The sequence below is a fragment of the Pollicipes pollicipes genome, unplaced genomic scaffold, assembly GCF_011947565.3.
Source record: "Pollicipes pollicipes isolate AB1234 unplaced genomic scaffold, Ppol_2.1 Scaffold_3087;HRSCAF=3621_pilon_pilon_pilon, whole genome shotgun sequence".
Lineage (NCBI taxonomy): Eukaryota > Metazoa > Arthropoda > Thecostraca > Pollicipedomorpha > Pollicipedidae > Pollicipes > Pollicipes pollicipes.
Window position 1 is genome coordinate 4,894,922 of NW_023596225.1, and position 70,265 is coordinate 4,965,186.

General features: G+C 55.1%; 1 protein-coding gene across 1 annotated transcript; it reads right to left on the minus strand.

The window, feature by feature from the left end:
• Nucleotides 1–6,084: 6,084 nt before the first annotated feature.
• On the minus strand, nt 6,085–58,973 carry LOC119089424 (uncharacterized). Its single transcript, XM_037212112.1, has 9 exons — nt 58,445–58,973; nt 25,063–25,321; nt 20,121–20,298; nt 18,387–18,471; nt 14,300–14,363; nt 13,616–13,729; nt 12,491–12,625; nt 7,096–7,667; nt 6,085–6,704 (listed from the first exon to the last, which is right to left on the minus strand). The coding sequence occupies exons 2-8, from the start codon at nt 25,318–25,320 to the stop codon at nt 7,542–7,544; spliced, it is 960 nt and encodes a 319-aa protein (XP_037068007.1). The 5' UTR covers nt 25,321; nt 58,445–58,973; the 3' UTR covers nt 6,085–6,704; nt 7,096–7,541.
• Nucleotides 58,974–70,265: the final 11,292 nt, after the last annotated feature.

A 70,265-nucleotide genomic window follows, 5' to 3' on the forward strand; every position in this document is an offset into this window, starting at 1 on the left:
AAAGTTTGACTTCTTTGTTCATGCAAATGCTCAACAGGTGGGATGGGCCCCGCCACATGTCAACGTGTGTTAATCGCGTACGGCAATGATAATGGTGGCATTTATGTGCAGTACTTTGTACAGAACAATTCAGCACAACGACGTAACATATATTCAGTTTACCTCTTGGCTGACACCGGCAACGTGCTCATGAATGAATTGTTCGTCGTTACACGGGGTCTATTGAAAACGCGACGGCTAAAAATGGGATGAAGGAAATTTGGTGCTATTTTGAAAGACATGATGAAATGTTTGTCCGTTGGCCACTGATTTTTCCGAAAATTCTTATTCTATCGCATAGGATACAGTCCTAGGATACCATTTTGAAAACCGTCCTGAGCCAATGGAAGCCAACCGAGGGGGGACACGTCTAAGTTGCCGTTACATCAATGAACATAGCTGCTCGAACATCCAAAGTGATCGTGTGATGTGTGAATGTCACGCGAAACATTGATTGTAGCGATATCGTTGTCACAAAATCCACGGTGCAGAACAAACAGCCAATTATTTTAATCTGCTTGTTTTGTTTGTTTTTGTTTTGCATTCACATAAGTTACTATGAAGAAATGACCAGTGACATAATTTGTTACAAACCGCTTTAAACGCCACTTTGGGGTTGGTGATAGATGGCTGTACAGCACGCCATCAAAAACAATTTAACTCTATCTGGGTGAGTCTGGATGGATGACATGCACATAAGGACGATGGAAATATTTCTTTGTCGCAGAGTCACAGTTGGTTTCAATGGTCACGGTCACATTTCCACCGTAGTGAGCTGATCACGCCCGTTCATCCGATACCTCCCTGTCAGTTCATGACGTGCAGCTGTAAGTGACCAACAATGTTCAAATTCGATTTGCCACCGATCTAAAAGAGGTCCAGTCGATCTCTTTTTCAGGCTGAACGGTAATAAGTTGTTTTTGGCTTGTATATCAGTTTAAATGAAATCGGAAGTGCCATGTTTTTCAGAAAATGAGATCGTAGGTCAAACTAGGTCACCATATGTTCCTAGTTTGCATTGGATGTCAACTTAACCTATGTTTCAAAAATATTGGCATTAAGTTTTTCGACGCATTTTTCCCAAACATTATGCTCCGCTAGCTGTTTTTGCCAGGGCCCGCTAAACATATACATACGCGTAGGAACTTTTCAAAAAGTGGGGTGGCCAAGCGCAGAGTGTACTTCGGGAACTTTTTCTGGAAAGCGAGCCCGATGACCGAGAGGGGGGGGGGGAAGAGGTTGTATCGCTCTTAATTTAAGTGTCATGGTTGCTATGCTAGCTATACATATAGAGCTGTTTATCACTGGTGCACAATCTTGCCCATTCGACTCATCTGTCATTTGGCAAATAAGGCTATCCAGCTCTTTTAGATTATTCGTTCATGTTAACGTTGTCTTTCCTGGGGAGACGAAATTCCACAAGCGGGTAGGCATTTTGGGCCATTAATAAACCATTTGCCTCCACAGTTTAGATGCCAAAATTCGGCATGGATATACGTTGGTGAGAATTTTGAAGGTGGATTGATCGATCACAGTGCGCCAGGTTTTTCATGCGCCTTCATTTCGCTGGCTGCTTCTCAAGAAATAAGACTTGTCGCAGCATTTAAGGCGGAAACAAATTCGGTAGCTTGAAACTGCTAGAAACAATGTGGCAAAATCCATAAAAATGGAGATCCTATTTTAAGAATCAAGCCACATAATAAAGCCCAACTGTCATATGTTCCTTATCTGGGCCCTGCTCCTGTCTGCCGTCGGCGGCCACTGCCGTGGCCAGGACGTCTCCCAAATGACTGACTGCGAGCTGATCATATGGCTGCTTTGTTACATACTTTTGGACCGTCGTTACTACTTCATGGCGTATGAAACACGTGTTGGACACGTGAATCAATATCTTTTTCCCGAATTATCTTCCCTGTTCCACACCGTCGCAGAAAAATAGCCTTCGGGAAGCTATCTGCCTTAGGCATGGATTGGCCCAACGAACACTTCATTGCCCATCATGCAACGTACGCAACTTGATCTGTTTTTGTGTGTAGGCAGGGGCGTAGCCAGAGCCTTGCCAAGGGGGAACACAGGGTTGACAAAGGCCCCTCTTATTGTGACCCCCCCACCAAATAAAAATCCCCTGATACAGGTGACACGGTTCTCTTCGTTTTATGTTTTTGTTTACCTTGTAACCAGAACAGAAACCAGGTGCTACCGTGAGCTCAATTCTGTTTGCATTTTTAGGTCAATAAGCTGTAGAAATCAGGCGTTGAACGACTGCATGGAAGAAATCACCGGCGCCCTTAATTTAACTGATTATGATGGTTATGAAATGGTTGGTATGTGGTATGGTGGTTATATGTTGCTGTTGGTAAAATGGTATGATGGTTATAAAAAAGATGGTTAGCTGACTCTTTCTAAACCGATAGAATTCAGAAGCTTTGTCACTTTTTTATCTGGGTTCTACAGACAATGAGGACATCGCGAAGATAGATTGCCGATCGATATGTTTGATCCAAGTTTGAAGGTGAAAATTTGATTGCAAATCGAGTGGTCAACAATGTGTATTAACATGGCCAAGCCATGCTTGTCTGAATATGTTTACCATTCAGTCAGAATCGATTAGCGATACAATTCATGTAACGTTTTTTTAACATGCTCGCTCGCAAATCTTAGCAACAAAAACCTCGACTCCAGACGTTGTAGTCTCCATAGTTCTCGGAGCGTTAGTCCAGTAACTAACATTTAGCCGTGGCCCACTGGTGGACGAAAATGATGACGCTTCTGGGAAAGCATCCTTGGACGCTTCATGACATTAGATCTTGTATTTAGAAGGCAGTCTGAGTACATATTTCACGCGTGCAATTTTTAGATTGATGAAAAGAACGGATTGGCCCCTAAAGCACCGCGAAGTGGGGCTGGAATCTGGCGGTTGAACTGGAAGAGTGAAGGTAAAATCTCTATTTTTCATGTTTCCGCAGCTATTTATCTGTCCAGAAGACAGATTAACACGGCGCCCGCCGTCTGGTGGCACTTGAAGTGGCCGAAACTTATCGGTTTTACGGAAGCTGCAACCCAGACCATCCTTGTCCTTGCTCTCGAGGTTGGGGGCGGACAAGTTCAAGTCTTTTGATATAATTTGTTTCAATAATACATTCTGAAAGAAATGAACGTTCCCAGGGAAACATGGCATGACCTCGCTCGTTTTTTTAAAATTAATTACGACCCGCGCTATTCAACAATAGTGAGAGCCCCACTCTACTCAACAATAATGAGTGACCTCTCAATCCCTTCTGGGCAAGGGGCCTCTTGAGTAGAACACCAGGGGTACATTACCGCTTCCGGTCAAGGGCTGAAGGGCCATTCCGCCCCATCGCGAAGTGTCATCTGGCTATCATTCTGGTGGCACGGGGCGGGATCTCCTGGTCGATCCGGAGGCCATTAGAAGGATATATCATGTCACATTGTGCCCATCCCTGACACGGGAGGCCTTCTAACCCGCGCAGTCAGCCCCGGATCAGCACAGGGACCCTCACTGACGCAACAACATCCCTGATCACCGCAGGCAGTCCGGTAGTTTTCACCTGGACTCCAGTTCCATGTTTTTCTGTGTTCTTCAGAGATATTGAGTTCTCCCTGACTGTAGATTGCAGATGAAATGGGGTTCATAATTTGTATTGACATGGCTAGCCCACGTTCGTCTCATAATGCTCAAGATCCTGTCAGAGCTGATTGCTGATAACAAAACCACGTAATATGGTGTTGAACATGCGTGCTCGCAATCATAGCAATAACAGCCTCGACGCCCCGCGTTGCAGTATCTAGGCCCTGCCGCGTCGGCCTTGCGGCTGTAACACTAAGTGATGGCCAATGAGCAAACGAGAAAGATGACACATCTTAAGAGAGATGGCTGGTAAACTAGGTAAATCGGCATGCATGTTTAATGCAGTACAAAAGTAAACCAAATGCAACCTTAACCTGAAAGGTGGGGGGGTGGGCTGGCCCCCCGGCCTCCCTGTATATATATATATATATATATATATATATATATATATATATATATATAGAATTCGTGACGTTACGTGACGTGTATTTTCATTCCCTCTTTGCTCCTTATCGGTACGCCGTACGGCTCTAAAATTGTAGAATCGTCTGTTGGCCGTATAAGTACCTCGTGGACTTGCCCTCGCAAAATCTGAAGAGGACTCCGAGTTGAAATGTACCTATCCGCGGTCGAGTTGTCGAGGAATCACCCGCATACTAATGGGTGTGAACTGCAGCGCTGAGAACTGCCTAGCATTACGTTAGCCAAGAGGCTAAGGCGCTCTGACCAACCTTCTCCGCGTCTCCTTGGTGACATCCGGGCTACGTGACCGCATGTACGTCGGAAAGATCACTGATCTGATAGTTGCGTAATCCTAATGACATTCTAGGGCTCTCCATTCCAGGAGTCTCACAGAACGCTCCGCAATATGTAAACCTACATTCGTAGGAATACAGCCGTCGTGTAACATTCTCTTCAGTTAAGGGGATCTAGACCTATACACCCCTACCCAAACACGCAACTTGGGCTTCAGCCCTCCCCAACCTTGGGAAGAAACTGGGCCCAAGCCGTGGAGAAATCCGTTTCGTGGCGTATTTTGGTGTGTATCTTCTGCCATTCTCACCGCTCAACCCCCATCCCATTTCGTTCATTTGTTCGGTAAAGTTCCGCGAAGAGTATCGCTTTTGATGTGTTTGGGAGGAGGGGGGGGGGGGGGGGGGCAATCCGCTGATAGCGTAATATTCTTAGCATTCCTATACATATGAGTGGGCAGTATAATCTTGAGCAATCCGATTTTTGAAGCGTCGCCGACAGTCATATGACATCAAGGAGTACTTCTCCGCGCAACGTCATCGCGGAAACAGTACTTCTATTTGAACAGTACTTTTTCTGGAACGTTTCACAGTTTGAGATCGTGAAACAAGCATCAGATTTGACGACAACAAATCACAAATAACAACTGGTATACTTTCAAGTGGGAGAAAGCTGCTCTAGACAACACGATCTCGTTGTTTAGTAAATATTACCTCTCAACGCATCGTTTAATTACGTCATCATACATTGCACAACATTGATTGAGAGGCAATTGACTGCTGTTAGATCTCGGAATGGTACTCAAGACTGCCAAATATGAACAACTTGACATATATATATATATATATATATATATATATATATATATATATATATATATATATATGATGGTGGATGAACCCTGGTGGATGAACGCCAGGTGGATGAACCCTGCAAGGCGTATATTTTTGGTGACATTGACAAAAGTAATGAGAAACTAAGATTTTGGAGGGAAAGTGGTCAAAACACAATGAGCTATATGCAACTATGTAGTTTCAAGGACCGCTATATCATATTTTAGGCTTTACTGGGGGATCGTTTTGGAAAAGGTGGCCTTGCTTGCTCCCCGATCTATTACTGAGCGGATTATCAATCGGGCAGTGACCGCTTGAGACCGCTCGAGGCTTTGCGGATGGTTCATTCGCCAACACTGTTTAGCGGGTGCCAGATTTCGCAAAACAGCGGACCAGACTAGGTGCTCCAAATATTGGAGGAAAAAGAAAGACTTGCGCTAGTCCTTTTCAGTTCGAGACCTGCTTAGCGCCTCTGAGTCGAAGTGAAGCGCTGAAAATCCTGTTTACACTGGTGGGATGCCTCGCAATGTCAAACCGGTTACAATCAGAGTTCCAGATGGATGGGGTGGACTACAACCAGAGTTCCAGATGGGTGGGGAGGAATGAGTGGGTCTTCCGTGGACCGATTCAACTGCTCACCTCGGAAGACACGACTTCAAGTGTAGGGAGTTTGCCCTGAGACCGACAGCTTTATTCGAATATAATCTGCTGAAGCCTCGCGGAGAATGACAGTGCCCCTGGCAAACATGCGGGACGAAGGGGTGCGTGCCTGCCGCTAGTTCACAGAACTTTCAATAGATGGCAGCACAGAACGCAGCCGTTCTACGCAGCAAGTCAAAGAGTCTGGTTTCACGGCAGCAAACAGTAACATTCAATTACATATAATAATGTATTGATTCCTTAGAAGTGGTGGATTGACTTAGGATCGGCACACAATCATCATGAACAGCTCTAAACTTTATCACACCAGAGCTTCGTTCTCATTGCAAAACATCTCCAGACTTGCGGGCAACAAGACAACATGGCTGCAAGATGCACGATGGGCAGAAGCATGCGCAACACTCATCACCCACCCTAAAGCTTCTTCAAGTTTATTCTCTCGCGACACTCAGGTGTTCGGTGAACGATAGCGGTATTCATCACACTATCCTAACGCAACCGCAGTATGACCGCGATTCACTTTCATCGGGGACTCATAGCAGACAAAGGGCTGTTAAATTCATTCACGACGCCGCTGTTACCCATGCATAAACGTAAGGTCGGGGACTTTGGCATTGTCTGGAGGATAGCAGCCGCTGGCTTGCGGGAGATTACGGACTGCAGATGTCGGTAATGTTTCGTGTGACCCGGCCTAGATGGCGGTAGCGGCTACGTTTCGGACAGGCGGTTCTAGCACGGCCGCCGTTCGTTGACATCGCCGGCGTCAACCGTCGTCGTCACTTCGTCGTCACACCGTCGCTGCCGACAGGCGCCCCATTTCTCCACCCATCCTGAAAACAGACAAGCACGAGTTCCAGACCATGTTCCGCTGCTGGGTATTGGCTCAGAGGCGATCAGCAGAAAAAGATCATGCAATGCTCACACGCCGATCTCTGACGATCACAAAAGCTGCGGAAGATACGCTACGGGACAACGAATAGTATTTGCGCGCAGCTCGCAGCAGTATGCCGTGGAATGGCAGAGCCGGTGGCACAGACAAAATCCTGAGGCGCGATCTAATGTGGCAACGGCTGACTGCACGAGAGACTCCGAGCCAGACAATCGACACGGTGGGCTGATCCACGAGCGACGACAGGCGGGTGTGATACATCGCCCACGACGACCACTTCTACGTGACATTTCCACGGCGTCCTTGTAACCGTTCACACCGTACAGGCCTACCTGTCTATTTTGAGCGTGGATCCGACACAACTTCTGACTTGTCCAGTCCTTGGCGTGAGCGATGGCTTGCTAATAGGCCAACAGCGAGGCAGAACACAATTAAGACAAATTCACGACGCGCAGCCGCGCGCCTATTCTCGGTGCCGTTCGACGTCGAAGTCAGGCCGGCGGCGCGGTTCTGGTGGTCTGACACACACCGCAGTCCGCGCCGCCTCTCCAGCACCGCAGCCTTGAAGATGAGGGATGACCGCGGACAGCCTGCGGCGATCCCAGATGGGTCACCGAGGCGTCCCACACGGAGTGTTTACCGCCAGCGCCGCAGGGGCGCGTGACGTCACCGCCAGCGACCCGCGCGTCACTGCTCGTCACTGCCGCGCCGCGTCACCGACGCCGGCGATCTGGCGTCGCCAGTCTCTGAGCTGGCACCGGCGCGCCGCCCCGCACCGCTAGATGTAGAAGTAGTTCTCGTAGTCGTGGTAGCTGGGCGACTTGACGGGCGTCTTGGGCGGCGTGTGCGAGGGCGAGAGGCTCTCCAGCGAGTCCACCGACTCCAGGTTCGGCCTCCACGGCAGCTGGCGGTGGGACGGAGAGAGAGCGTCAGACCCGGCGCTCAGACACACGGCTGGGTTGGACGGGGCGGCGCCGCCGGCGGCAGCGCACAACGCAGGGGCCGAGGCGGCGGCAGTACCTCACAGCGCCGGGCTAGCACAACACGCTGCAGCAGACGGCGGGACGTGGCATGGTGGGGAACCACCGGAAGCGGGGCGTGACACAGGCCCAGGGCCGCAGCAGCAGCTGCTCGCTCTGCGGAAAGATGGCGTGGGAAGACACGACACAGAGAGAGGGCAACAGTAGCGCACAACAACGAAACGGAGGCGGCTGCAGCCCACAGGGCAGGGATATGACGGCGGTGGCGGCAGTAGCAGCGTACAACTGTAACACGAGCAAGGCCACGGCAGCCGTGACGGTGGGACGCAGCAGAAGCACAGGGACGACCCAGGGACCAGGGACCAGTTGCGGCGCACGACCCGGAGACACGGCGGCGGCGCAGCAGACGTCGCTGAACGCGACCCGCGGATGAAGACTGGACGGTGGCATTGAGCGGATTCTGCGGCGGCGGGTCCGCAAAGTACAAACACAAATGGGATCGTAAACGAACAGCCTCGTTTCATTTGGCCTCGAATGCATGGTAGAACAAACTACTCACTTCACTGTCAATGCATCACCCAGCACCCTTGCTGAATGCCAGGATTTGTGTGGCATTGCCAGACGCTACCAGACACCTTCAAGCCAATGCTTATTACTTCTGTCCATTATAGGACGAACTGCCTATATTATAATACGATATCAACAACCAAACATCCAGTGTCTTTTAACATGCTAAGTACAGGGAAATGTCATATTCAGCAGAATCCCCCCCCCCCTGACCAGACATGTACCCACGCGTAGCTGATCTAGACTCGTTATAACCACATAATATATCGTAGCGCATTCGCTGCATTTTTGTTGTTGTTTTCCATCTGAGTGGCTTCAAGTGGCCTAAGTCCAGGTAGTCGGGATTTCGGGGCAGGTTAGGTGAGTCCTCATTTGGGATCGATCATGGCGTTGGGTACCTTTTCCTCACACTCAAGCTTCCTTAACGAAGACCCTGCTAACATCTCACACAAAATAGCATTACAACACGAATGCACGAATTGATGCGGAAATGACGGGCTTCCTTTCATGGATATAATGCCCTCGCTACACAACATTGTTCTTTCATGCTGTCCTCAGCCAGTGTTCTGGCGTGTTACCACTGTTTTTTCCCATCATCTGCATGTAAACTGGCGGTTTTCTTCATTCCTCGACATCTTTCCATATAGGGGTTTCATTTATTATGCTGCAATATCTACAAAAAATCTTTGGCATGAGGTCATGGAGGCAAACAGAGCGTATGGACACATGGGGATCCAGTTGTCTTTATGTAAGACATTTAACAAATAGGCATGCTTGCCTACTTTTCATGGTACGCTGCCTTTAGAGCACGACAGCCTGCGAGGCTCCTTCGGTGACTGGATCGTGCAAAGACACACATTTCATTGTTTTCATTCACCTCCTTTTCCCTATGAAATCCTTTGCTTTTAAAAGCACGCAGTGGCAAAGGGACGCTGGAGAATAGTTTACATCTACAGCCAGAAGCCTGTAAGAGCCATGCTCGGGCCTCTCAAAGTGGTATTGACATTTTCCTATGGACAAATTTAGTTTTGCTGACTATTCTTAAGATTCTTTCTGCTAATCTGATTAGGACGCTTTCATAGTCGAAACCCATACGTGACCATCACAACAAACTGCACAATACTACAATCGGAGAGCATTATACAATCAGCCGTGTGGCAGGAAGGCCTGCTGTCACGTGACTCCCGATCACATTCGCGGTCCATGTCAGTCGTGGCACGATACGGGTCTCTCGGGCTCGACCTTCCTTTTGCGAGGGCATCAACCCCAGTCAGATCGAGATCCGATAAAAACTCTCGCTTTCTCCGATCAAAACTCTCCCGTTCTTCACTTTCTGTGTTAGTCTATAGAGACACTGCACGAGTGGGCGTGTCCCTTGGCACTTGTCTATATGGCTAAGGCGTTTAAACATCAACAAAAGTACGGTCACCCTGTGACAGTTTGCTTTTAATACCCAGAAGCTGGTTGATGGCTCTAATTAGCTTCCCATTTATGTAACTAGAAAACTTTGCTGTGTGATTTACGCCCCGTTAAGAGACGCAGAGTCCTGATCAGATCACGAAGCACATTTAATCGTGACAGATACGGATCAGTTTTGAGTTTAGCTCCGTGCGGCAGTACTACCGAGGAAACTGTAAGCATAGTCCAAACTCGCATATGGATAGCGAGTGTATTAGCGGCTGCCCGCGGAACATGACGTAACGCAAACGGCCACAATATGTGCGTCCTTAGGCAAATGGCGCATCAGATAGTCGGTTAGGCTCTCCTTTCAGGCAGCGAGGAAATTGTGCGAATTTGTGAGGTTACCCTTGACAATCAGGAGAGATTGTTCGGCAAAGGGATTACGTATAAATTGACGGATCCAAAACGAGGAGATCATAGAACGTTAGGGCAACCATTATAAAAGAAAAGTTATATATATATATATATATATATATATATATATGCATAACTTCCCTTACACAGTTTGAAAAATCCCTGAAATTATATAAGGCAACCGTTATATAGGTTCTGTGTTAACAACTTAACAACTGCTCACAAACTGACTAACACAACCATAATACTAATGTTATCACATCGGCAAGAGAAAGAGACGTTTTGAACTTACAATATCCCTCAGATTACAGGTTCAGCTTACGATGGACCTGCCTTACCCCGGTCGAGAACACACTTTTAGAACAAGGACCAGAAAGGTAGTTGGATAAATTAGGATATAGCCGGAACTATTCCGATGAAATGTGGTTACACCTTGGTTGTAAGTACAAGTGAGACAGTCTTTCTCCGATTTAACATCACAAGGTTTATCCAAAAACGTGAAATCCAGCGAGAGGTTCGTGCCTTATACTGCTGCAAATGTTATGCGTTTTTTGTTGGTGACCCCAGTCATTAGTATTATCCCGGCCTGTCTCCCTAGTCTCCAGTAGGCCACCACCTACACAGACTCGATGACACGACCCTGCCCCGGGCCCTCCGACCGCAACGTTGACCTGACCCGATCCAGTGCGGTCTGACGCAGGTCCGTCACAAGCGACGCACACTTCATCACGCTCAGTGCTGGGTAATGCTCCCCTTGGGACGCAGGTCGGATACCGCCGCGACCACCGCACCGCAGACTGGGAAGCCCTGCGCCCGGATACGCGACTAGCAGGCGGCTGCCTTGGCCGGAAAAACCGCCAATTAGCCCGCCGTGGGTCCGGCGTGAGCACGGGCTGGAGAGCGGCGGGCGAGCAAGCTATTTTCCTGGTCGTGTTCGGCGGCGCCGACGGAAATTTCTCGCCCCGGGTATTTTTGACAGCCGATGACAGCCTAGAGGAAATGGGATAGCGATTCCTCCTTCTTTCCGAGGCAATTACCGCTGTCGCCTCCTATTGTCTTCAGTACACCGGATGCCAGCGGGAGCCATGGGTCGGCTCACCGCAGACATCGCTGTAACAATGGACATTCTTTTGGAACATTCCGAATGGCTGGGGACAAGTGGCTTCAGTTTGGCCCCGGCGGTAGAAGGTGCTACCGCGCTCAGCACTAGCCTGCTTTCACGCGGCGGCTCTGCCGAAGTCCGACCCGACGCTTCTTTGGCCCGAATATTAGTCCAGAGCGCCCCCAAGAGGCGAAGGGCTCCCCGCTGGATGGGTGGCCAGCGTCAGTTGCATGTGCTGAAGCTGGGTGCGGTGCATTCCTAAACGTGTACTTACGAGCACTCCCATGACCTCCCACCTGAACAGGCTTTCCGTCACGGCTAATCCGCCCGCTCATCCTATTTCTCGCTTTATCCTGCATTCTCGCGACGCCCTGTCTGTCGAGGCCAGGCTACATGCGCCAGCCACGAGTGGGGCGCAGTGCCCCCTGGCGGGGGGCCTCCGTCTGAGCACCGAGCACACACCCCGCAAAGGGTTCCTCTGCGGGCAAAACCCCCGCGGACGGGTTCCCAGGCACGTTTAGTTTTGCTCCACCGTTATCCACTCTCCTTCATCACACAGCCCTCAAATGGTCATGGCTGATCAAAAGGGCATCATTTAGAAAATCTAGACAATCAAACCAAACCATTACAAAGCCATTACAGAACAATGTACAGCATGATGTATGCAATGTTTAAAGTATCAAAACATTAACATCTTTCATAACCCCTACAACTTTACCAAGCATATTTCCTATCCCAATAGCGAACCGAATGATGCAGATTATTGGGGCTTTACTACTCAGTGACTTCCGTGTCGTGCAGCGCATGACCCATAACATTGCGCGACCATGAAGCTTCATGCCTTATTCAGCTCTATGTATATAAAAGCCCACACCTGTTTCATCCGCTGTGCTACGCCGTGGGCGCCAGAAAATCTTTCGACGTGTTCCCTCCTGCCCCCTCTCCCCAGTACACAGTCCCAACGACTTTTGACTTCCGCGTCATTTACCAGCTGTTTCTTTATCCATTACGTGAGTGTGCAACACTGGCTGCTAAAGCAGTGCACAATCTTTTCCATGAAGCCCTGGCTTCTATACAAATCGACAGCGAGAGCGATCAAATCCGACAAAACTCCTTTCACATGACCAACGATCGGCGAGCTTCGGTCTCCGAGCAGAGCTCAGCAGCGAAGAGGACGGGGGGGGGGGGGGGGGGGGGGGGGGCAGGACGGCAGCGACCGAAGACAGCGCGCGTACAGGGCTGGAGGCCGGCGCAACCTCCTACCTTCCTGGGCCGGCGCGTGGCCTGCTCGCGCTGCAGCACGAAGTAGTAGTGGTCGCGGTCCTTCCAGCTGGCCTGTACCTGCACGGGCCGGTCGGTGGGCCGCAGCCGACGCTCGTACCGGGCCGTCCGGCACACCTGCCACCGGGTCACGACCTCAGGTCAGCGGAAAAGGTCACAAACAGCGACAGGTCAGGAATAGGGGCCACAAGTATGCAGAAGACCTCACAACATAGCAAGCATGTCCAGTTAACCGAGTACACGTGCGCAGCCAGCTGCAAGACAAGGCTGACAAGATATGTGGATGAGCAGCTGTAATTAACATGGTGTTGTTCTTAATGTGTGGTTTTAATGCTGAGAAGTGTCAGGTCATGCAGGTTTTTACTGACCTAGAGTCCCGGAAACTACGCAAAGGGCGAGCGATACACATCGATTCAAATGACACCACCTTGTCAGGAGCGGCGCCCAGAAGTATACCCGTATACAAAACACGACTGACTGGCTGAGAGTTGACCGCACAGCGGATGGCAGACGGGGCAGATAACAGTAACAAATTCCACTGCTCTACTGTATCGCATTTCCGGAGAACTGCGAGTTAGATTTTAAGAGCAGCACCAGAACGCCAGGATTGTGGCTTACAGTCACGGCTTAAACCGACGAGCAAAGTTGCAAACAATGAACGTGGGGCACCATCCGGGTGTGAGTCACTTCCGCCTTCAACGTGAGACCTGTGCAGGCCAAATGCTCATCATGCTAAATACCGCATTCATGTCAACGCAATGGGAAAGGCTAATGATTCTGACAGGGAAGGCTTCTTTGCCGGATAGGGGGCGGGGGGGGGGGGGCTTTGCCAGAAGTGATGCACTTGCTGTGACGTTGATGTAAACGCCTGCCCCTTAAGAAAACCCATGAGTCAGACACAGCAGTGCACGACAGCTACTCAACACAACTCTATCAAATTCAGGCAGATCGCGCAGGCTTACGGCTCAGAAACACCAGCTCCCTCGCCGGACCCTGGCAACGGCGCCAGCTAACGCCGCCTTCGGACGCTCGACAGTTCCAAACGACGACCGCCGGGAGCTGGACCAGCCGAGGAGTGGTGCAGCACCCGGGCCAAACAGCACGCACCTCGAGCAGGAAAAAGCGCTCGGGGGACTCCCGACAGTTGTTGCAGTTGAGGATGAGGCGCAGCAGCTCCGTCGTCTCCGTCCGATCGGAGACCAGCAGGCTCTTGTAGTGGGACTGGGGGCACAGGCAGCCTTCCGTGATGTCATGCACAGCAGGAGGTCGTAGCGCGACTGCAAGCACAGGCGGCGTATTGTGACGTCACGTTACGTGGGTTCACGTCGGGCGGCGGGGATGCAGACGCTGGGCTGTGAATTAACACCACGTCATCTGCGGAGAAGCGTCATAGAAAGACAAGTATCGACACCATGGCCTGGACATGGACACCGAGAACCGCACTGACCAAAGCGTCAACGGGCCGGAAAGCCGCATACTGCGCGAAGAAGTAGGGAATTTTTGGAGTGCGTCGGCTACTGAGGCTACAGACTGAGCTTGTTCGAGGAGGCAAGCGTGTTGGTGAAGCATTCTGTCCATTGAATTACGCCCAGCACATCCATACGAATGCTCGGTAGTTCCATGGTACCGCTCGCGCTCACGCGATGCCATAAACAATAAGTCTGCACACCAATGACGGAAAACGTTGACGTCCGTAAAAAACACCGTAAGCAACAGCGAGCCATGGTAACAAGAGATCTTGCCATCGATAGCGCCAGCGCCGGCTGGTCCGGACCGGCTGCCGTCGCTTACCCCCTGCATGAGGATGCCGTCATAGATGCGCACCAGGCCGCCTTGCCGCATCCTCAGAATAAGCCTGCCGGTGCAGAGAAGCTCGTCACCGAGTGCATACGGAGTGGCAGCACCGGAGCGGCCCCAGGCCTCCCACAGATCTTCCTCCGAGACACCTCCGCCTCGAACAGCGCATGACCTTGACCAGCGCATTGAACAGCACAGGTCAGGTCATGACCTCTCCAGCAGCGGGGTGATGACATCCTCACAGGGGACTCGGGACAATATTGCACGCGTCTGAGACCCGGCGTCCGGGGAACTCGGGACAATATTGCACGCGTCTGAGACCCGGCGTCACGAATCCTCATCACAAACCTGAATAGCAGGTTCCGATACGAATTTTCGCGTCAGACACTCACTCATAACTTGGATTACAAATATTTGCGGGTAAATCTCGCAACACAAAAAACACACGACGTACCGCCATAATGCGTACACGATGACATAGTACCACACGTGCTATGTTGCCCTGTAACACAGATTAATATAGCACGGCGCACGCTGCTATGGGGATAAGGTTTTTTCCAGAGACCGTTTGGTTGAGATTCTGGCCAAATACGTCAGCTGTGCCTTCAATTCATAGATCGTGTTTCCGCACTTGACTGCACGTAAACGCCGTACTCTCCGTGACAGATTCAAATTATTGAGCAGCATTCCAGTCAGGAACAGGCGATCTCACCAATTTTGTTCCCCGCATGTCCCAACCGCCGGCTGCGCGGTTACGCCGCACAAAGTGCAAACGTCGAAAACGCAGACCTTTGGACATGGCGCCGATGTGCGTAGCAGATCGCATCTGGGTCACGCACCAGCCCATACAGCAAACCCGCATACACCACCGCAGCTCAAAGCGCATTGCCTGCAACAGCGCCGTCCCCGCGGAGAGGAAAGCCGGACGGAAACCGCCACCGACTCTTGGCCGATTTGATCGGAAGCGTGTCCACACTATGGCCCCGCCGACCACGCGCGACCTTCGACCGGCCGCAATGCGTGCCGCGCCGCCGTGCCGGTCCCCGCTGCCCACCACTATACCGCAGTCACGCCCACCTCTACGATCCAGAGCGCCGTCGCCCGCTCCATGAACTAGCTTCGCTCCCAGGGCGGCGCTGGGCTGGTGCCTCGCGCCGCGCCGGCTGTCCCCGGAGTCGCTGGTTCATGCCGACCCGTGTGACCCGCCCATTGAGTCGGCGCTGCCGGGCCGCGGCGCGTCGGAAGAACGGTGTCCCGGTCAGCAGCGCGCCCAGGCCGAGTCGCGGCCGTCTGGATGTGCCCCCACACAGGATCTGTGCCGTTGGCGTCCCGTGGATCGGGTCCCTGTGCCCCCACACAGGACCTGCGCCGTTGGCGTCCCGTGGATCGGGTCCCTGTGCCCCCACACAGGACCTGCGCCGTTGGCGTCCCGTGGATCGGGTCCCTGTGCCCCACACAGGACCTGCGCCGTTGGCGTCCCGTGGATCGGGTCCCTGTGCCCCCACACAGGACCTGCGCCGTTGGCGTCCCGTGGATCGGGTCCCTGTGCCCCCACACAGGACCTGTGCCGTTGGCGTCCCGTAGATCGGGTCCCTGTGCCCCCACACAGGACCTGCGCCGTTGGCGTCCCGTGGATCGGGTCCCTGTGCCCCCACACAGGACCTGCGCCGTTGGCGTCCCGTAGATCGGGTCCCTGTGCCCCCACACAGGACCTGCGCCGTTGGCGTCCCGTGGATCGGGTCCCTGTGCCCCCACACAGGACCTGCGCCGTTGGCGTCCCGTAGATCGGGTCCGCTCTCCCTGTCGCGTCATGTCGCATGCTCAGCCTTGTGCCGCGCGGGGCCGTGGGCGTGACCCCGGCGTGCCAGGTCAGAGGGCCCGGGGGCATGGGACCCCGCCCGACCGCGCGTGTGAGGCAACAGAGGACGCCGCGAACAGCCTTGTCCCGGTATCGGGCCTGGCGGCGTCGCGCGCCGCTCCCGCACATGCGCGTCCCTGCCTGACTGAGGGCCACGCGGGGCACCGAGGCTGACAGTGCCACTCTGCCAGGTCAGTTAGAACGAGCATGGAGCTCGCAACGGACTGCGTACGTACCAGCGTGCGGTGTCCGTTCAGTTATATAACATCTTACGACCGATAGCTTTCTCAGAAGTCAAAACGACATAATGTACTTTAGGCAGAAAGTATGTCATGTACGCTTCTTCATCCGTATCCTGGACTTGAGCGGGCTTAGTGTCAACAAAAAAAACACCGTAAATCAGGTGGATGAAAACACCTGATCCGTACCGGCTATTTCAACCGGGTCCGACATTCCAGAACTATAGGAGTGTTCAGCATCACTTGCACATTTTAAGCCTATCACATACCGAATTTACGTCACAAAGTCGGAGGTTCGGAGCCCGAAATATGGCTCCAAACCGCGCTGCAGCACAGCGCGGTTCACAGCCATATTTCGGGCTCGAGCGCGCCACACCGCCCACCACGGGGACCAAGCTCTCCGCCAGTGCAATCGCTCCGCACACCACCGGGCCGAGCTATTCCGGGGCCAATCATGCGCCGGACATCCGGCGGAAGCGACCCGCAGCGGCGAGCGCCCACGCCGAAATTCCGACCGGGGGCGGGGCCGTGGGCGGGGGCGACTATCGGCTTTAACCGCCGACCCGTTCACGCCGCGCCGGCGCGCTTTGTCTGGCGCCAGCGCCGCAGCAAGAGCGCTGAGTCGGTCCCGCCTTTTTGCGGGTGTTTGACATTTCACACGAGGTCCGCGTCTCACTGGCGGGAAACATGCGGAGCCCGGCCCGGGAGAGGGCGCCAGGGACGCCAGAGACGCCACGCCGCCGGCAGAGCGGGCTCCGCTGGTGGCGAGCTCGCAGAGTCAGTGGAACTCGCAGCTGTCGATGACGCAAGGGTCCGAGGCGCGAGAGAGTACTGCCGGGGAATGACCGTCCGGCCGCGGGCCATTCGGCTCCGGGCAGCTCCTCCTGAGGCCTTACTCCCGCCCAGCGTCATGCTTTCAACGCGGCCCAATGAGACGAATCTCGTTAGCGGCGAACTTCTCGTGCAGATCAGGTGAAGGCCCGTCGGTGGTCAGGCGTCACTGGCAGCGGTGCTCACGACTATGCCACCGGTCAGGGACGCCACACATCTACAGCAGGGGAACCCCGCCTGCGCCCAGGTGTGATGCGACAGGGAAGCACCTGTGGCGCACCCATATTGTAATGAATCATTGGTAAAGGGGAGATGGTATGTTCTTATCCTCTCCTACAGCAAAAGTGTATAGTTCTGAAACTTGTGGCGTGAAGATCGGCTTCTGCACAATTACCAGAAATTGTCACTTACCCTTTAATTTGCAAGAGAGGACTAACATGCAATCAGGTAGGGTCAATTTGCCCCCCCCCCCCCTTCCCCCAAAGGTTCTCCTAAAGGACTTCTGAACGGCGCGGTGTAGCCGTGTCAAACTTTGCAAATTTATAGAGAACTGAATATGAGATATTTTAGTATAAATTAATTGAACGTAACTTGTAAGGTTGCCGACCTATGACAAGCCAAAGTAAGGTCGTTACTGACAGCGTATACCATTTCCAGGAAATCGATTAATCTAATGCGCCAACGGAGTGTTAGACACAGCCATACATATCCGAGATGGTTTCTTTTTGCATACTCGACGATTATTCGTAATGCCTCTTTCCTTTGATCTTCCGCACACTAAATTTCGTCTCTGGATCTTTAAATCGCTCGTAAATCTTTGATCGTGAATCTTATGCACGTTGAACTTTATTCGTGTTGTTTATCGACGTTTACTCCAGGCATTTGAACTGTCCATTTTGCCTTCTATTTTTGCTCACTTTTACGCCCTCTGATGTTGTCATCTCGTCGATTTCTTTTGACTTTTTCTATTTGCTTCGTTTTGTTTTGCTTTTTGTCCAGACTCACGTGGCTTACACAGACGCGTTCGCTGTTTACGCCCGTGACAGATGAGGCCCGTCTTGACGTGACCAACATCGACATCATGTGAGCTCACATCGGGGCGGCGCGCGCCAGTCCGGCGGCCACGCTCCGCCGCGCCGGCCGCCGTGGTTACCTGGTGTCTCCCTTGGGTCGACAGGCCTGCAGCTGGGCCGGCTTGGCCTCGTCGTCCAGCACGAGCACCGTGCGTGCCGTGTTCTCTGTGGGGAGGACGGAGCGGTGAAGCGGGGATGCAGCGCGACAGTCTCGGTCGGACGGGGCAGCGAGGTGATTGCCGGTGGCAAGCTAGGCGTGGAAGTGAGGCGGCCGCTGCTACCATTTACTGCACTGGGACGGGTGTAAAAGTGTATAGGTGGTGTATAGAGTGAAAGTGTATAGGTGGTGTATAGAGTGCCGGTAGTGTAGTGGTTAACGCGTCTGCGTTAACCGCTGCGCGTCTGGGAAACCAGAGGTACGGGGTTCGATTCCTCGCGGCGCCCGCCCTTCCTGCCAGGGTGAGAGGCAGGCGACACCATCAAGCCCCAGCAGCTGAGTGCATCGTAAAGCATCAATGACAACAGCAGTATGTGGCGCACAGGGAGCGGTGCCGGCCAGACATGGGTGACGACTGGGAAAAATCGAAAGCGTTACGTAGGCATGACACGCTGGTCAGTGGGCCATTCAATCCTCACTATTACAGATGCATGCGCTCGAAGAATTCAGCAGCTGGTTTTCAACGCACCGCAAACGAGCGCAGATGTCCCGCCACACAACAGATCCGGCTGGCAGTGTTCAAATATTCCGCCACTTTGGGTGGCAGGGGTGCGATATTTGTATTACATTTCGGCTTGGAGCTCACGGCTTGTTGCTCCTGCTCTTGCTCAAAATAGGCCAATTAGCATCGAACTGGACGGTCAGCTCAGCGTCCAAGCGCCTCAGGCTTCACAAATGGGCAGGTCAGATGTCAGGGTTGGGGGTCAAAGGGCCACGGATTAGCGCCGACGAATTGCGTGCGGGGGCCGCCGGAGATGTCAGATTCTGGCAGCGCGAGTTTATATTTACATGCTGCACACCCCACCGAATGAATGCTGGAACGTTGGATCCGGGTCGGGTGGGTGGTGACGGGCACAGTGATGGCCGCACGTATACGTCATCGGCGCCGACGCGGGTCGAGCGGCGGCTCAGACGAGGGGTCGCCGGCCACACAGGGCAGAGGGTCACGCGGTGAAGCCCCGCGGCAGCGACGCGGCGGCGGGGACCCGGTGGGGCCTGTGTCAACACAGCTGCGGCGGAAGAGACGCCGTTCCTGGCGTTCTGGTGCTGACATCACCGCCGCGAAAGCCGAGCCGTCCAAACAAATACGCGGCGCAGAGAGCCGATGCGCGTGCACGGCAAGGCCGGCCTTGAAGCCGCGCCGCCGAGATTTGTATTCTGGTTGTCGTGTTAGCCTGGAAGTTCTGCTCACGCAAAGGTATTTCACTACATATTAGTGGGGGTACGACACGTGTCAGCTTCGTCACAAGGACTCGCATCAGGGAGCATAATACTCAGTCGGCGACAGGAACGCAGAAAAAACTGCCCACCAAGGACAAATGGCCAGATCTGCTGTACAAAGGCCCGGCTGCAGTTTGCAAACGCGTAAACAGGAACGAAGAGACTTCATTCAGTGAGATAATAGCCCTAATAATTACCACAAACATTAACAGGGAGCGACGGAAAGGAACAACGAACAGCAAGACCACCACTTACTTCCACTTCCCCCTCCCCCGACATTTACTTCCTCTTTCCCCGACCCCCAACACCTTTACTTCCAGCGAGCCGTCCCCACACAGCATGCGTACAAAACCAACAAGCGAATGAGCCGGCTGACCTGTGGACCGGACGCCCACTTCCATGGTCAGGTAGAAGAGATTGGGGTCGCGGTGCTTCATGCGGTACTTGTTGAGCAGCGTCGACACCAGCTCCCGACATGTCGTGCCGAACGTCACACCTAGCGTCTTGTACTCGATGTCGGAGCGCAGGCAGCGCGCGTACACCTTCACAGGGATCTGGTGGAGAGACAAGCCGGTCAGGGGCGCCTCGTACCATGACGTCATCACCGCACAGCAGCCCAGTTGGCCGGAAGGCTTCTGCCTTGGACAGGCCGCCGTGGGGTCGCAGGGTCTGGAGGAGAGGCAGGTGAGATGGGAGGTGGGGGGCTGACATGGTCAACGCGATCCCTCAGAGGCCCCACTTCCATTTCCGGGAGGCGCGGCGTTTGAAGGGGGAGGGAGGGAGGGCCAGGCCACCAGCACCAACAACACCTTCTCCCCAGGTGTCCCGAAAGGATAAGAGGGAGAACGCCTGGCTCGTTCTGCAATGACGTTCTGTTCAAATGCATCTGACGTTTATCGAAGAGGCGGCATGCTTTCTCGACACCTGGATGAATAAATCTTAGGTGTCTGTGAATAAAAATGCTACCAAAGGCAGACGCTAAACGGTTTTCTTGGCCGTCGATCAATCACCCTGCAAGGCTTGGAGTCAATTCAGTAGTAGATAGCCGAACAAATAAAACGGTGACATCATCCTTCGGTGACTTGTCTGACATTACGACAATAAGGGGCAATATACTCCTTGAAACTGGTTGGTTGAGTTGGCTAGAAAGGCATGGTTTGGACCATATGGCATCCGTCTATTCGCGGATGTCATCACTAGGATGTGTTCCAGGCCTTGGCGAAGTCATATTCTGACATATCCACGCGAAAAGTGAAAGTTTCATGAACGATCAGATCGATTTATTCAACTTACGGTTAGGCTGAAACGCTAACCGCAACACTCCACTTGTGTTTGGTAAAGAGCCATTAACGACTTGCGATCAATTAGAAAAAAACAGATGGCTTTGAAGATTACAACACTCAGAGCCAGCCATGCAGAAGGGATACGGCCAGAAACTGCCGACTATCACACGACTTTTCTCATTCGACAGATTCACACGTGATTAGTGGCTCATTAATAACGACTAATCGCAGGCTTCATGGCCTCTTCAATGTAAGCGTGTGATTTAAGCGCATCCAAAGCAACGTTTCCACTTACAGCGTACGCGGTGCGTTAGCGGTTTTTCGTAAGCGGATTACTACAGCATTGTCGACATAACTGCGAAAGGTTACCGTAAAACACTTTCAGGATATGGGGAAGGCTACATCATGTGCACCTGGTAAATACAAGCACACTGCAGTTCATTTAGTAATCAGAGGTAAGCAGCTGAATCCGGACTTTTCCACATTTTGAGTGAAGTGACATAAAAGCACACGAGTAGAGTCCAAACTGGGTGACTGACAGGGAACGCTGCATAGAACAAAATAATACAACATAGCAGTCATGCAGTTTCATTTGTTCTCACTAAAAGCACCCACACACAAACCACCAACGGGTCACCAGTAGTGCCACGTCCCAAATTCGTTGCGTCTAAGAGATACTGTTACCTGTCTGATTGCATGTAAAGAGCAGGCAAAGTCCCACCGCTGTTGCCCGTAAAACTGTACCGGGTCACGTGACTATGTCATGGCCTATCAAATACCGTTGCCGGTTGCTAACCAAACGCACCAGGCAGTTTTTGGAAAATCGGATAGCTGTAAGCTGAGCTGAAACCAGCTTGGATGCATTTCATCCATTACGGTAACGTGAGGCAGCAAGTCTTCAAATACTGGAAATATAGTTCGCTTTCACCAGGCCCCGACTTCCTTCATATTCACTGCCTCTATAAATCTGTATAACACGATTAATGATGCATCGATTGGCGGACGCCAACAGCAGACTGTTCGCCTTGATGACGTCACTATAGCCCTCTGAGATAACCTCAAACAGCACTGTTGCCTTCACCTCCGCTCCGGGCAACAATGTTCGCCTCGGTCATCATATCGGGGTACAGTGACGTCATCTACGGTCAGCAATTTACCGCTGGTGCCCGCTGCTCAATGCTCTCTGCCGTTTTCGTAGAACACCGGAAACTAAACATCGGACGAGTTAAAGCCCGTTTACACCTTGCGTAAACATAGCGGAGTCACGTAGATTCTTGCGAGTAAGGGAAAGCCTACACAATGATTTCTATCTTAGCATGAGGGAAGCTTGCTATCAAGAGCACACTGCTGAGCGGGCTCAAGGATAAGATCAGCAGGAAAGGTCAATCACACCAGTTATGAAAACGCCGTTCAGAACGGTTCCGCATTCTTAAAAACACTGACGTTGTTTCTGCCTTCAAGAATAACCGCGCTATTCGGTAAAGCAGGATTTCTGATCCCTCCAAAAAACAGTTTAACTCTGCACATAACGCTATTTTTTACACTTCACTGTACGCTGTAGCAATGCTAGGTCTAATCAGAATCTTCGGCTGAATGCGTCCGTTACCGTAAGGCGATTTGGGACGGTTGGATTTTGTCAGTTAACACGCTTAGTGTCATAAAGGGCGCATGACATCGAGATTAGCAGCTTGTTTCCACATTAGCATTTCCTGTCAGCAACTAACAGCCCGTCGGTCATGAAACGTGTCGATGCCTGCAGATATCAAGCTTGCTTCGTTCCACCTGACCATGAGACGTCGCCCACAAGTCTTGGTGCATTCACCTTCAGGCAAACCTTAAACAATTCATGTGATTCCGGTCAAATCGTAATCTTCAGGCATTGAGAAGAGAATACATCCCGCAACATCCAGCATTCTTTTTTCTCGCGCTACAACACCACGGTTTTGCACCGAGTATACTTCAGATATCGCTGAAAAGGAACTCGTCCATCCATGTGTGACGCCCAGTCTTTTGTAAATTATGTCCGCATCATCTTGTCGCACTATGCCGCTGTCCCTGGCAGACACTACGGCCGCAGACACCGAAGCACACTCCGCATGAATGCACCTGTGGTGTTGTCCTGCAGATGCCTGCACCGCTCTCACGCGCCGTGCCCGATGAGCCGGAAGAGACGGTACCACGGTCGCAACACATGACCGAGCGTGATGCGGCCCTGCAGCGCGTCAACTGCAGTCGTCAACAGTCACCGGGAAAGAATGTGGTGCGTTGGGGTGAGGTAAGACTGTGCCGCCAAACAGGGTCTTGGTTCTCTGACGTGTAACGCTGGCGTTACAGCTCGTGTTTAGATATTATGGGGAAACAGATAATGACGGTGATACGCTGCTAACGGGCATTCGAAAGCAAATTATTTTAAGTAGTTGATGAAAGTATTACAGAACAGTGAAAATAGGCTGTGCGGAGCCATCTACCAAATGACAGTGTCTGAAAGTCTTGGGTCCTATTCATTGATTCACGGCACACGCATGTGTAGTTGGAAATATCTTAATTGCCAAGCAAATGAAATTAAATAAATTGCCAGTAAATGATAATTAACTAATATGTCGTAAATATTAATTCAATTAAATAGTAAAAAGTATACAACAACAGTAAATTGCCCAGTTTAGAAAGACCGGTGGCCAGTTCCGCTTGATGAGTGATTTCGTCGACTGTTTTCGTCTCATTAATTAGCACACCCTGAAGTGATGCCGGAGAAGGCAAACTCACTATCACTGCTGAGACACTAGTCATGCAGATCAAGACGTCCCATGCGGTGGCTCGTCTGTTTCCAATGAACTTACAGGATCCTCTCGTCAGGAATAGATCTTGATAAATACGTCTGTCGAAAAACCAATCGCGTGGCGGATGTAAGCCGGCTTCAAAATCGCAATCTCATCGTCTTTCCCATGCAGGCACATTCATCTCCAGACAGAGGCCCGCCCGCGCTCAGAGGCTAAGCATGCCATCTGTTGCGGGGCAAATCACCCTCCTCGTGCAGTATCGCACGTTCTATCAGAAGCGTGACACAAATATTGGACGGGACACGGTCTTGCGCGGAGCCCGCACCGGCAACATCGGCGCATAAACAGGCCAAGGCGCTGCAACGCCAGTTCATCTCAGAGCGAAATCACGACCCGCTGGCACGACCTGCTCTGTTATGCTCATTCATCTACACTTCTACGTACACATGAATCGAAATCATTAGTGTGCAGGGGACCTGTGCATGAAGAACGCTTGAAAGTGAATTGTTTCAGCCGTGTTGGTCGTTGTGCCTCCAACGCTAAATGCGAAGTAAGCCCATTCCAGACATAAGTGCAGTTTTGGGGATACGTTTACGCTTACCCAGCACTCTACAAGCGATTAAGTCAAACTGCACAGCTGGTATGTATTTGCGGCACGAATAGGGCCCCTGAGCCATTCCGTCTCATCAAAAAGCAGGGGAAATATGATCTGCTGAACCGGAATAGCAATGCTATGACGATGGCTACATAACGAATCAATGAGCTCTGCCAGCACGTGCTGATCACATGCAGCCATGCAATTTAATTGATATGAAATTCCTACAAAAAACGGTCATCCGCGTGGCTCTCAATTTAGTCACCGCCGCAAAAAAGGGGATTCATTTATGCGAAGCCACATTTTCCCTTCACCAATCGCACACTTTGGGACATGACACCTAGGACAATGACACACATCCACTCTGACTCCATCACCCTTGACGTGCTCTCGGCACTTCAGCACATTTTTCGGTTCCGACCTCATTAATGCAGAGCAACATGTGCGGCGTCAAATTTCTTTGGGGGGGGGGGGATCCTGGCCACACAGTGTCCTACCCCTCCCATTCATAGGCCAATGTTCTCGCAAAGCCCGGTCCCCTCAGTCTGATGCTCAATCTGCCACAACGCGCTAAACACGTTAAAAAACTCTAAAACTCTGGCGTTTTCGCAGATCCGAGCCTGCCTCATCCCAGCAGCATTCGCCGAGCTGGGCGCCACTCACCGACGGTCCGTCGGCCTGGGCGGCGGCGCTGACGGTCTGCGGTGGCTGCGAGGCGACGCTCGCCGCGCCCTGCGAGCTGCTGCTGGCCGCGCTGCTCTGCGTCTCGTTCAACGACGTATAGGACGAGGAGCGTGACGAGAGCGTGCCCTCGGGCGCCACGCCCAGGCTGCCCGACGAGCTGAGGCTGAAGGTGTCGGGCCGACCCGGCCGGCCGCCCGCCGCCGGCCGCACCGGACTCAGGTGCACGTGCTTCAGCATCCTGCGGCGGGAGGGGACGAGCGTGAGCGCAGGCTGGTGCCCCGGGGGAGGCGCTTCGGCGGTGCTTCGACGGCACTTCGGCGGTGAGGGCGGGGGAAGGGCAGACTCGAGGCGTGTGCGATCATGCGCTGAGGACTGAGACTGCAGCCAGGGCACGCATGAACATTGGGGATGATTCACTGCCGAGACGTGTGGGGAAGGCTGGAGAGGATCACAGGGAGAGGGCGACGTGATGACGGGCAGCGTCAACAGACTGAGGTGCGAAGAACCATCGAAACACGATGCAGCATCGCTTTATTTAGGTCCGTCAGAAGGAGAGCCAACTAGCAAGATGCGGTCTGTTTGGAGCCAAAACCGAACAGCGCGACAAAAAAGTTCAGTCGGCTTAAAATGAGCGGGGAAGACACAGTTGCGTGAATTTCACAGCAGCACGTTTGCTTACACGAGTGAATAAAGCACCTATTGTTGGAAATTGTTTGGGTAAACTTCCGCTGCCTCTGGCCGACGTCACGTTGGGCGGTGTGCCATGGACCGGCGAAACGCAACCAGTAGTGGGCGCACATCCATTCATCGATAAACATTCGGTTGGCAAAAGTTAATGGACTGTGGAATTTCAGCATGTGTGTGTGTGTGAGTGAGTGTGTGTGTGTCAAATAGCATCGCACGCCCTCTGCACACAAGCAGGTGAACATGACCAGCAAAAATGTCACGCTGATTCCAGGACCGAGAGGGATGCCGACGCCTTGCTGCTTAAAAAAGGACACGAGTCTGATCAGCTCACTCCTCGACTTTTGTGCCCTCCACGCTTACGCACCGCACTCGTTTCACTCTCTCGACGTATTTCCAACGACTGGCGTATTGTTAGCAGCGTTAGCGTCACATCTGGAACTGCTAGTAAAACAGTTTATCCTGATCCGCTGTCCTTGCGGGCAATCGTGGGTGATCCACATCCGGTTGGAGAATGAACTGCGGCCGGATGGAGGGTGCACGCGACCTCAGCTGCCCCGTCGGACCGTCTCATCAAGTCACCAGAATCGTCAGCTGCCCCGTCGGACCGTCTCATCAAGTCACCAGAATCGTCAGCTGCCCCGCCGGACCGTCTCATCAAGTCACCAGAATCGTCGCTGCCCCGTCGGACCGCCTCATCAAGTCACCAGAATCGTCAGCTGCCCCGTCGGACCATCTCATCAAGTCACCAGAATCGTCAGCTGCCCCGTCGGACCGTCTCATCAAGTCACCAGAATCGTCAGCTGCCCCGTCGGACCGTCTCATCAAGTCACCAGAATCGTCAGCTGCCCCGTCGGACCGTCTCATCAAGTCACCAGAATCGTCAGGTTGGGCTGTTTCAGCAGGAACCACCACACGATGGAGAAGAATGATGTAAATACTTTCTGGCTCTTATATTTATATATTGACGGTTCACGCAAGTTACATCACTTTAGGATTATGTTTTGCGTCGGAAATAAAAAGTCCGCTCGTAGCTTCTCGTCTTTGTTCCGACGGAGTATTGTGATTTTGGTGTGATCAGTTTGGCGTTTCGTTATTTTCTCAGAAATCAATGCATTTGTAATATTGCAAACTTTAGTTGGATACGCAAATTTCAAATATTACCGTGAACAACGTATATCAGAACCACATAATTACATCTTGCGTGCCAGCGCAAGCAGCTGGGCCTCGCCTCCAGATTCCTGTTCATCCCGGAGCAGAACAGTAGGAGCACGTAGTCTGATGCGACCTCCATTCCAGACCACAGAGCCGCGCCCCCGGCTACACTGGCGGCCGACACGCCGCGGCCACCGGCGCCGTCCATCAGCTGTTGTCGACGGACGACCGGCGGTCAGCTGGTGTCGTTTACGGCCAGCTGAGCTGACCTACGGCCACCGCCCAGTCCGCCGCAGACGACGTATGGGTCAGCGGCGTGTCGCGCGATCGCGTCGCGGCTCTGTCGCCGCGCCGCGGCCGCCCCTTCCCGCGATTACGCGCAGAAAGTCGGGCGGCGGCGGCGGCGCGCGCGGTGGGAACCGCGGCCGGAACCTGATCCGACGCGCCCACATAAACACTGCCGGGGCGGACGCCGGCCGGCCCGCGCGCGCGAGGCTGCGGTGCGTGCTCTGGTGGATCGGCGCGCTCGGCGCCCCGCAGCCGCCCCCGGCACTGCCCCAGGGCCACACCACAGCCGGCGGCGAGAGCGGCGCGGGGCGTCACGCAAACCGGTGGGCCGCGGCCGCCGGCGGTCAGTAGCTCCTGCCCCGCCCGTGGGAGCGACTCTCCGAGAACGACTCCCGCACGTCCGGTGACGCTGATTTTCTGGCCGACCAGGCAACGGACGCTCTCACTCCCAGATCACTGGCCACGCTCACTGAAGCCCGGCGGAGCCCGGTAAAGCCACGTGAAACCCGCTACAGCTCGTTGAAGCCCACCATGCAGCTCTTTGGGGTCTGAGGAGTCCGCTCAAGCCCTGCGGAGCCAGCGGGTTTTAGCGAAGCCCGCCGTCAAGCAGGCGGACCGGCCATCGCGGCAGTACAAAAAGCGGCTGCGGCCACTGTTCCCAATTGGCGTCGGGGAGACCGCGAGATGGTTTTTGCCGCCAGTCTTTGGTTACAGCTCTATAAACACCGCCACCGGACAGTCCCGTGCTGATCTTGCGACAAGAAGAACGGGCTGTGTTGGCTCTGGCGACATATGTCGGACGCGCCGGCCACTCACAGGGCACGTGACGCAACCGGCGGCCCACTTGCGAGGCGCGGGTGACACGCTTGCAAGGCAGCGCTCGAGAGGCGCCGCGCCAGCATCTAGTTATCATAGTAAGCTGGACGAGAGGCGCGGGGCGAGAGCCTGTCCGACATGACGAGCAGCGCTGTTGGAGGTGGGGCTGGCGCCGACGCTAAGCCCCAACTAAGTGGCGGAGAGGGGCCTGCTTATGTCAGCGCAGCGGCACGGCTCTAGGCCCGGCCGAGCCCTTCAGACGGTCTCCGATCTAATGACTGACCGTCACAGCGAAGCGTTTTACCTGCGGTGCCGCCTTAGCGATCCGCCGTGTTTTCAGTGCAAAGGAATGGACATTGTGCGACAGGTGGCTCCCGTATAGTCCCCGATCACAGCGGTGGTGCTTATTAGCATGCTAGTGTAAGCCACCAGCTGCTCGACTTTCACCCCAGTTGTAGCGCCTGTTGGCACGTCGAACCACCCCGTCGGTCACCGTGTCACGTGACACTACACAGACGGTGTCAGTGACCCGGGTGTCTCCCACGCCCACGGCTCAGGCATACCAGTCCATGCACGCGGCCCACCGGCGACCCTGTCCAAACACGCAAGCTTTCCAGCCCACGGAAACACGTGCACCGGCCGGTGGACAGATACTATCTTGTCAACGGATGCGTGCGTCCTAGCCGGCCAGCCCAGCTGTGCCAGTCGGCGGCCCCTGACCGGTCCCCCACGCCGGGTGTGCCGCTCGTGGCTCCGCCCGGCCGTGCCGGGGCGTGCAGCCGGAGGTGCCCAGAACGGCTGACCGTGTCGGGCGTGCCGACCGCCAACCAACACGGGCTGCCGTGGCGCCGCGCCGCTATCTGATGGCGGTCGGCGGCGGCTCCAAACTCGGCGGTGCCGCTCGCGCCCAGATCAAACCCCGGCCGTCTATCAGCTTGAGCGATTGGGATTGAGTCTGACGCGGCGGCCGGTCAGATTTGAGCCGGCGCCGACTTCGGACCCGCCGGCGGGCGCACCGCATCCTCGGGGATTATTTCGCCGGATTACAGCCCGCGCCGGTGCTCAGGCGAAGCTCCTCCGCGGCGCCGAACGGGCAACGACCCTTCGCTGTCATCAGATGTTCTCTGGCCCTGCGCTGGTGCGTGCACCGTCTCAGGCCGCCTTCAGCACGCTGCTTCAGTCACGAACGAGAGCTCTGGCGGGGCGGGGCGGCCAGCATGGGTGCATACTCGGAGCGGGCGGACCGACATAGCATGCCACGGCTTGCAGACAGGAGGACCCACGTCAGGCACGGTGGGTCCAGCGATGCCCCGCAGTGCACGACCGCTGGCGAATGCTCAGTCCAATTGCTGCGTCGCTTTTGCATGCATCGCGCTCATGTAAAAGAGACGCTAAGCTATCTTGCTATCCTGACAAGGTGTTGTAAACCAGCATAGAAAAGAACCGACAGTGCAAAAGGGTCGACAGACTGCTGATGTTCAGAAGCTTCGCGGACAGTGCCCCGGGGTCGCCGCGCATGCGCGGTCTTCATCCGTTCACAGAGGCACAATGACGGGCGGGACCTCTCATCAACACGGACGCCAGGAGACGTCACGGCCACGCTCGCCGTGCCATTCAAGTCGGCGCCGGGTGTCAGAGGTCACTTGAATTCGTCCATGTAATTGGTCGTTTATTAGGAGCAGCGAACTTTCGTTTGGCGAGTCTCACGACCCAGCAGCAGGTGGCAACGGTGGCATGTCACCCGGTGCCAACCAGCGCGGACTCGGAACCAGGGGCTGAGAGAGGGGGCCGCTTTGCCACGAGGCAGAACGAATGCTTCTTCATCACCGAGCAGAGAGAGGGCCGCTTTACGACGGGCAGAATGAAGGCTCATGTACGAGCTCCCAGGGCTCCAGGCGTGTCGGGAGCAGATGGGACGAACACAAGAAAACAACTACCGTTGTCATGACGGCGGCAGAATCTGCACAGGGCGATTCCAGCTGTTTTGGGTTAGAGACGCCACTTTTGAGTCGCTTTAACCCGCACATCGCGGGCCTGTGGGCTCAAAAGTGGTGCCTCTTCTAGTATGAATTACTTCAGTACAGTTGCACGTTTGTGATTGACGCGGCGGGCAGCAAGGGTTAGTTACCGAGAAGCGCGTTGCTTGGATTTGAACCAGTGTGTCATTACAGACCATGTGATATCCTGTTTCCCAAAGGCAAAGTGTGCTTTGAAAAGAGCTTCTCTGATAAATGTCATAGGAAAGAAATCAAAGCCGAAATATACCGTCTCGTGGAATTCACAAGGGCAATAGCTTCATGTCTCCATATTTTTCTCTCTAAAAAGAGCGTTTCAAGCTTTTGAGGCATTTATTGCACAAACATTTTGAAAAAGTTGCGTGCTGCCAACATTACCGAACGCACACGTTGAGGGAAGCAAGGAAAATGAAATATATGTATTTCCTAATGACGAGCAGGGACTCCAATGATGTTTCTTCCGTAGGAGTGGTTACTTCAAATCAAAATATTAACGTTTTCATAAGGATTTCGAGAAAACTGGCATCAACGATCAAACTGAACGGGTCTGATCTATCAATCAGTGAAAAGTACAAAAAGTCCCACACTCCCTTAAACGGTAAAGGTGTGAGCACGTTCGATGCTTAACCACGAAGCTTAGCAACTCTTCGGTGTACTAGCATTTCAAAGTACAAAATAAGCGTGAGTGTGGCTGATGGCTGAGTCCGCAAATGACACGATTCATTCCCGAGCACAGGTCAATCCAGTGACATTTGTGCATGCCACATGGCCTGCACCGCATCCTACTGGCGCTATCACTATGTCAACAGTGCGCGTACCAGGCAAGGATGAAATGACATCACTAAAATGCTGGACAGGATTCTGAAGTAAAACCGCGTGGCATCACCATATATATTTGCCTGTTAGATTCTGACTACCAGCGCTAGTTCGGTTCGGAGGCGCTCTTAAGAGTTGTCTTAGTTTCAAACGCAAGTGTTGACAGCTATTATCAATCTATTATTGTTGCGAATTATCCATTCGCGCACAGTAAGCTTCAGCCACCAGCGTCCAGACAAGTCAGCCCCATGACAAGCGGTTGAGTGCGGACGGGGATGGAAATCATACGGTGACACAGGTCCGTGACCACTCTTTCCGAACAGAGCGATGCGATCTTACTGGCAGGAACCGGCCGCTGCGGTCACACGAGACTACTAATATTACAACATCAGCCAGCCATTGCTGACTTGTCTTACTGAGCTAAAGATCTTTCGAGCACACAGTAAATAGAACACAAGATCGAGTGACGCCCTGAGCACGTTCAGACCCAGCGTGGTGTCCCATCGAACAAGCCGCCTAGGCTGAAAACGCAGTACAGTCCGAAAACTCACGGCGTTTGCATGCCCGAGACGGAGGCTTCATCAAAAATGCCAAGAACAGCGCCGCAGCAGCGCGACACAAAAAGTACGATACTTTCCATCCAGCTATCTGGTACAATGCCGACGAGACACAGAACGCCGCGAAATGTCAAGGGCCGGCCAGGATGGGCTCAATTGCTTCACGCGCCGCCAACCGGCGATATACCGAGGCTCTTTCATAAACGAAGCCACTTTGTCACTCAAGGTCTCAGCCTGGGACTGAGGTGAAAACACTGCAATTACGCCCTCTTTCAGTTCGAGACGTTCCCTGACACCAGACAGCCAGCCTGGCTGTAGGAGGGGGACGCCTTGAGGAGAGGGGCGGGGGTTGCGAACAAACGTCGCAGATGCCGGGGAATCGCGTGACAGCATGCATGCGCCTCGCGCGCGGCAGCGCGGTCGCGGTGAAAGTCGACTCGTAGCCAGAAAAAGCAAAGGGCAAACAAAGCGCATGCCGGCTGTCGGAATTCGTAAGCGTCGCAGGGTGAGCTCGGGCCAGCCACGCAGCATGTTCGCCGGGTGACCTCCGGAGCGGGACATAAACTGGTTCGCGCGACCTACACGGGGTCACGCCGCCGGGCGGCCTTCGGTCGGCGACCTGACAAACGGCACGGCGAGGAGATCCGCCGCCGCCGCGTCCAGCGATACCTTCGTGACTGGCCGGCAGGAGGCTTGTGCCCTCAGTTCGCGGAAGCTCCGTCCCATGCGATGCTCCATGTATATACATTGTTCACTATGCCGCAACAGTGATAACCACGTGGACTTAGAAGGAGCGAAGTTGTCTGTGTCCCGAGATAGGGGGAGGGGAGCGTGAACAGCAGCCCTCGGTCATTAATATTTGTTGCGAGTCCGGCAGCGTAACGCTGACACGCGTCTGAGATCGACGCGTCACGCGTTTCGGGCGAACGTGACTCGGGCACGGACGAGTCGGTCGCCAAACAAACGACTCTTGACTCATGCAGCTGGGAGTCAGGGCAGCCGATGCGTCATTCAGGCAGCACACAGGGCTCGACTCAGCGCGGCGTGGGTATCGCGCGGTAGTACTCTGATTTGACTACTGAGCTGGCTTGCAGGACTCAGGCGTCCACACAGTCCAACGATGACCCTTGCCCACAAACGCCCGGCATGCGTAAAGCCTGGAGTCACTGGGCTGGGGAGACAGACCCGGCCCCCTGGAGAGCACACAGGATGACGCCCTCGTCTCCCACGTCTCGTCTCGTCTCGTCTCGTCCCGTCTCGTGACGCTCCCGTCTGAGGCGCCCAGCGGGAGTCGGACGGCCGCTCGCCAGCTGACTCAGCTCCGTCGGCCGAGCCCGCCAGCTGAAGGCGGCGGCGGGGGCTGGGGCGGATGCGACGCTGCCGGTGGCGTGCCCGGAGGCGGACCGCGTCCGTTCCCAGGGTGGCCGATGCCGGGCGCCCGGGGCCTCGCCAGAGGCGCAGGGGTGGCCGCCGGCGCCGCCTGAATCACTGACCGCCTTCGCTCACTGATGAAGCTTCCAGCTTGGAGGTGGACGGGGACCGCCCACATACGAGTTTTTTACATATCTGGAATAGGTCTCCCAAGATAAAATCGCATTGCTTCACTTGTATCAGAACAAAACCTAAATGCTGTACTCTTCCGTAGAACTGAGGAAAGATACCTACCTACATAATACCCACAGTTTACACATTGTAACATACATTTGGTCAGCTGGGATTTTTCCGCCGGTGACACCCAGGCGCGAACGGAAGGCGGAAGCGACGCCGTAATGCGGCTTTGACGTTGTAAGGGGTGTCGGCAAGATGGGCCGGGCCATCCATTAAGCCGACGCTGTGCAATATGCATATCGGGACCGATTGGCATTCATGAAGGCCGCAGCGCATCGCACGCATGGCGCCCCAGCGGCGGAGCTGTCGTCGCGGGAGTATTTACGCCGGCGCGAGCAGGCCGACGTGCGGGGCACGACTGATGGATGCACTGTCTGTCGCCCCCGCACGTGTTCCATGGGACAGCTCGCTATCTCTGAGGTCATCGCTGACATCAGCGGCTCCGTATCGGTGATGGCCGGATCCCAGCGCACACGAGACGCTACGTTTCTTGATGTGCATGGTTCGTCCGGTTCCGAGCTTACTAATCAGCTAACCAACATAACAGTGCAGAAGCCTCATTGGGGTTAATACGCAATCAGTGAATTTAGGAAATGAATGAGTCATAGGTGGTCTTTGTACCCGTGGGCCTTTCCAGATCCCTTCTGCCGCCACCAGAAGACACGGTCATCTGATGGCCGGGAAGGGCTCACACATTCCCCACTTTGAACACGACTTGTTGAAAATGACTCACCAAGATGCAGCGGCTTAGGCAAACAATGTACTCTTTTATCCCAGACTTAGGTTACACATCGGATTATGTCGGAAATGAGTGTCATTTTAAGCTGCTTTGCGAAACCGCGACGGAAAAGTGTGGGAAGGTAATTGTACGCTTCAGTCCTTAGACGGCTTCAGAACTTACGTTTTTGTTATTTCAATACTATTTGCTCCTCCTGGGATTACGAAGCGCCGCCCAAGGAAACTAGCGCCTCTTAAAGATGCCGTTCCCTCCTATGGCCTGGCCATGACCCAAAAACAGCACAGGGCCAGAAAACGGCCGGCCACATGTTGCACTAACAATCAGCAACTGGCGCTCAGTACCGCCACACAAACATCCCCGCTGGTGGTGCATGGAGCAGCCCCAGCTGTCTGAATATTGACTGTGAGGGGCGACGACTGCATTTGGCCGCACTCCCTCCGCTGCAGAGCACAAGATCACTCTCGCTTAAACAAGCGCGATGGGCGCCGAGCACTGGATCATTAATTTTCTTGGGGGCAGCTGCGGCTTCGTCTCCTCCCGGCTGTCAGCGTCAAGCACCACACCGCCGCAAACTGCAGCGCAATGCACGCTCGCCATCAATAATTGCTGCTACAGCAGGACAAACGTGTGACGGCACACACAAGTATCAAAGGAAAGAGTAGGCATGCTTATTTTCGAGATCGAGTCATTCGTCGGCGGCGAGCGGTTTCCCGCAATGATCACGCTCACGGACTATGTCTGAGGTCCGGTCCACTTCAACCACTGCACATCGTCCAAATACAGTCGCATAGATAGAATCACGCCGTCCAAATACAGTCGCACACCCGCAGCGACCAAACTTTACAGCGCGCCGCTCGCCACAGCCGCACGTCGCAGGGAACGGTTCGCCCCGTCCACCATTTCCGGCCGTCCACGAGGCGGCCGCGGACGGACCCGTGGCCGTCACGGTCGGCGATCCAGCCGCACCAAGCGACGGTGTGTGGTCGCTGTGACGACCCCACCACGGCTTCGTGACTGCGCTAGCGGCCTCGCTGACTATCAGGGCGACGGACGGACCGTTTCGTGAGCGCGGCGAAAAGATGAAATCAAGGATGCTAAGGTCCAGTTTTCAGCTAGAGACCGGGGTAATTTGATCTGTCGTAAGCACCAGCAAGCGATTTGTTTTTTTTTAACAACGAGGGTGTATTATGCTGATATATTCCACCTGCAGAAAGGTGGATTGAGCCACTAGATGTCATAGTCTTCAACATGCCTACTCTGGTATCCCCAAGTTCACTGTGGTTCACTTCATCTACGGTCAGCCCAGGGCCCAAGCGGACAGAGAATGTGGCAGACACCCAAACGCCTTCGGAACCCTATCCACCGGCACTAAATTACCAGCCAGCCTAAATAGGCGGCTTTGTCTCCTGGCTAATCGAGCCGGCGAGAGGAGACAATGGGACCGCTCAGCGCTCGGTCGGCTGCCGTCGAGCTTCAAAGAGGCGGCGCCAGGGCCGTGTAATGCGTCAGTCAGCGCGGCCCTGCCTGGCCGGCGGCCCGCCGGCGCGCGACGCCGGCAGATGGACGAGACGCCCGACGCGGTGCTGTCATGGAGACGGGGGAGGGGAAGGGGTGGGCGGTGGTGGGAGAGGCGACAATGGGCTTGCGGTGATGTCGTGCGCACCGGGGCCGACCAGGTTTGGTGGTAATGTGACACGTATTTAGATGCATTTTCCTCCGGACCTAGCATCTTAAGTTATGCGTCAGCTTGTCGAGAGCTCACGTGGACTAAGTCTCCTCCACATAATTTCCTCACTAATAATTTTAAATTTCTGCGCGCGGTCCCATGTAGGGGCGGACGACAGTGAGCTGTGCGAAGGACGCCTCAAAGGCTCCGGAGATCCCATGCCAGACGCGCGAGGCCAGCCGTAGTTCCGACTCCAACTCCGCACACTCCGCACACTGCGCAAGCGAGCAGCGTGCAGAGCAAGGGGGCGTGTCGTGTCACCATATACGCGTGGGGGCAAGTGCGCCTCGTTGACCTTATTCATTAGCCTGCGTCCTACATTCTAAGCGTCATACTCCAGCCCTGGCCTCGGCGCTGCCGGCCTGAATGCGGTCATGTGAACATAAGGACAGCTGGACGCTGTTATAGCTGGAATGTCTGTGACGGGCCGAACCGTTCAGCCGGCACCTGATATTGACCCGATTTTGTGGAAAAGCCCACACCCGTAACGCACGCTCATGTCTGCCGCTGGTCGCGTCAGCGTACCGATGGGCGCACGAACGCAGCGCCCTAAGTCCAGCTGTTTGGCCGCTGCCTGAGCGGACGCATCCGCCGGCGTCTTTGCCCCAAGCGGCCCCCCGCCGCAGTCGACGCTTCCCGCCGCCAGGACGGCCGCGCGGGACAGGCGGACCTCCGCACGCCGCTAAATCAGGCAATTCCCAGCCCGCTCCCATGAAACCTGAGTAGAAAGCATGACGCACGCCGCTTGGAAATGGGCGGCCAAATTATCCCGTCGAAAGCCTGGGCCGAGGAGCGGCGCTGTCGCATCGTGCGTCGCACACTGTCACGAACTGGGGCGGCAGGCTCGGGGCCGGCTTTCGGCGTCGCGCGCAACGCGCGTCGTCTTCGGCAGTGGCCTGAATAACCCGCGGAAGGCTTCACCAGACCCAAGAGCATGACGAACGCCTCTCAGCCTCCGGCTGAGAAGAGTGACTTGGGCTCGTTTTGACAGGCGGCGGTGTGAAGCGCCGCCGCACGGGGGACGAATAGTCCCGGGATGCACGGGTACAAAACCGGCTCCGGGGAACCAAACGCGTCCGGCAGTGCATTGCGGCCGGCCGCATCCAAAAACCGCAGCTCTGTTTCGATCACATCCCTTCAAGCACCAACAAACACCAGGCAATTATGCAGATTACCGAAGACACTTGGCGCCGATTGGCCACGTAAACATATAATTACTCGAGTCCCGTTTATTGATAACGACAGCGCGGCGACGCAGCGCATTCATCAACGGAACGTGACGTGGCGAGCACGTGACACCATCTGAGGTTCGGCGGCGCCGCGCCGTCGGGCCCTGGATCGCGTCCAACTGACGACCGCTTCCTGTCCATACAAACGCCCGACGAACCCACCAAGATGCAGAGAAAACCAGCTGTTCCGGAGGCTGAGACTAGTTTAAATATGGCTCGATCTCGGCTATAACGGGATGCATTGGAGCAACCGCTCTCAGAGAGCTCAAGTTCGACTAACTTGAACTCGTCTCCAGCCTCATCGGCTAGTTTTCCCTCCTTCCATTCCCTGCGATCTCTTGTCTCTACGGCGTGGCACTTGCGGGCTGCGTTCCCGGCAGGGCCACCCGGTCGCGCTTCGGCGCGCTCCAGCCCCGCTCCGTCACACCAGCCCGTCCCAGTGCCGCCCATCCGGTGCGCCCCGGCCCCGCTCCGTCACACCAGCCCGTCCCAGTGCCGCCCGCCCGGTACGCCCCGGCCCCGCTCCGTCACACCAGCCCGTCCCAGTGCCGCCAGCCCGGCGCCGGCCGGCGGGCCTTGAGCTGAGCAAGCCGTCGCGGTGGCGGCCGGCCCGACATCGGCACTACGCGAGCACGCGGCGGCCGGCCCGACATCGGCACTACGCAAGCACGCGGCGGCCGGCCCGACATCGGCACTCCGCGAGCACGCGGCGGCCGGCCCGACATCGGCACTCCGCGAGCACACGGCGGCCGGCCGCGTCCCGTCCAGCACGGCACCGGGGCTGCCCAGCGCGGCAGACAGTGGCCGGCCACGTGCCGTCCAACACGGTACCGGGGCTGTCCAGCGTGGCAGACGGCGCGCAGACGACCGCACGTCAGCGCTGACGGATCGCCGGCGCAGCGCCGCGTCGCGCCACGCCGCGCCATTTCCGGCGCGTCCCCGCGGGAGACGACTCACTTCCGGACTGCTAGCCGTGCCGGGCTGGCCGCGTCAGGCCGACCGCGCCTCCCTCCATCTGTCCCCGGCCGCTGCTGTCTGTCCACCATCCCCGGACGTTGACACGGCGCCGCAGCTGTATCGCCGGGCCGCGCGGGCCGCGCAGACTCGGGCCCGGCCGCGCCGGCGCTAAATTGGGCCACGTGACTCTCGATACGCGATCGCATTCAGCCTCGTGCGCGGACCAGGAGTATGCTGTGTGTACCGGCAGTGGGTCAGAGGCGGGGACCCGGGTCCCGTCGCTTCGCTGCGGGGGGCGCACAGCGACCGCGCCGCACAATGCGTCGTGCGAAAATCCATCAGCGCGCGCTCGCTATGGGACATGCCGCCAATTCGGGCGGCAGGGGTCGGCCCGTTACAGCTAGGTCTCATTGGCCGGCACGGCGGCCGCGGTCAGCGCGAGGTCGGATCAGGAACGGCCGTGGCCTGAGGCGGCAGATCGCCGGCCGCGGAGGCGGTCAGCTCGGGCGGGGCGGGCCGCCGCTGGCACCAGGTCAGCGCCACATGGCCTGAGTCTCTTTCACCCCGTCCGGACCTATCGGCAGCTAGCCCCGTCCGGGAATGGCAAGCCAAAGCGATTCCTGTCAGTTTTACTCGAATATATTCTGGGACCAAAAAAGTCGATGATCCTCGAGCGTCGTTTTTATTGGACTCAAACCCATCCCTTCGATACCACCGCAGCAGCCCGGCCCGATCTGTCACAGACAACAGAGGCTGACTGTGTCACGTGCCTGCCCGCAGGTCTGCAGGAGCTGACCCGTGCTGGGGCCAGCGCTGGGGCAGCTGAATCCGGTGCAGCCAGCCGCGCTGGGCCGACGTCGGCCGCCGCCGCCAGGCCCACGACTCCACGGAAGCCAGCCGTTCGCCGGCCGTGGCGTACCCCACAATGGGCCCGGGTAACGGCGCTCCTTGTCGCCCGACAGAGCCTCTTGTTCTCCAGATTCGCCCTGCTTGGTGGCCCTTGACGCGACTATTGACTCGGCGTTGTGAGGACAGGCTGCTCCTCAGAGCGCAGGCGCGACTCGAGCGCCGCACGGCCGCGGGAGGACGACGGGGCGGGGCAGAGCCGGACCGGTGGCAAGGTCAGGTGAAGGTCAACAGAAGCGATTCATCAGTAGTGGCCTGATGTTGTATGCCATCGTTGTCTGAAGCACGGGGATCATTGCGGCTGGCACTTGACGTAGAAGCTTCGGTATTTTCAGCGTATCATCCAGTTATGCAATGGAAGCTTGCCGGTGTAGAGGTTATTACTTTTTGTTTATCTGCCCATCCCTGACAGCGATTATAAAAGCAGCGCATTTGTTCCATTGAATAAGTAAGGTCACGTCAAAAAAACTCAGGCGAAGACGATGTTTTCCCTTCCATTCAGTGCTGTTCATTATCATGCCTCGTAAGTCAGAAGCCAAACAAATGTAACACAGGTAATGCTCTTGAATTCTCGATAGTGTTGTCCCACTCTTTATTCGCTGCGTAAGGTACTTTATGATAGCCAGCGATAGTAAACTGATGAAAATACCACCATCAGCAGTATTTCCTTGCATGACTGATAATGGAGACCTCTAGCAATCTAGCGAAGCGGAAGTACCCGAGAAAGCCATATTCCGTTCAGCCAAATATCACACATAATAGTCTCGTCTCACCACACATTCCAATAACCGAGCCGCGGCAAGATTAACTGTCCCGTATCGCCCACCATTTACGAGCGTCTTATCTCCGAGCCTCGGCCACACATTTCAACCCGTTAGCCGCCTGGTGTCCCCAGGCGTCGACCAAACAATGGTCTGGGCGGCAGCCGCCGGCATGGGACGCGGTCAGCCCCCAGTTCCCAGGACCACTCCGATGAACAAACAAGATACCAAGATACCGCACTCGTGCTTGTTTATCTCTTTGTTATGGGCGCCTCCTGAGCCTGATCCCATTAGGCACAGAAAAGGGCAGCGCGGACCACAGCGTCGCGGGCACACAATCCCACACTAACAATGCACTCGCCATTAAAATGTTTACACTGCTGCCTTTGTGATTACCATAATCAGCTGGCTTATCGCCTGCCATCTTGTAAACATGACAGAAAAATAGCCGTGAAATTAGGAAATCGACAGCCCCGGCCGCACTGGCGGAATCCAATTAGACGTCATCGGCGGCACGCCGAGACATACGGGCAAACGTCGCGAGTGCAGACAGACGGACACGGTCGGGGGCAGGCGTAACAGCAGCGCTGCACTCGTGCATTGTTTGCTCACTGGCGGCTGAACTCGCTGCACTTTTGCATTCTTGAGCACTTTTAATAACACTGAGAAGAGGTGTGACTGGCAATGCAACGTTTTGAGCAGTAAGCGCTATAGCCTTCCGGCAAGCGATCGCAAGTAGACGGAAACTAAAGACAGGCAGACGCGTCATGCAATATATCCCAACCTCTGAACCGTTTTTCTTTTCGCCAATGTTGACGGGACGACACGAACTCAGCCCCCCCCCCCCCCCCCCCGGGTGCAGAACTATGACGCGTCACCCGAGTCACCACGAGTCAGCGCGGGGAACCGGGGTTACCATGAGTCATCAAAAGGCACCGCGAGTCGATACAAACCATCGCAGTCTCCAGAAGTCGTATGGACTAGCAGTCTACGCAGCTCGGACATGCACGGCATGACCCAGTCTGGGATGGGCGGGCCCCCAGGGCACATCGCTAGATCAGCTCCCTCACAGGCACGAGACACCTCGGCCATGGCGACCGGGATCGGATCAGATCGGACTAAATCGGACCGGATCGGACCGGATCGGACAGGTCGGTAGCCGGGACGGTCGCCAAGCGCCCGCTGCCAGGCTCGGCCCCACCTATCCACCACATATGGAAAGATAATCTTGGTTCTTGACACGGCTGGTGTGGTGGTCTAAGCCCCGTGACATCCGAAACAGTCGGCCTTTTGCCAGTCAGCTGTGACGGCTCCTGGTACGGCCAGGGGTTCTCGCCACCCGCGGCGCTAGGCACTCCTACCGTTCGACGCGCCCGATGTTCTCAGTGCTTAGTACCGTCAGTTGTAAGATATGCTCGCTGTCCGTGAAAGAGAGCACTACCATTAAAGCGCCAAACACATGCAGCAATCTGCTGGGCCTGGCGCAGGCCGGGATGGGTATAACTAGGTCAGAGTTTTAATGAGATTCTTCTGAACAATTAGCGCGGCTCGAAGGCAGTCGATGGAGCTATTGTGGTGCAAAGCAAGCCTCCATTGACATTCCAAGGCCACCCGAGTTTCAGGAACACTTGAATTTGAAACAAGAAATGAGCCAACGCCCCGGGCCTGTGATTTGTTCTACCTGCACGGAGCGCGTCGAACCACACACGCCCAAGGATCGCCAGTGCCTTCAGCGGTCGCAAAGAGGCAACAGCTCCGGCCAGGACTGGAGCCCGGGCATCGAGCCCACTATCATATACCGAGCTGTTTCGTGCCTACCATTACAGCTCTGATCAAATGCAACAGTTCCGTGTCGGTAACAACGTGTACACAGAATGACTGCGATGCTTTTACCTTCATTCTTTCTCAATGCACGTAGATGAAGGGTGAAAACCAGCTTGGACTCCTCATTCGGCTGTGTACACAATGCACCGTATGAGATCCAGTTGCATGCACGCGGTACTTACAATGATATGCACCGCTGCGCAGCGCCATGAACGACAGTGAGGCTAATGGTGGCACGACCCCCGACATTTCTCCGACGCTTGACGGCGACCGTTCCCACAACCGCAGGCAGCCACCTTGGGAGTGCCTTTAGTCGCCTCCAGACAGTCGGGGGCAGTAACTGAAGCGGGCGCGTCTCCCCTTTCCCACACTTCACCCTGGCCTGATGTCATGTCTTCGCGTGCCCGCCGCCCCGGCCGTTACCCAGTCAGCGCCGCCGCGTTCCTGGCGTCCCGACGACCGCGGTGCCCGCGTCGTACATGCCGCCCGGCCCATTATGTGGCGCGCTCCAGTGCAGTGCACGAGGCCGGGGGGAGGGGGGGGGGGACGGCCGCGGCCGCGCGCGGGGGGTGGGGCGGGCCGCTGAACACCGCATGGCGTGCTGCACGACCTCCCGCGGCCGCGAGCTGAGACGACCCGCTCATGGGCCGCGGCGCACAGTGGGCCAGCGCCGAAGCCCGGCGGCCAGCACCGAGCCGAGCGTCGTGTTCCACCGCGGCCGGGGCGCACCGCGGGCCAGTCTCGGCACTGGCGACCCATTACCGTGCCGAGAGACCGACCCTGCGCCACCGCCCCGGGCCAAACCCGTGCCGAACGAGCGGCGGAAGCATGACGTCACGAGCGAGCCGGCCGCCGCAGGCGACGCTTGCGGCGGGCGCTCGCTGCTTACGAGCTGTCGCTGAGGCCCCGGAGATGCTCGATAGCCCTCTTCGGACGTTTAATATCGGCTTTCGAAAGTAAGCTGGACTTGTACTCTCGCAGATTTTGTGTTGCTATATACAAATACCGGGAGAATTTGCAGGCGCTATGATTCACTCCTATACCGGTTATCGGGTGCTCAAAGCTAAAACAGCACAGCGGGGTTTTCAGCACCGCTTTCGTGCTTGGAGCAGGCACCATAAGGGCGGCTTCCATTTGCCGTAGTTGAAAGGCGAGTGAGAATAGGCATGCAACGAACAGGGTGCATGAGTTCGACCAGTCAAAATCACTGGTGGTGAATTGGTGTGATGCAGACTGACGGCATGGCTAAATATTAATTCCAGCGATTGGCTACATGTGGACACTGTTCCGCATCGTGAGCTATTCACTTCATATTCAGAGGGTATGCCGGCAGAGGCAACAGCACCTGTTGCAGAGTGGTTTATGAGGCCTCTCGCTCGGTAAGCCTCATGCATCCAACTATTCAACATACCATTTAGCTCTGCAGGGGCTCTAATTTGATACAGTGCACGGCGCTTTATTGCGTGATTTGTGGGCATTCCACCCGCATTTACATCGCCACGATGCCGGAGGAACGGATCCTTCATACATTCACACGTTTATCATTGAGAGGGCAAATAAAGGCCCTGCCTCATTTTGCTGAGATGACTTCGCAAAACGCGCCCCTTTGGCCGATTGCATAACATCACGGCAAAATTAACAAAAACCATCACAAGCACTTTATCTAAGAACGCAAACATCACCGCGATCGGCCCGAAGCCTTAATGCAGCACAAGAATGCCCGCAAAACACCACAGCGTCGCATCACGCCGCGATCGCCTCATCGGCACGCACGCGCGGCGGTAACGTGCCTCTCCGCAGCGGCTGGCGCCGGGCCTCACGGGCGCGGCGGCGGCCAGCGGAGCTACGACCCAGCCGTGGCAGGGTCACAGCGTCACCCCCGGCTCGGCGGCGGCCGGCGGTGGGACGGCGACCCGACCGTGGTAGGGTCACGGCGTCACCCCCGGCTCGGCGGCCGGCCGGAGGCGGGATGGCGACCCGGCCGTGGTAGGGCTACAGCGCCGCCCCCGGCTCGGCGGTGGCCGGAGGCACGGCCCGCGCGCGAGAGAGCCGGACAGGCCGACTGACATCTGAACCCGAGTGACGCCTAACCACCGGCCGACACGCACAGCCGGATGGCCGCCGGCGCGGCGTGCCGCGGTGCACCGCCAGACGCCGGCCGTGTGCTAATTGTTCTGCGCGTCTGGCGGCCGGGAGGCGTGTCCGACGCCGGCCGACAGCGCTGACAGCGGGCGGGCTCGGCCAGTAGCGGACGCGGGCGGCGCGGGCGGGAGCACTGAGACCACACGCCGAACACGGACGAGTTCTCAAGCTGCTAGTTTGCATCAGGGGCGATGAACCGACAGTTAACAACGAAGCGAGCTTACGTGGCTCGTAGCTTTTTAGCACTTAAGCTTTTCGACGCATCAAACCTCCTACGATCACCGATTTTTAACCATCATTAGCAAGTTTCGAACCGTAAAGGTCGCCTTGGACCTGCATTAATGGCTTAATCAATGTCTACACAGTCTTCCCAAAAGTCACTGATTTAATCAACTCGCAAGTAAAGCCCAGGAGTTGGAAGTAAAAACATCCGAAGGGAAGGTGAACGTTGAGTCCGTAGCGCAGTTTGCGGAGGCGTGTGTGCCTGCGGCAAATAGCGGCGGCAGTGGAACCATAGAAAACGTATCCGGGTGGAAGCTTCACTGGCTGGAAGTTTGGTTAAGATGCGCCGTAAAAGTCCCATGCATGTTCGCAAGCAGGTAATCCAAACGAAGCGGCGCCGTCCAGACACAAGACATGGTAATGGATCGCTCGGTTCCATCGCCAGGCCTACGCACGGCACGGCCGGCTACGACAGGTGTGTGTAATTTACCCGGCGGCTGCGAAGTTAAACGCCGTGGATTGAAGCTCTCGTCCGCATCCACTACACGCACCAATCTGATGGTAATCATGCCGCACGCGGCTCGCGGCTCTCGAGCGGAGAGGAGCGCGGTGACCGTTACGCGGCCCGGCCCGCGGCTCGGCGGAGGGCCGACCGGGCTGCAGGAGCGGGGACGCCCGCACCGGCGACCGCTCCCCGCAGCGGCCGCAGGCGTCGCCCTCGCCGCACCAGCCGTCACGTCTCATCGTCCGGTATGACAAGCAGCTCCGCGACCTTGCGGCCGCGCGACCGTCGGTCGAAAGGCCGATCTGCGCCGGGGCGATCGTCGGCCGCCACGTCTGGTCGCGCCGACCGTTCGCGCGCAGGCCGACCGTTCGGTCGTCACGCGGAGATCACGGTGCCGTTCTCCGTCGTCAGTTGGAGACAAGGAGACCGTTAAAGCGTCGCGCGGAGACAGGAGACTGCAGCCAGCGAGACATGTCTCGGAAGTCCGCTGGTCAGCGAGGCTTCCGAGACCGTTGTTCGTCACACAAGAGCCGGGAGACCCTTCGCCCGTCATGGATCCCCGAGAGACCGACCACTCTCCGGAGGCCGGAGACTCGTTAGCTCATCAGCGCGAGTCCGGGGGACTCGTCAGCTCATCAGCGCAAGACCGGAAACTCGTGAGCTCGCCAGCCCGAGGCCGGGAGTCCGTTCGCTGGACGGGCCGGTAATGGGTCGCTGGCGGTCGCCGGTAGCCGCCTGATGACCGGCTGAAAAATAGTTGGCGCCGGCGCGAGCCTGTCATCAGCGCCGGCCCGCCCCGGCACGTGGACAGAGCGGCACCTCGGGCGACGGGGCGCACCGCGGCGTTGACGCGTCGCTGGAGTGGGGGTCACAGGTCACGCGGAGTCCACGGATTGGGGTCCGTGCGTGTTGTAGCCTGGCATTGTGTTGCCTTCCAGGCGGTGTGTATAGACTCCAAGCCATCTAGCACCATTGAGAGGGGCATGAACTCCGTGTCTACGCCGGTGGTAGGGGTGGGGCATGAGCTCCGTTGCTGAGCTCCATGTCTACGCCGGTGGTAGAGGTGGGGCGTGAGCTCCGTTTCTGAGCTTCGTGTCTAAGCCGGTGGTAGAGGTGGGGCATGAGCTCCGTGTCTACACCAGTGGTAGAGATGGGTCATGAGCTCCGTGTCTACACCGGTGGTAGAGATGAACACCTTTGAGCAAACGCTCCGTACACCGCCAGCGCGCTCGTTTGGGAGAGAGTCTCATAACTGCACGGATGGCTGGATGTGCTAACGCCTACAGCGGAATGTTGCCGTACCTTTGCGCTCATCACGATCTCGCCATCGCCCGGGAGACGGCGTGGCCACCGGCGGCGACGAAACCGCCGCCGGCGGACCCACAGCCGGCGGAAATGATAAGACGTCCGGCTGCGGCTGTCATTAATCAGGGCTTTATTCAGCGGTCGGCGGCAGCGGCGGCAGCGACTGACGGCGGTCTGCGCCGCGTCCGGCGCCGGTCGCGTGGAACAGACACGCCTCGCCCTGACACGCCGACCTGACGGCCCGGCGCCGCTCCTCGCGGTGCGGTCTCGGTCGAGCGCGGACACGCGACCAGGCGCCCTCACATGGACGGCGCGGCGCACTTATGACAGGCGCAGGGCCGGGTGGCTCCAAGGCTCTGTGATGGTTCGGCTTCCCGTCGCCCTGCAGCATTCTGTCACGATCCCCGTCACCGGCGACAGCAGGCGACTCTGCGACACTCCCCGCCGCTCTGCGGCACTCGGCAATGCCTCGCGACGCGGCTCCCTGCGGCGTTCTGTGGTAACCCAAGCACTCGGAAACTCTATGCGCCGATTTGAAACACTCCCTGTGCTGCCGCTTTGTACTGTCGCGCGACATTCGTCACCTTTCTGCGCCGTCACGCCACCCTTCCGCGACACCTGTGAGCTTCCCTGGCTATTCCGTGGTACTCCACGGTACACGTCAACTACCTGCTCCATTGTGCGCCGTCCCAGTGCACTTACCGACTTGGCTCCACTCGGCACCACCCCACAACACTAGTCAGCTTTCCGCACGCCCCCGACGCTTGACATTCTCCTCCCCTCTGCAACATTCGGAGCAGGGGCCCCGAGTCACACCTGATAGCGCGTCTTGGTTGCATTTCATCGTGTCTCATTGCTGCGACGTGGCGAGGTTTAGCCCATTGTGTACTGACGCGCCTTGTTGCAGTTGATTGTGGCAATCCTCCACAGCTGCGATACAATCCCCCACTCCATCCTCCACCCCTCCCCTTTCCTTAAGAGGCCTCTCTCCGACTCAGGCGGTGGCAGTTCGGTCGCTCCCCACCGGCTATCGGCCGAGCGTGCGTCTGTTTGACGGGTCGGTGGTAAGGCGTGGCGTGCGGCCGTCCAGAGCAGCCCATGCGGTCCGGCGCGGGGCGCCTGCTCCTCGTCTGTCCCCGCAACCCCGGCAGGCGCGACGGCCGCGGCCCGCTACGGTGAGTGACCGGCCCTGATGGCCCCGGTGGACAAGATGCCGGCACTTTTACGGCTTTGTTGAAGGCTCGCTTCGCCAGAATGCATCCTACATTTGCGAGCATTCTCACACCTAAGGTGTTTTTTCGCGGGAAAATGGTGAGTCCACGTACCCATAAAACACGGTATAACAGAGCCAATTGTTTCATCAAGACAAAAAGGCACTGGTGGCTCAACTTGTGACGGGCTCTCTGACGCACATCACAAAAACGGCTTGCTCATATACATGTTGTCCCGTTTGCGGCGAATGAAAGTGGGCTTTGATCATCATAAACGTTATCTTGTAATACTTTCCCCGTAAAATACCATAAAATTGTCACTTCAAACAACAGCTTTCAGCCTCAACGACTTTTGCGCTGCTTACGCCTTTATGAGTCCTGCGTTCGGTCAGACAGCAGCTTGTGCTTCTGCGCATTGTCGAAGTGCGCACCGCCATCATAATGTGCTAACGCGCGCCCGTTCCTCCTGGAACCCATGTTGCGGCCAAAATGCTGCAAACCTACGGCCGGCTAGAGAGAAAACTCTCAAAGAAAAGAATGCCGGAGTCTCCAAATATCTAGCAGAGAGCAGTTTTAGGACAGACCAATTCATTAAGATTTTGAGCAGAACAACAGATGTCGAGCGTCAGCCATACTGAGTTCAACATTCAAAGTTCCTACAGCCTGCCTTGCAGCAAAGCCTCTTAAAACACCGACAGCGAGTCCGCGTCTCGCCGGCCAGGAGTGCAGGCGGCTGAACAGTGAACGACCTCTCAGCCATCTGCACCCGACCCGCGCCGGTCGTCCCCGGCCGGGGACGCTTCGACCCGTGACGTCAGACAACGGCCGGAAGCATGACGTCGCGATGGGCTTGAGAGCGGGCCAGACGGCCGGAAGCTTGTGCGGACTTCGGAGATTGAGCAGCTGAGGTAGCGTTAGCGGGTCGTGTGTCACTACTCCGGGAGGATGAACAGCGCGCTGATCTGGAGCGGCCAAGTCCAAACTGCGGGCGGACGCAAGTGCTCACGTTTGGGTAGTGTGCCAGGAAGGCCTAACATAACCCTAGCCTTTGCCTCACATGTCCGGAAGGAGCTCAAGTAGTCGCATTTTCTTACTTCGGTCCTGTCTATTTATGCCGATATAGCTACTTTTGACATTCGAAGCCGATGGACCTGCTCTCAATCGGCGAATTTAACCTCTTTCCATGGACTTGCAAAGACTAATCCTACCTTTAAGCCAGCAATGTCAAAATAATCTGTTGTCCGAGGCGACGAATAAAAACGATAAGCCTGCAGCGAGGTAACAAAAACGTCGTTAGCGAAAGGCTGCGATTGATATGTCACATCGCTGGCACGATGATAAAAAAGCTGACAAAGAGAAGGGCCCATGGTACACACAGGCTGCTAATTGCGCCTTAAGCGCTGGGAAAGAAATGATGTCTTAAAGGGAATATTTCGTGTTTGAAGATATTGAAGAAAGCATCAGACATGATGCAACAACCTCACTTATAACTTTTGGTATGCTTTTTAAGTGAACAATACTGCTATAGACAGCACAATTCTCTGTTTAGTAAATGTGCTCTTCAACGCGTCATGGTTTGATTACGTCATGGTACTCCGCACAACATTGATTGAGGGCCGCTTGACGGCCGTTACGTCTGGAAATCGCGCTCAAAAACGCCAGATATGAGCGCTTCGACAAGTACATTTTTCTTGACCTTGATCGCCGCATGGCTTATGGAATGGCAGGATATGAATGGATTTATTATAACATCATGAGTGCCAAAGTGACTGAAATACTCTCACCGATATAACTTTCCCCATTATCGCGGGTATGTAGTTCAGAAACAATAGGGTCTTACGAAGGGCAGGATCGTGAAAAGCACCGAAGGGTCTTCAAGATAGCCATTTCATTTTAAAACCGCGTATAAATGTGGAACACCCCCTTCAACAGGACTTTTTATGCATGTTGAGTGTGAGGTGAAATGTCCCTGCACATAGCTTAATTAGCATCCCCACTGACCGGATATCTTTCTCCTCCACTTTCAGCTGTTCTAGGCTCGTTGTAACCCCGTTTTTAACCTGATACATATCGCAGCCCATAAGACTGCAAAAATTTATACTTGATTTCAATTGAGGACAGGAATAATGTTACCCAAAATCGATAAGAAATCATTCTTCGGGGTAATTTAGGTGAATCCATATTTGGAATGCATGATTTTGTCATGATTTTCGTGCACCACAATTTTAAAAAATCAATGAGTTTACCATTTCGAATTATTTTCCGATGTAGTTTTAAAGCATTTTCTAATGTACTATTAACGCATTTTCGAACTGCTTTTATATTTTCGATACAGCATTCTAGTACAGCACATTCCTCCGTAGTTCATCAGTGACCTATCATTACATGAGCGTGTAATGCGCGACACTTACAGTTGGAGATTCGACTGCAATCAGCACACGTAGCGAATGACATCTAAAGTGCTGCCAACCACTCCGGAGAAGAGGCGTGCACGATGGCTAAGCGCGTCGTCGCTGCACGCTACATAACCGCATTGGGTTAGCAGCCTCTTGATATGTGAGCGTGAAGTGCTCTCGTTGTCAACACTGTGCACGGGCTGTGGGAGGCGAGTATGCACCGCATTCACGCCAGGTGCAAAAGGTTATGCACGAATGTGAGCATAGGAGGCGGCGTGAGGACGGTGAACAGTAAGTGAAGGAAAGACACACCGTCCAAAGAAGGAATCTATGACCTACAGGCGGCTGGATGCTTTCTCAGCCAGTACCCACACCCTACACCATGGTCCCATACGCACCTGTCCGCTAGCCTTAATCGCACATGTAACGGAGGAGATAACTCCGTCGGCGCCATCTTCTCCGTCCCCAATCCTGTAAGCCCCATCCTCTGAGAAACAAGACAGACAATCAGCTGCGTAGTTCTCCTGAGGAATGGCACTCTTTTAACGTCACGGATCCCCGTTACAAGCGGCACCAGACTGCAGCTCGAGTCGCAACATTGATACCCCGATTTTTTCACTCAGAGCCTGGCAGCGTGGCTGACTCCGCCGCGCCAGCCGGTTCCAGGAGCTGCCGGCCCGCCGGGCGCCTCGCTACGGCACGTCACCGGCGCTGAGGGCGCGGCCGGCGCCGCCGCCGACCGCACATCCGCCGCGGCCGCGCCAGCTCACGACGGCCGCCGGTGACGCCGACACGCCGCCCCCTCCAGATGGCCGCTGCGGGCGCGCGGGCGGCCGGTGCGGCCGGCCTGGCAGGCGTGGCAGGCGCAGGCCGCGGCTCGGTCGGTGGTCAGGCGGCCCGGCCCACCCCCGCCGAGCCAGCCGATGTGGGTCAGCTCGCCTGGAGACGGGCCGCCGTGCTGGCCTGCGCTATTTGTCTCGGGACGTCTTCATCGCGGAGGGGTATTTGGAATGACGGGCAGACAAAGCTCTGCATGCCAGCCGGAGGCCGCGGGCACAATGGGTTTCCGGAACCGTTGGATGATGCGGTTTGACAGAGTGAGGGGGTATGCGAACGAGCCAGCCCGTTCATCATTGAAGCGTAATGCCACGATTTTGAAAATGCTCAACAACAGCGATCGGTTACTTAGACACTAAGACAACATCTTTGATCAGCCTCCTTCCATCGTTTTGCCAGCCAACATTCCTAAACCTATCATAGCGCCCTGCTCTGAGGCACATTGGCCGTCCCTTCCTAAAACCGCAGACGCTTCACCGAGCCCAAACCGCACCCCCACTTCTCGGCAGAGTTCCACAGCGGTCGGGCGCCCTCAGATCTCCGTAGCCCTCCCCTCGCCGGCCCCGCCGACCCCGCCGGCTCCGTCGCCCCCGCCGCCCCCGATGTCTCCTCGGCGCTCTGCAGCAGCTTATTGCGCCAATGGGCTGCATCCGGCCGGCCTGCGCCGACGACGGCCGACCGGAGGCCGCGCGCCGTCCGGGCCGGGCGGTCCGAGCACAGCAGCCGGCTCGAGTTTCTGCCCGGTGAGCGCCCGGTGAGCGCCCGGTGAACGGCGCTCTCAGCACGCTCGGCGGGAGCCGGCTAACGAGACGGCGTTTTTGTGCCGGCTGCGGGCGGCCGGGATCAGGTGGTCCGGCCCAGCCAGGCAGGAGGTCCGGCCCGACGCAACGTGACAGGAGGTCAGGTGTGGCTGGCCAGGAGGTCCGGAACTCGGGGAGGGTCAGGCGGAACGTGACAGGAGGTGTGGCCCGAGACAACGGGACATGACTTCTTACCCAACTGGTCAGGATTCCGACAAAACTGAAGAGCATCAGGCGGAAGAGGATGCAGTCAAACGAAGTGCCTAGCACCAGAACAGAGGGTCCATCACTTTTCTGACTAACCAGTCTTCAAAAAGACGGGAGGTGTGGCATTAAGAAACAAGGGGGGCATTCAGTTACCTGCAAAATTACGACACACACTGTCGTATCCAGAGGGGAATTAGGTCATGGCCCAGCCTCCCTTGGATAAAGGAGGTACCACAATTCTCAGTTCGGGTCCACGTAGCCATTATTGTCAAGACTCCCACATTTCAGGGTCACCGCAAGCAACCACAAATCTTCACGTTCAACATAAAATAATAACTTAAAAATTTGCCTCTGGGGAATAAAGTAGACTAAATCCAGCGGACCATTCTGGTAAAGACATTTTACCGATTAAAAAATAAGAACCTGAAAATTAGGTGACCGAAATCAGGGAGCCTGTTTGCTAGGACCGGGGGCACCAAATCCCAGGGGGACGGCGATGAAGCGTGGCCTCTCCCTTGACGAACCCTTGGATCCGACCCTGACGACACAACTACCAACAACCAAACTCAAAAGCACCTCGCTCATCCTCAAAGGAGAGCGCTTAAAGTTTAAAGCTCGTGACTTTACCCGGGCCGGCTCCATGGCACGCCGGCGGTTCCGCTCAAACCACCGCCGCCGACAGCCACGGTCACACCCGGGCCAATGCCAGCGCCGTTTATCGAGCGACCTATCCAAACAGGCGGCATGTGGCGGCGTAACGGCCGCTGGGCCCGGCCGCTGACGGCCGATCGAGGCCGGCGCTCGGGATCGGGGTCCGGCGGCTGCCAGCCGGAGCTGTGCACACGCCGCCGCAGACCGATCCTCGCCCAGCGGCCGGCCGCCGGCGCTGGGGCTCAGGCAAACCGAACAGTGCCGTCCGCCGCCGCGTCCGACGCCAGGGTGGTCTTTAGTGTGCGACGGATCGCCCAGATTTAATCGTTATCGTGCGCCGAATGTGCAAATGTGTGACGAATTAAGCATGTGAGGCCTGGATACACGACAGCAGATGAGATAGACGATGTAGAGCATCATACTCTGGGCTTCGGTAAAAAAGATGATTGACTGAGCGGCGAGGCCCGGTTAGTCACGGCTCGTTGGAAGGCATGATACGCAGCTGCATCATGTTTTTATATTAGCTGGGCTCCGGGCTGTGCCTCCCGGAGACTTAGTGACGCCATTAGACAATGACCCATGGACGTCCTTGTTCTTGGGCAAGTGCAGGCAAAAACGAAAGCGCCTTGGACTCCCGACAAGCGCATGCGGGAATGTCACCGAACAACAATCACCGTTTCAAAACGAATGCCGATTCAGATAAGGCACGCGTTATACCAGGACAGATCGTTTGAGCGCGCTATGCCGGTACCGGTTCCAAACAGTTTCCAATCAGTTCAAGTAGTTTCCCGCGCTTAGAAGAGGCGCCGCGATGACGCTCCTGTCGCATGGGAACAATTAGCGAGCGGCCAGCCGGCAGTAAAAGAGGCGGAACTCCTCTCAGACGGCCGCCCCAGAGGACGATAACGAGTCATGCGGTCCGACTGGCCACGCGTCAGAGCGAGAGCCTGGCTCTCGGATGAAGGTGGGGAGACACGGCGTCAGTTCATGACAGAGTTCTGCGGCCCCTTGTGGAAGCACTGCGCACGTGCGGCGCTACTACTCAGTGCGCCTCCGTCCCTCCACGCGGTCCGATGTGCGGCCGGCCCATTTTTCAGAGTGCTGACGGACAATTGACTAAACGCTAAGGCCGTCAAGAACAGCTCCGGAGGGAACCATACTTCGACGTTATTGCTTTTCTTTGGCTTCGAGGCGCGCTTACTCGAAGAACGGTTGGATCGTGGAACGTGGCTACTGGGCGCCGATTTCTCAGCGAATCTCGGAGGTGTGTCAACCACGCCATTTCTGACCAGCAGAAGTGCACTGCTTGGCAAAGCTGCACTCATTACCGATGTCATCTTAACTCTTGTCCTGATTTCCCTTTTTTCATAACGCGGACTGATAGGAGGCGGGGGAGGGGGGGGCGGGGGGGGGGGGGGGGGGCGGTCGATGCGATGCGAACAATTTTTTAAACAAAATGCAGCGCTTTTACTACTTCTTATGTTCTTAGGTCAATAATTGACCCAATTATGTCAAATGAGAGGTCAACTTTTCCAAAAAAATCAAATATTTTCAGCTTTACATCATACAGACGAGACCATCCCTCGTGGCGACACAAAAACTGAACAGGCATGTTTCTTGTTCAATTTGGAGTGCAATGGCTTACGTTCTCATGAATTTTTCGAATGCATTTATGATAAATGGCCCCGTTAATGTACTAATTCTGGCCCGCCGTGCGCTCTGCGGCATCGCCAGTTGCCAACCGCCCACCGGCCTGTCCGGCCGTAGATCGCCGCGAGGTGTTCTTCAAAAACTGCCGCCGCTCTGAAGCCAGAAAGGCTAGAAGCGCATTTTCGGTGGCAAACCATACGCAATGAAATTTGAACAGGGGGAAGGACAGATATGGAAATTGAGGAGTTTGAATTATGGGCGCATAGAGCCCCTCCCCAATCAAGGCGGGGGTTAAAGACATAGTCACTTCAGCTACCCCAGCTGCATTCGGCCCAAATATTTTAGCGCGGTGTCAACCAATCAGAAAGGCCGCTTCGTGGTAACACAGTACACTTTTACGCGAAACAACTAGACCTCATAACACTTGTGTTGAACAAGACGTCGGTTTTACTCCCAGGTCATGTGCCTCGCTAACACACACATATCACTACGTCTCGCATGTTATTCCATGCTTGCGCCAAACCTAGCGCGCCGGTGATTGCTTCCCTGGTGTGCGGACGATCTTCTGCTGCGCGTCCCTGCCGGGCGGCAGACGCGCGGCACGTGACCGTCAGGTCACCATTAGCATCCATCAGCGCGTGACGGCGAGGAGGGGGTCAGCGCCGAACGGTACCGGTACCGGCGCGCCGGCGCGCTGAATATGGATGGCTGTCGGAACGGAGCCCACGCACCGCGCCCTCCGCGCTCCTGGCCCCTGCGAGTGGCGCCCGTTAGCACGTTGTCGCGACCCTGGTCAGTTTGCCTTGACAACACCAGATTTGTCGCAATCTCGTTGGATTTGTCACGGCGGCGTTGATTTGGTCATGACTGGCCAGAAGGCATTTTCAAGCGTAGTACTGTTGGATTTTGTGGAACGTTTAGGCGAACTGTCCGGTCATGATTCAGTTGTAATCTGAAGGTTAAACGGCGGCTGGCTCTGGCTCTTAGCTCTGTTAAACTTGTCTCTGCGTCTGTCAAGGTCTTCAAAATTATCAGGCGGAACAGGCAGCAATGGAAACGACGAAACCCCATTCAAAAAGTCGGTTATCGAAGGCGACATCGTCGACAAAGGCCTACAAAGACCTATAAAAGAAAAGTCACAGACGTTAACAAAAAAAAAAACATGCATGACACATCACAGGAGAATAGAAAGCTATGCAGTGCTGCCATGTGTTACCAAAATAGTCTCGATTTTTACACGTTGAAAATTATAACACTCAGGCGGTATTTTTAACACGTTTTTATCTGTCCGCTATCATACATTTGTGTAAGTTTCTTTCCTGCTTTGGCGTCATTGTCGCTCGCATTGCTAGATATCGGTGTGAATGTAAGAAGTATCTTATATGTGAAACCATTCCTTTCTCTTCCGACTATTTTACCATTTTAACCACGAGAAAATGCATACACATGCCAAGTGCGACGCCATATAAAAGAAGCCATTCAAAACAAAACTCACACTTCCTGGTAAGCATGCCAGGGTTTACAAGCATTTGATCACAGTTGGCGGCCTGAGCTCTACCGCCTCACTGACGTCCCATTACATGGCTTACTGCCTCCGCGCTTCCAATTCCAGTTAATGGGGCTGCGTGTTGGTCTGCGAAGTCCGGTCTGCACGGGTTTCGCCATTACCAGTGACGCAGTCTCCTACCCAAAGCGGCCAGCGATCTGCACCACGGATGAGGACTTGGCTGAGCAGCGGTCGTTCCAGCCGTGCGCTCCAGCGCTGCTGGAGGAGCCGACGCCGGTGTGCCATGTTATCCGCCACCGGAACATCACTGGGCAGTCGTCACTCAATCGCTGCCGGTATGCTGGCATCCAGAGCTCGGCGGTATGCCGGCACCCAGAGCTCGGTCGGTATGCTGGCTCCCAGAGCTCGACTAGTAGACCGGTCCACAGAGCTCGGCTGGTATGCCGGAACCCAGAGCTCGGTGGTATGCCGGCACCCAGAGCTCGGTGGTATGCCGGCACCCAGAGCTCGGTCGGTATACCGGCTCCCAGAGCTCGACCAGTAGACCGGTCCACAGAGCTCGGCTGGTATGCCGGAACCCAGAGCTCGGTGGTATGCCGGCACCCAGAGCTCGGCCGGTATACCGGCTCCCAGAGCTCGACCAGTATACCGGCCCACAGAGCTCGGCTGGTATGCCGGAACCCAGAGCTCGGCGGTATGCCGGCACCCAGAGCTCGGCCGGTATACCGGCTCCCAGAGCTCGACCAGTAGACCGGTCCACAGAGCTCAGCTGGTATGCCGGAACCCAGAGCTCGGTGGTATGCCGGCACCCAGAGCTCGGCCGGTATACCGGCTCCCAGAGCTCGACCAGTATACCGGTCCCCAGAGCTCGGCTGGTATACTGGAACCCAGAGCTCGGTGCTATGCCGGCACCCAGAGCTCGGCCGGTATACCGGCTCCCAGAGTTCGACCGGTATACCGGTCCCCAGAGCTCGGCTGGTATACTGGAACCCAGAGCTCGGTGCTATGCCGGCATTCAGAGCTCAGCCGGTATGCCGGCATCCAGAGCTGGACGGTGTTCGGGCCCCAGAGCTCGGCCGGTATGCCGGCACCCAGAGCTCGACGCTATGTGGGCCCCAGAGCTCGACGCTATGTGGGCCCCCGGAGCTCGACCGGTACCGGTCCCTAGAGCTCGGCTGGTATGCCGGCACCCAAAGCTCGATCGGTTCGCCAGCACTTGGAGCTCGGCCAGTAAGCCGGCACCTAGAGTTCGGCGGTATGCAGGCCCCCGGAGCTCGGCAGTATGCCGGCACCCAGAGCTCGGCTGGTATCCCGCCTCAGCCTGCAGAACTGCCGGCCGTGTGACCGGACATACCCGCGCGCAAACCGGATACCTGGACGTAAAAACGCGCGCTGGCCGGCCGCGTGCCGGCGTGGAGCGGTGATTGGCGCGTGTGGGCCGGCCTGCGCTGGATCCCGCCGGCCCGCTGACCGCGACAACCAGCTCGCGTCTCCCTCCCCCTTCCGTTGTGGATGATGGTGTCCGATTTCCAACACATGGAAAACCGGCCGTAATGGTCTAAAACACTCAGCCTGAGTAAAATCTCTCACTGGGCTGTACAGTTACGTTCCAGGCGAGAGTTATTCGCTTTAATATTTATAGAGCGTCGAAGTCTCGCGCGGGACGCAGCAGTGAAAAGAAACCCCGCATCCGAGGCGATGCGCCGACTCCATAATGCAAAGCCAGCATGACAAACTAGCCTGTCGACTCCCACCGACAGAGAAAAGCTTCCACGTTTGGAGGAGACGCTGCGGGTACCCGGCTAATTAGAATGGGCGGGTGACGCATCGCGGTTCTCACAGCGATTCACGGCGACGACGTTCGGTGAGCGGTGGCTTCGTCGGCAGGCTGGTAACCGTCGCGTGCCGCCGTACAGCGCCTCCTGACCCCGACTGGCACGACTGGCACGCGTCGGTGCCAACTGCGCCTGCTCCGGTCGCGAGCGGGGGAACGACAAAGGCCTGCTGTTGGGGCGGCGCTGGGGCGCGGCCGACGCGGCGCGGGGCATCCGGCCGGTCCGGCCATCACGTCACCGGCATAGCAGCGGGAGCGTACCAGACGCGCGGCCGGCTGCGCGAGCGTACCAGACTACCAGACGCGCGACCCGGCTGCGGGAACGTACCAGACTACCAGACGCGCGACCCGGCTGCGTGACCATACCAGACACGTGGCTTGGCTGCGGGGGCGTACCAGACTACCAGACGCGCGACCCGGCTGCGGGAGTGTACCAGACTACCAGACGCGCGACCCGGCTGCGCGAGAGTACCAGACGCGCGGCCCGGCTGCAGGAGCGTACCAGACGCGCGGTCCGGTTGCGCGAGCGTACCAGACGGCGGTCCGGCTGCGCAAGCGTACCAGACTGCTAGACACGCGGCTCGGCTGCGGGAGCGTATCAGACGCGCGGCCCGGCTGCGGGAGCGTACCAGAGGCACGGTTCGGCTGCGGGAGCGTACCAGACGCGCGGCTCAGCTGCGAGAGCGTGCTAGACACGCGGTCCGGCTGCGGAAGCGTACCAGACGCGCGGCCCGGCTGGTGCACAGCCCCACGCGCTCCGAGCTTCAGGCAATACACATTGCGGTCTGGATGATGTCTCAAATAGCTGGGGCGTAGAAGTTTTGATGCATGACGTCCATATCGACAGGACTTTTACCACATTTGCGTTGGATTGGAAGAGGACCGAGATTCCAACTCTCCCTGCGTTTGTTTCCTGTTCGCATGACTTGTCACCAGAGGCCGACTACTGTTCTTTCAGCAAGACGCTCGAAAAAGGAAGCACGATGTTCAAGTTCAAGCTATGGGTTCATATTTTACACTACTCTCGTGCAAACGTACGCTACCATCTACATTCCGCTTCAAATGCCGGTTGAAACAAAGAAAGGGCAAGCCTTGAAGGAAAATGTCTGTTCCACATGTTTCGTGAAGTTCTGGGGGAGGGGACGTCTTTGCGAATCCCGCCATTGCTACACACTTCACGTGGAGCCTTCGGGACATCGCTCACTACCCTACTCAGCGAACAGTCAGTCAGGCACAGATTTCCAGCACTGTAAGTCGGAAAAGTAGCCATTTGATCGGTCGCAAACCTGTCTGGCTGGACAAGAGCGCCACTTCCGCCGCTGCTCACGCCGGGCTGTGCTGGGCGTGGCTGGTCACTCGGCGGCGATACCGATCTCGTATTACAACACGTCAGCCGTCGGCGCACGCCTCGGTCGGCAGGTTCTGACAACGCCGGAGACAAATATCGACAGCTATTACCGTCTCCGTTACAAAGTAGCCGGACGATAGCCCGAGAGATGCGTTATCTGAGTTCAGAACGCCGCCATGAATAACAAAACAGAAACAGCGCTCAGCCGCTGCTCCAGCGACAAGGCGCATAAAACGAATAGATAGGATATCCTGTATTTGGGTCGCCCCGCTCTACGAGACGGAGCCTGCATGTCGTGAAGACAGAATCACGCATCTGCGTTGCCTCATTGTACGTCATTTACAGTTAACTGATGAGGTCGTAAATGACACAAATGTATTGGGGAGCGAAAGAGAGAGAGAGAGAGAGAGAGAGAGAGAGAGAGAGAGAGAGAGAGAGAGAGAGAGAGAGAGAGAGAGAGAGAGAGAGAGAGAGAGAGAGGAGAGAGGGGGGGGGGGGCGTTGGGGGCGGGAGTAAGGAGGGGAAAAGGGAAGATAGACCGGAGTATAAGAGGCGGGAGAGGTCCAAGAGAAAAAGAGTGAGATACCTGGGGCGACGGCCGAAGAGTCGAGGCTCGTCACAGAAGGTTCGGACTAGAAAAAGGAGGGACGTGGCGACAAACTCACCTGAGGCGTGTCTACTCCTCGGATTCTTCGAGCATGTCCTGTCACCGATCACTACGATCTCTCTCTCAGGATCATGACGGATGAGTCCCGTGAAAAGGCGCTCCCCGGCGCCGAATGGTGACGGATCGCCGGGCCGGTTCACTTTGCACGCGACTCGAGGGTCACGTCGCAGTTCCGTCCGCAGTTCGGGGCGGCGGGTTTGCACGTTTCGGGGCACACAGCGAGCGGTGGCCACTGACTGCACGTGCCGTCAAATCCCAGCGGGATCACTTCAGTCAATTCACTCCCATTGTCACCGCATGACGTGTCTGTAAGCACCGAGTACCAGTACTGCGTCAGGTACTTCGAAGGAAGAACGTCGCCTGGTCGTCAAGGTCTGGTTTGTGTCCGTGCTTTCTGAAGACCAGAACGCGCGTCGCACTCGCTGACAGCTTGTGAACGGCGCGACCGGTCCTGCGCCTTGTCCTCCCGCTTTTTCACCCGCCCGCGCCCACCGCCGACCGCGCGAGGCTCTAACGCACCCCACTCCCGCCACGCCGCGAACCGAACTAGCCGCCGCGCGAGCGACTTCTGTGTTCCCGCATTCGGCCGCACCGCGACGCCACCGTCGATCGCGGAGCGGCCTGCTGATGACCGAGGCTGACGGCTGCTGGTACTGGTGCTGTTGCTGGAGACAGAGCGGCACCCAGTGAGGGGCATCGGTTGTTGGTGCTGGTGCTGACGACAGAGCGGTGCTCAGTGAGGAGCATCGGTTGCTGGTGCTAGTGCTGACGGCAGAGCGGTGCTCAGTGAGGAGCATCGGTTGCTGGTGCTGGTGCTGACGGCAGAGCCGTGGTCAGTGAGGAGTATCGGATGCTGGCGCTGGTGCTGACGGCAGAGCGGTGCTCAGTGAGGAGTATCGGATGCTGGTGCTGGTGCGGACGGCAGAGCGATGGTCAGCGAGGAGTATCGGATGCTGGTGCTGGTGCTGACGGCAGAGCGGTGGTGGATGCTGGCGCTGATGCTGACGGCAGAGCGGTGCTCAGTGAGGAGAATCGGATGCTGGTGCTGGTGCTGACGGCAGAGCGGTGCTCAGTGAGGAGTATCGGTGCTGACATGTCGTGTCGTGTTGGTGGCTGACAAGTCACCGCGTCCACCCGTGCTCGGTGCTTCCCTGCTTTGTGTTAGGGACGTGAGAGTATGGCTGACGACGCTTGCTACGCTGGGGACGTACATGAGGTCAGCGTTTGGGAATCCCAGAGATGCCGGAAGATGACGAACATTCTAAACTAACGTTGCACCTACAGTGCTGAATTTCTTTCGCTAGAGCCTAGCAGCAGAAGGTATGCCTCATGCTCCGAAGATATTTTCCTCGATGGGATGGCCAGTCTGCCTACGCTACGGAGCGGCGAGCGCAGGCAGAGAGCGGCGAAGCCACTAGAAGTTCACACATCAGTGTTACAGCAGCTATTTCTGTTGTTCCAGGCACTCACCACAGCAACGGACAGAACGAGCATTGCATGAGTCCTGTAACTAATTATTGGAAACTTTGCCCCCTTAAAGAACCAAAGCGGACGAGGAAAACGTCAAGAAATCTTGCACTGAAAATACGACGCGTCTAGTTCATGTCGCTCTCACCCACTCTCCCCACCTACAACACAACGGTATTTGCAATCGGTGCGGAATCCTGCGCGTGCCGCTGTGCTGATGCGCCTCATCCCAGCAGCTGGCCACTGGAGCAGCCGCTGGCGGCAGCCGTCAGCAGGTGGGCGCATCAGGAGTGAAGCGGTGTGGCGGCACGCCGTCGCGTGCTGTTGAGACCAGAATGTTAATCGATGAGTTATTTATCTCCCACAAGCTGGGTGCATACTGCACATGCAACACTCAACCTGATATGAACCACTCAATTTGAATAGAGCATTTGATGAACACGACAAATGTACACAACGTATGAGACACGTTGAGGCCGATGATGACCGCATTGGAAACAACGAAAAACTAACTGCACCAGATTTAGCTACTAGAATGTGGTCACAGCCCAGAAAACATACCACTTCGAGACATGTTGGACAAAGCGTTACTTGTTTCAGTGAACATGACGAAAAATGATTATCTACCTCTAGCATAATATAGAGAAGAAAACCACTCACAATATCTCTGCTGCAACAGTCTGCACTTATAAACTGTGACAGATGATATTTACAAACTGCCAGCCCTACCAATGCCAAGGGAAAGTAATAGTGCATGCACCTAAAACGCTTTTTGGTCATCATTCTGACAAACAAGAAAAAACAACTAGAGCTGTGGTAATTTTATGAAATGCCCTTACTTTTGATGTGTGCTTACATAATGCTTATGTTGTGCTTATAATCTGAACGTAATCTTAACTATCTTAACAATCTATCTTGAACTACATCGGTGTGTTTGGCGATCTTTTAGACGCATCTTGCACGACTCCTGACAGAAAGGGCTGAGGGTGGTAAAAATCTGTCGCGTGGTCTGCGGTCTCGCTCCAAATCATTACCTGAATTAATTTCGGGTGGATACAAACTATGCTGCTGAATACGAAATTATAGCAGCATCTGAGCTCTCGCCTGAAGATAACAAATACAAAGCAACATTGACTAGCTTTTAGGGAAGAGCTTACCACCATTTGTGGTTCTGGTTAAGCTTTACTCAGTGTTTAGCACATTCGGAACTTTGTCCACAATGTCCGACAGGTTGTTTTTAATTGGACACATTCACGCCGCCTCCGCACCGATCTTCAGCTACTTGTGTAAAGCATAAAAGTGGTTCGAAATTCCCTCTGTTTAATTGCTGTCACGCCCCTTTGGCTTTTTGAGACGGGTATCACAGTAGGTGTTTGGGTCATACACCTTAATTATCAAGACGCTTATATCAACTTGCGACCTGACACCCAAGTACGCATGCTGGCTTGCTCGTTTTGGTGCTTGGTGTCACATTCGTGAACGCAGAATATCAAATATGACTACTGACATTTGGTGTCGGGCAATTCAGCATCTTTGGCACCTATATCTGGCGCCCTATCTCATTTTAGATAAGATCCAGGGCACTCCGAATTAATAGACTGGACCTCCCACCCCGCCCTGTTACTCCAACCCCGCCATCTGCCTTTTTGTTCATACGCTGAACGCTAAAACGCAGAATTTTATTAAAATGCAGAAGTCTCATTGACTCTTTTGAGCAACGACATAGTGCTTAAAGAATTAGCTAACAGAGCTGTTAGCTAGATTTGGTTAATTTTTATGGAAATTCGTTCCTTGAAAGTAGTATGACATATTTTGCACTTTTCACTTATTGCTACATCAAACTCGTATGATTTGATTATTAATGTCTCTTTTCTAGAAATCCTTCTAAACTGCTCAAAATTTATATTTGAAGTAGGCAAATGTGTAAAAATATCTGTGTAATGAGTGTTACGAAGGCTTGAAAAACTCTGTTCAGACAACAAGATTTGTGAACATGAAGCTATTATCTCGCGAATTCAACGAAACGTTATACTTTGGCTTTGATTTCTCCCTATGGCGTTAACCACAGTGGTTCTTTTCGAGGCAAGCCTTGGCTTTAGGAATGGTACTATCACAAGATCCATGTGACGCACTTGCACACACTTCAAGCTACGCGTTTCTCGGCAACAGGCTCTTGCCCGCTGGGGCGATCACAAACGTCCCTTTATTCGCACCAGTAGAAGTGCACTCAGTGGTTATCATGACGACGATGGCCATGATTGTAGGGACGAAACGTAGTGCATTTGGACTCGGAAATAATTAAAATTGATAGCCTCATCATGTCTTGCCTGTGCTGCAGTGACGCTACCCCGAGCGTATTAGACATAACTAGTCCTGATCTTTCACCAGAGTATGTTTCTGAAATGCGTCCCAAAGGTGGGACCCTCCCTTTAACACGCTCTGTATGCGATATTATTATTCTAGTCCGCGTTGGGAACTGGGTCAGGAAGTGGAGACCGTGCTGCTTTTCCCCACATTCGACGAAAAGGTATGATAATGCTGTAATCCTCTGGCGATGGAGCATCCATCGTTCTTTACAAAGATGTTCGCGGCAAAATGTGCATCCATCAAAATACCATTCCACCAAATCACTGGCTGTCCACTCTCGATGCAAATCTCCTTTCACAGTTTCTAAATGATCCTTCAAAAGCAGTCAAGAATCACCCAGAGTTTTCGAGCGTTCCTTCACAACGTCGAGCGATTGGATCAACCACCTCAGTCTTGAGCAACCCTTCTAAAAGAGCAGACTGAATCCTCAGTCGACAGTCCACGAACAGAAATCCTCACGGGGTTCGTTTGCAACACCTGCAGTGTCCCAATATTTTCACTGCAATGACTTTCCGGGAGCTGGGATGCTTCTCGACATAGCGGTGGCGCATAACTAACAATGACGGTCAAGAAACACCAGGCTGGTTCAAGCCGGCCAAGCGGGAGCCACAGCTCCATCGGTGATGGCACTGCGCCAGCTGTACTCCGAATCCATCTGGAAATGACGATGCCAGTCCTCATACATCAAACGTCTGCCTCAAATGGCAGATGCTGAGACCGCCGAACACCATACGTCACTTAAAAATGCGCTGATGGACCGCCGGTGTTCGAATCCCGCCGATATTGTAGCTGGGCTGATCTACACATGACGCCAGACGACTGCCCACATGGAAGGAGAGGGAGAGAACAAGCTGCACTCGCTCTGTCGATCTCGACGTTCCCACGGTGGTTAAACAAACGTCGCCTACGCCGAGTTCGCCGAGTAATCCGAGCCCTGCCCGGCCCGTTTTTGTCCGTGTTGTTTTGGCGGCAGTAATGGAACCCTGCGCTGATTCCAGTCGCTGCTGGTTTGGAGGGCTAGTACCAGCCGCGTTGCTGTGTTTGCTGGTGCTGACCGAAGCAGCTGGCTTGTTAGCGCTGTAGGCATGCTGCAAATGTTGCAGTGTAGTTGCTGCGATTATATGCCTTAATCTTTTTGTATCAGCGTGTAGGCTAACATACCTAACTTTGCAAACCGGGACATTACGTTGCATGATGAAATCCGATGAGTGCGATAAAAGAATGAAGGGCTGTCGATCGCTAATTAACGTGGTCATTAGCCGCAGCTTAGACTGATGACCACTAATTACACGTTATACGCTTATGTCATCCGCCTTATCAACCATACGAGCCGCATAGCCCAAACACTTTTGAAAACTGTTGGTTTGGAATGCCGCTGCTTGAGTGGACCTGCCGTTCTGTCCTGCTGCTGATGCGTCTCACGCTGCCTGACCCCTGCACGGTAGCCCGTGTGGTGCTGGTGACTCACCGCTGGTGAGCCAACTGCACCGGGCGACATGTGAGAAGTCTGCGGCACTTCCGGCCGGTTGGGTTACTGCAGGTCATCGGGTCGGTCACGGGACCCGACGGGGCACGCGTGGGTCCCGGGAGTGGCAACGAGAGAGGAACGCCTCGGCACTGGCAGCTTGCCAATCATATGCGATCTCTTGTACTATTTACCTTTGGAGAACATTGAGGTTAGTGTAGTAACTGCACTGCCTCGATTCGGTTCCATACCTCAGCGACCGCCGCTAACACTGCACCTATCCCTTTTCGGCTAAACGCTAGAGCGATCTGGTGGCACCATCGAAATGCCATGAATGTGTGCCATGCCACATTATCTGCAAACCACATCAACGTATTTCGGGTAATTCAAAGATGATGGACTTTGCTGAAGTGTTCCTGCTTAAAACTTGCAACACTTAAAGCAAGAGGTTAATTATCAGGCACAGGAAGTGGCCACATCAAGCGCACTAAACCCCAATATGACCGAAGTGGTGATGATCTCGCGTACCATGCCGCCCGAGTCCCTGACCCAGCTCCCACTATATTTCCATTAGACCGGCACCGAGGTCGCGCATAAACCACCGCAGCCTCATCCCTCTGTCACAAAGCTCCTGGCGCACTCGGCTGCTGGCAACCCCGCCTCTCGTCTTGCACAACCAACGCCATTACGTGAGAAGCAGGCGCGGCGCGTTGAAATGCGGCCCCAGCAGCGCTGTCGGCCGGGCTGCCGGCGCCGCGTGCCCGCGGGGGGCGCCGGCTGGCGCGGCGCGTGCTCCGGTGTTGCCACCGGGCCGTTTGACCCCGTGGGTAGTTGGTGCCCGCACCTGACCGCGCCTGACGCTTTCAACGGTCGCGGAGTGCGGCGGCGCACGCGGCGGACGGAAAGAGAGAGGACTGGTCCGGGCAAGAGGTGTCGGGGACGGTGTCGGTGAGCGGAGCTGCGGCGGCGCACGCGGCGAACGGAGAGAGAGAGAGGACTGGTCCGGGCAAGAGGTGTCGGGGACGGTGTCGGTGAGCGGAGCTGCGGCGGCGCACGCGGCGGACGGAGAGAGGACTGGTCCGGGCGGAAGGTGTGGGGGACGGTGTCGGTGCGCGGAGCTGCGGCGGCGTACGCGGCGGACGGAGAGAGGACTGGTCCGGGCAAGAGGTGTCGGGGACGGTGTCGGTGAGCGGAGGTGCGGCGGGGCCCGCGGCGGACGGAGAGAGAGGACTGGTCCGGGCAGAAGGTGTGGGGGACGGTGTCGGCGCGCGGAGGTGCGAGCGCAGTCAAGATCGAACAGTCCAGTTGTATTGGCAGATGTGGGACGTCCTGGAGAGCGTGAATCAGATATTGCATACACGCATGATTCTATTGAGGCTGCTCGGCTGCACAGACGTTTTTGCAGTTATATGCAAATGAACTCAGTAGGGGAGGAAACAAACTAACGGTCATTGCTGCATTGGATGCAATTCACAGCACTATCCGTGGGAACTTGTGGGGCTCAATGTCACATCGCGTGCTTTTCGATGCTCCAGACATTTCAGCAAAACTTCGGTGCGCTTTCGCTGTTCGTGCGTCTCCGTTACTTCGTGAGTGCTTTGGACATGTTGCCTGATTTTCCTGCATTTTCCGTGTAACCTGTCTTAAAAAACTAGAACATGGACTCTGGGCAAACATGGGCAGCCACAGTTCGGCGACGAGCAGCATCACGATGTGGTCAGTTTGTATGATGGATCTTTGCTTGCTCTGTGTCCACTCATAACTTTGTGAATTTGTGACAAGTTTAGACTTCAGAAATATGAAGAAGCACTATTACGGTGGCAATCAAATGCCTAAATGTCATAAAATGGTAAATGGTTATGCTTCTGGAAATTTGTGTTGCATTTATGGAAACGCAATCACTGTTACTGCCGCAAGGAGCACGGGTATGTGAGGAATTTCAGGTACATGCTATAACATTCAAATATGTGAAAAATACCTGCAATTCCTGGTCGTAGCAGGCTGCTGCAGATAGGTGCAATACAATTTGGTAAAATCGGCCCCAAATAGCGCACCGATTTTATATTAGGAGGTTTACAGACCTGGTTTGGGTCGGGTTACTCTTTGACATCCTCCCTGAATTTCCTTGGGACGAGCGCCATTTTTAATTATTCGTCTGGAGCCGAGCGGTCATTCGACCCTGCAGGTATATCATGCACAACTCCATTCCGGAAATGACGATATCGAACAGAATTCGGCCTTGGACACGACAGCCACGTGCATTGAAAGCACACTCATGCTACAATGTTTAGAAATAAGGAATAAAACCGAGTGAAGCGTTCGCGTTTGGTGCGGATGGCAGCTTCATAAGAACTTTCCCCAGTGGACGTGATTTCCGATCAAATTCGCCGTGTGCTTCGGCACTGTAGAACGGGTATAGCGGTGGCTTCAACGTACTCTGAAAAAGCTCTGGATTAGGAGAGACCCTCATCGGCAACCTCGCTTTTTGTTGCCGCCCGTTGATCTAAGTAAGGGTAGGCCACCCACGACGTGGGCCGTCATCATCAGGATGTTTAGCGTGATTAACTTTTTACTGCGTCATCTGCTTCTCGGGAATTTTACGCCCTTCCTGCGCAGCTCTCCGCGCTGTTGGAAGCGTTATCGACGCTGGCAGTGATGCTAGACCCACTTCATTGTTTGTACTGCCCCGGCTGACGCAAAGTAGGTGATGCTGTAGCTGCATTCAAGGGGGTGGGGGCTGCGGCTCCCTCTTTTAGACACGATTTTTTCACTAAAGACCATGACTAACAGGAGGTCAAAAACCAGCGTGTTGCGTTCTTGCTAAGCAGCCTCCTCCCCTTAAAAAATATCCTGCGCCCTGGGTGATGTGGATTTTAACGACGATAAGGTTTCGTCTACCTCTCTTACACACACCACCAGGAATGCTCGTCTGCTCGACTCCGGGGCTGTGGCGCTGAAAGACACCCTAACACCACGTGGCACCGCCGGAACGCGTCAGTGGTGCCGTTTTTAGCCAGGTTGAGCCCGGTCCGTCGTCTCTGGCTCTTTTAGGAGTGCAAGCTGTATGACGGTGGTGTGCGGCGACGATAAATTTCAATGACGCCAGAGTGAGGAATGATCTCCGCGCCGGCGTCCTCTTGAAAAGGTAGTTTCAGCTGTCGGGCACAGAAAGTCTATAACCGTGCTGAGAGCGTATGGATAGTTGATGTCCATGACATCCATTCAAATGCCGCCTCCCTTACGCAAACGGTTAAGGGAGTGTGAAGAAGAAACACAGTGAAGTATTGGTCGGAATTGTACACTGGGATTCCTTAAATATGACTCAGTGCTCGGTTTTGTGTATCTCATATACGACATTATGGTTCTGTTAATAACACGTTTATAAATGAACATCATCCAAAAAATCCTGCACATTCGTAATCATCAGCAATTAGACAGTTTTTTCAGTATTTCTTAATATTCTGGGGTCAGTTATTCTTCTGATGGCTGACAGTTGGGGATCCAACTTGGAATATATCAGCAAGACACCTTACGTGACGCTCGACGAGTGTGTGCAACAGACGTGAATGAATGACGAAGATTGATGGCGAACGTAAACAACGTGATGAGTAAACGTCAGGTCAAAGTCCGAAGGAAAATGTTCTTCTTTCAGATATGTTTTTAGAAGGAAAATGACCTTGCCTAAGGTTTGCCGAGCTAGATTCGTTGGCTTCCTCATAAATGACATGGCTTAAACGTTAGCTGGCCGTGCACTTACGCAACGGTTACATTCTGGCACGTCATATAATCTTGCTGAAGAATTACGCCGAACCCAACGGATCGCAAATGGCTTGAACAGTGCTCTCATCCAAAAGAAAATAGCCTGAAAATATTGGGGGATTAAAAAATTGTGTATCTTGCGAAAACTACACGGTGGTAGAAATGATCGCAAAGAACATAACAACAACGTGACTGTCCTGGCCAAGGTGCTAAAGCTGCAACATTTCTGGTTTGTTGACGTGGAGATGAGCTGCAGTCCCCCCCATAATCACTAACTTAAACGAAACTGCCCCTTAAAGTCGAGGCTGGGGTGGCTTATTACGGTAGTTTGTAACTTGTTTGCTTGTTTAGCAAGCTGTATTTGATACTTTAAAAGGATCCATAGCGTGGTACGTAAGCCCAGCAGTAGCTTCACGTCAGCCACTGCGCCACGGTAACCGTGTTCGGGAGCTTTCGCGCTAGGCTTTCGCTCAGGAGCTTTGCTTAGTCCGGGAGCTTTCGCACTCTCATGCCGTGCCAAAAATGAGCTAAGCGAATGTAACGCCACAGCTTATGGCCCAGTGACTGCGCGAACCATGGTTTTTAATCACATCTGGTTTTTTCATCAGCTCAATTTCCTCCAGAACCGCATCTTTGGAATTTGAAGTCATTCCATACAGACCGCATGCCACGTTTTATAATGAAATCGCATTTCATTCGGCTTAAGAGCTTGACTCATACTGACTTTTCTTGAACAGTAAAGGCCACCTTCCGCTGTCCCCCGTTGGCATGTCGCACCACCGACAAAGCTCACTGCACTGCGCAGCGCACAGTCAGCTGCAAGCAAGCCGTTTACCATATGCCAACATAGCACGCAGCCTGGACCATCTGTTCGCCATCGCTGGCGCCGTAGCGACCTTGCCAACGCTCGCGACCACCCGCCAAATGGGAGCGAAAAATGCCTGCCGCACATGCCTGTGGAACGCTGCCGACCCTGTTAAAAAAGCACCGACCTGCACATGCTGCCTGGCATGCGCCAAAGCCAACAGCTGTCGACCGCAAACGGCGGCAGAGCACAGGGAGGGGGCCTGCTGGTGAGCAGGCGTCAACAACACGAGTCATCATCACCACCCAGATGCCGCTGCTCCCTGCCTCGTGCAGAGGAGAGGGGAGGGGGGGGGGGGGTGAGAACTGACTTGGGTGAAAACACCGTGTGTCATGCTCGGCGAGATCGTGGTGTTGGAAATGACTTCATATAGAGGAAATGTTTGTCATTATACCGCATCTGCCTGGTTTTGGTGCGCACAGTGCTGAGTTGTGGTTTTCCTGTCCACTGTACCTGAACTGAGGCATTTGCATTTGCTTTCGATGCTTAAGTATTCTTGTATTACGATGCTTCAATGTTCTTAAGTGTTCTTGTATCTTATCCTCAGTTCAGACGGTGACGAAAATCCTCAGCAGAAGATGACAATGCTCTACAAGAAAACATCCAAACGTGAAGAGCATGTCCTGGCATCCCAGCACTTCTCTGGCTCATGTGTGACGCACCCGGTTGGTGCCGGGAGCCGCCGTCCGGCCGGCCTGAGCTGCTGAGAAGCCGCCTCCCGACGCTGCTGGACCGTCCTGTACCCTGCGGGAGGCGTCCTTTCTCTTCACGACCGAGTCACCATTACGGTTTAATGGACCGGCTGGCTTCAGTATTTGCGCATTCCTTCGGCGAGGTTTGTTTTCCTGCGGCGGGCGGCGCAGCCCGTGGCGTCATGGGAGGCGTGACGCACGTGCGCCACGTGCGCCACGTGTGGCACACAGGGGGTGGGAATACGCACGGCTCGGCGGTGGCCTGAAAGCAGACTGGGAGGCAATATATGTCAGCGTTGAAGGTCATTTGGAAACAATAAAGGTAAATGTGCAAACGTAGCGAGCTACGAGTCAGACAGCGCACTTGAAATCGTCCGATGGGCAGCTAACAGGAACATGACTCGACTGTCGTTAGAAATGATCAACCTTACAACCGCGGCTGTGTGCAAGCTGGCAATGCACGCATCCGAAAAGTTTTTGTCGCTTTGCGACATGCATAATTTCTTACGTACGATTATAGTCCATCAACGGCCATTGAATGTACTCGTTGGTGAAGTGTAGCGTATTCGATGAACTCAGCCTGCGTGTAGGAGAAAATATGCAATTTCCAATACCGATACAATTCCAGAAATAAGCCTCAGTTCAGTGTGAGTGCACAATACGATCTGTAGGTAGTTTCGTTCATGAAAATTAATCTCATGAATGACACGTTCGAATGCATGCTGCTTAAAACGTCCAGCGCAAATGACTCAAGCATAATCGCTTCCAGCAAACAAAATCCACAACAAAATATGCTTAACCCCATGACTCACGACACAACATACCATGAAAATAATGCAAAAGCATCCAGGGCTCACTCAGGTAAATTACGTCGAAAAGCCTTCGTAAAGTCTCGTTTGATACATCGCCTTATCCAACGCCTGTGGCTTAAATAAAATGCGTTATTCGCGCCTGCGCGCTATGCATACCTAGATGAAAAGTATCAGCACACATCCGGCCTGCGACCCAGACACAACTTCGGCCGTAGCAGCAGCCGTCGGCTGGCAGACTGGAACCTCGCTGCTGCAGTGTGTCAGGCGGAAGGGGAGGTGCAGCCGGGGAATCTCAGGAATGGACAATGCCTCACGCGCCCCGGCGCCCACAGGAGATCCCACCGCAGTGCACGCCGCCGCGACCCGCGCGCGCCGCGACCGGTGCTGCCACC

What these genes read in the sequence shown, in the direction of transcription:
- LOC119089424 (XM_037212112.1), bottom strand. Translation starts at nt 25,320, where the DNA reads ATGCTGAAGCACGTGCACCTGAGTCCGGTGCGGCCGGCGGCGGGCGGC. An exon ending in CCCAGGCCGACGGACCGTCG is followed by an intron (nt 20,299 to 25,062) that starts GTGAGTGGCGCC and finishes TCTCTCCACCAG; the next exon opens with ATCCCTGTGAAGGTGTACGC. An exon ending in CCACGCGCCGGCCCAGGAAG is followed by an intron (nt 7,668 to 12,490) that starts GTAGGAGGTTGC and finishes TCCCACCGCCAG; the next exon opens with CTGCCGTGGAGGCCGAACCT.